Below are 57,515 nucleotides of genomic sequence, written 5' to 3'. Positions count from 1 at the left end.
GGGGCTGTCGGCGAACGGTGGAGGCGGACGAGCGGGAGGAGGAGGAGGAGGGCTGGCAGCGGGCGGAAGGAGGCCAGGGCCGGCGGGGGACGGTGGTGGCAGGAGCTGAGGTCGGCGGGGGATTTTTTTAATTTTTTAACACCCTCTAGTACCGGATTGCTAGTACGAGGGGGGTTGGACCCGGTACTAGAGCTACTTTTTCTAGTAGTATTGGGAGCTAGTGATCTAGAATTTGAGGACGTATGCTCTAAAATATGTGCCTCCTAATGGCATCATGTGCTGATATATATATATATGTATGGAAGCTCGATCAGTGTTCGCTTTTGAATTTTGATATAAGCCAATGGTCACTGACATGTACTGTAGTTACTACTTAGTGGGTATACTTGTAGTAATCAGAATATCGGCTACTAACAAGTTGAAAAGTCATAAATGATTGAATTTACATATTTAGACCGTAGCAGCATTGTTTGATCTGTTTAACTATGCTTCGAAAAAAAATCTTGGACTGTAGATAATGATAAAGCAAGATATGGTTCATGTATAGCAGAATGAAGCAAGGTAAGTTAATGAAAGAATATGGATTCTCGTTTGCAGGGCATCGGCAGCAACCATAAGTAGCCTAGTTGGTCCAGCTTATTTCTGGTTAATCTTAAACAGGGATACACACAAGCAATTTACAATTAGTTGTATATGTCAACAATGGGAATAATGTAAATGATATATACCATAGGCTTTGAGGGGGGAAAATTCCCATAATAAGTATCATGTTGTGTTTTAGTCTGTTGGTCAAGATCAACTGTAAAGTAGTATCATCACTTGGTCGAAGTAATGAAAAGCACCCTGTAAAAACTGATTGATGTAATAGTAAAGATTACACTAAAAACTTTGATATGAATTGATTGTAGCAATCCATTATTTGTCATATAGTTTTCCGGCAAAGTAATTATAATCATACATAGTTTATAACCATTTCACGAAGAGTTGCATGTAGCAAGAATGCAAGATGTGCGTAGGCTTTTGCTGATCAATTGCCTATTGAGTACGTACCTGTTGACATTCTGGCAGATGAGAGCCAAATGTGTGGAGCAAATTGAAAGGGAAACCACTCTATTGTAGTATTACAAATTAAAGTAACTCACCTGAGATGCTGCAAGAGCGCCCACAGCAGCTACAGCCATACTACATGCTATATGCTATCAGATGAGTTATGCTTCTAGACACGTAGCGAGAATGCAGATTCCTGGTCGACATTCAGTCGAACACATGGCGGACGCCCTACAGGCTAATCACGTTCGTCGGCGGCGCTTCTTGCGTGCGCGCGATTGCATCGTTGACGGGCATGCCCGTCCCTGGCTCCAGGCGAGCGACCGCTCGCTGCTCCTCTCCCACCTGTCGTCTAACACTCTAGCTCCAGGCCATGCGCTCGTGCCGCCAAACAGCGCCTGAGCGTTTGGAAGGTTCGCGGAACCGCACGTCAAGCGCGGTGCCTAGCAGCCGGCAACTCCACCTCAACGGCGGCAATGCCCACGCCGCTCCCTGCGACCGCGGACTGCCGGTCGCCTGCCCCATGCGCCAGACGCCGTGCTTGTCCCTCGGCGCGGTGGCACGAGTAGGAGGAAGAAGGCGAGGTGGCCGCCGTAGTCGTCAAGGACGTGGGAGAGGGAGACGAGGTAAGCCACACGACGCTAGTGAAAGCGGAGCGGGAAAAGCTCAGGGCCGCGAGCCCGCGCCAGGGCGTGCGAGGTGGCCGGCGGCGACGGCCGATGGGCTGAGGTTGGTGGGGACCGCCGAGCCGAGCCATTCACCAGCCCACCAGAAGGGCGTCGATAGAATTCCCGATGTCTCTGGGACTGGACTTCCAGTCCAGTTCCAATGGCGTGTGCGAGTTTGTCCGCAGGTTTCGTCGGTTAGAGATTATGCCGGGCCGAAGCGCTCCAGACTTCTTGGGCTGATAGTTTGGCCCATAATTATTGGGCTTTTGTGTGTCAGTGTGTGTACGGCTACTACTACTAAACAAGGTCGGGCCCTTTTGTGACAGCTGGTGGGCGGTGGGCCTTTGTGTGGGCCGCGCGACGCATACGATGGAAAAAGACCTGTTGGCTGGACTGGGGAAGTCTGGAACGCCGCCGGGAAAAAAGCGTCGTGTAATTGGCTGGGTTCCGCTTCCTTCCGCCGTGAAGCTGATGGCGGCCACGGTGAAAGGCAGTATACAGAATTCCAACTAAGCAAGGGGAAGGCAAACAGTGAGTGCTAGCAGTACGAACCAAACCACAAACGCCGGCACGTTAATAACGTAGGCCTCTACGATGTTTTCGCCGCACCTCATTATGTTGTTAGACAGACGGACGGTATAAACACTTTGAAGGCCGAAAAACCAGATAACGGCGTGGTCTTTTACGATGTTGACGTGCAAGCCGACTTCACTCGCACCGCACCCACACCCACTATGGTCTGGTATGGTCGAGAGGTGACCTTCGTCCAAGACGCTCGTGCGTCGCTGCTCGTTAATAGGGATCCAAAGCTTTCGATTTATGTTAACTTGCGGCGGAAATGTGTTGTTTTGTAGAGCGTGCGAGTGCTTCGTTGAGCGGCAGAGTCATCTCTGCACCAACGCCAACAATCCATCATACGTAGCCCGAGAGGGCGTTCTCTTTCACGGATCCTTGAAGGAAGGTTGGTAGATTTGTGCTCCTTAATTTGCATTTCTCCCTTAAGAGTCATGCCTGAAAGCCTATTCCTCATCTTTATTGGTACGGCACTACTCCCTCCGTTCATATTAAGACCATGTACCCTCCGAGACCTCCTTGTTTACCAGCCGTAATTAATGTTGTTTCTAAGATTAAGCAACGGAGGAAGGAATAGAATAGTAGGTAAGTATGAAGCTGAGAGCTAAGGAAAATTAAATGATTTCCTTTAATACTTGTCCAAAAATTCTAGGATGTCTTGTATTTGATACAAATTTTAAACACTTCAATACTTATATTCAAAGACGGAGGGAGTAAGTAGCAATTATGTTTTAATTAACAAATCACATATGTAACGACGATAGAACTAGAGGAGGCAGAGGCACATTAGTGGAGTGTCCTGTGTCCAAGAGACCATTACTACGGGAAAATGGAAGGCGCGATGGGACACACGAGCTTGGTTTGGTAGTGGAAGGATAACGAAAGTTACAGGGCTGAGTAAGCTCGAAATGCCCCTAGGGTTAACAAGTTCGAAGCCATATCACTAGTAATGCATGCGGGGAGAGTGTAGCAATGGGATTTAGAACACATGTACCGTGATTCCAATTTTTCTTGAACGCTTAGAGAGCGCCAAATTTATACCTCGAACTAGAAGTATTCATATGGTAGGCCTTCCAGCTATCCATTGGGCCCTGTGGAAAGCAAGAAATGCAATTTACTTCGACAAAAAATATATAAAATCTCCTACCGAGATTGTGTGTTCAACATCTGCTTTCATTTCATTTTGGGTAGGTCCTCAGAAGCCAAATGACAAACAGAACTTGAAGGCTGGAGCGGAAGCAATGAAGACAACGGTGCTTCACTTCCATGCGCAGGAAGCACTGACTCGCGATAATGGGGTCGTGCTGCTCTGGTAGAAGCGGAAATGCTCAACAAATCAGCCCTCTGGTGGAACATGAGAAGATTTTATTTTCTGTTTAGGTTTATGTTACTCTGGTTGTTGAAAAGTCTAATCTTTCTGCAAGCTTCAGTCAGAAGGCCCTGTGCGCCTCTCTATTGATGGCTTCGTCTGAATCTGTTGCTGGTTACCAGTCCCGGATACTAAAACTATCAAACTGTGTAATTCCGTTGCTGTTATGGTAATGAAATTCAGGCGAGGACCTTCGTGGAAAAAGAGAGCGCCAAATTTCAGAAACACATGTACGTCCATTAGCACTATTATTTGTACTCGATCAGAGACACCCAAAAACAAAATCAGTACATGTTTATTGCACATAAAAAACCAAACCACATCGACAACCATTAGCCCACTACAACCAAAACACCTAGGAACATCCTTGACAAAGTAACATTAGCACAAGTTCGTTAATGCACGACAGCTACTCGATCAGAACTCTGGCACCGCCGGCAAGTACATCGCCGGGTCCGTGACAGCCTCGGAAGTCAGCGACGACGACATGGACGAGTTGACCATATTCAGAATGCTGCTCCAGTAGCCCTTGTCCTCCTCCTCCTGCTGCTCGCCGACGCTGGCGTCCGTCGACGCGGCAGCGAACCTCTGCTCCGCGCCGGCGACAGAACAGTCGAGAAGGACGCCGGCAAGGAAGCCCGGCGCGTCGCCGTGCTCCCCGAACGCCTCCCCGTACGAGCGCGGCGTCAGGACGACGGGCGCGCGCGCCGCGCCGGGCACGTCGTCGTGGGCCGCGCCGGCGAACATCGCGCCCTCGGAGAAGCTGAGCGTCGAGGTGGGCGACTCGAGCCCGCTGGCCGCCGGCGCGGAAGCGGGCGGCGGCGGCGGCGAGGCGAGCGCGCGCAGCTTGGCCTCGCGCGCCAGGCGCGCCTCGGCCTCGAGCCGCGCGCTCTCCCACTGCGCCGTGTGGCTGAGGTGCGCGGCGGCCCTGTAGCGCGCCCCGGAGGCCGTGGCGCCGGGCGCGTCGGCTCGGGGCTTGTGCGTGACGGGGTCGATGCCCATCTTGGCGAGGCGCTTCTTGAGGTGCGTGTTCCAGTAGTTCTTGATCTCGTTGTCCGTGCGCTTGGGCAGGTGCGTCGCGATCGCCGACCACCTGCGGATGGAACACGAGCATGTCAGTCAATTTTCACCTCTCCTGCTCTGTTATTTTCACATGACAAGGGGGTCGTGTCCGGAAATGTGACGCACAACACGATAAAAGAAATGGCGAGTGTAAATACTAAATGATTAGAGGTGCGTGTGGTGCGAGGAGGGGGGGAGGAATTGAAGGAGCTCGTGGTGCAGGACGGACGGACGGTCGGAGGGAGGGAGAGACAGGCCGGGATGGCAAGAATGATGGGGAGCGTGGCGAGGTCAACATGGCAGGACCAGGCCGCGGGGCGACAAGCGAGCGGTGACGATGGTCCAGCGCCCTCCCTGACATGGATGGCGAGGCACAGCGAGGCTAGCGGGCTCGGCAGCTAGCATTGATGGCAAACGTGATTAGCCAATCCCACTGGGCAGTGACTAGTGACGGACCAAAGAAAAATAATTTTCTTTTCACGCTTCAATTTCACCACGTTCTTGCAGATCAGATGCAGGCCGGATAGGATAGCTTCTGCCCGGGACAGTACAATTTCCTGCTGAATTGCGTGCGCATGCACACAGGGCACACGCGCGCAAGAGTTGTCGAATTGTCGCGGGTGAATCAAGCAGTGCATGATGATGGTGATCGATGAGCGAGTGGCGCATCACCTGTTGCCGAGCAGGGCGTGGAGCTGGATGATGGTCTGCTCCTCCTGGAGCGTGAACTTGCCCCGCTTGATGTCCGGCCGCAGGTAGTTGGTCCACCGGAGCCGGCAGCTCTTGCCGCACCGCCGCAGCCCTGTCCAGCAAAGGCAACAGCATCAGTACACTACACACTTGATCCATGCATGATGCACACTAGCAAAAAGAACGAGGATCTAGCTCTCACTGACCAGCCTTGGCCGGCAGCGAGCGCCAGCAGCCGTGGCCGTGCTGCTCGATGAAGGCGAGCAGCTTCTGGTCCTCCTCCGGCGTCCACGGGCCCTTCTTCAGCCTGGCCTCCTTCTCGCAGCACGGCGACCGCCCCATCCCGACCTGCCAGGGACGATCGGAACGGCGAATGGAGCTGTAGCTAGTGAGAACTGAGAACGGACCAAGTGACTACCAGTGTCCAAGTGACCCGGCCGGTGTCGCTAGCTAGCGGCATAAATAGAGCGTGGTGCCCTGGGCGGCTGGCGTACGTGCCGCCGAGGACCCAGTACGGGACTGACTGGCCAGCCCCGTGCCCAGCGCTGGAGGATGAGAATCTTCTTGGGTTCCAGCCGTCAGGCGCGCCGCGCCACGAGGGGCAGGCAGATCTCCGCCGTCCAGATCGAACGATCGGGCCGTCGCTGTTTCATAGGGCGTGCGGCGCCCGTGTTGGTGCGCGCCGCACCGTGTGCACATCGCGCGCGGGCGCGGCGGCGGCCGGGCGCCAAGGGACGAGCCGGCACGCGTACTGTACGTTCCCGACCGACGGCGACAGCGGTTGGTGCGCGGTTTGGTCCGCCGCGGGCTGCGCCGCCGCCCGCCGCCTCGATCCCTCCCTCGCCGCGCCGCGCCGCGCGGCACGGGCGGCGCCATGCCATCGTACCGGAACCGACGGCCGGGCTTCGCCGTACGTATATTCATGCGCTTAAACTGTTTGGTCCGCCGCGCCACATTCTCCGTCGTCTCCTAGCCGTAGGGTCGCCGTGCTGCTGTGCGCGCGCGCTAGCGCTACGGCTTACGAGTCGTCGTCCCGAGCCTCGGATCCGAGTTCTTGGCTTCTTGCTCGAAGCAAAGCGTTTTTAATTCCTTGGGGCGGTACGAATCCGGATGTTTGACTGCACCTGGCGCCAGCTTCATACCGAAATGATACCACAGACCACAGCAGTAAGCAGCCAGTAACTGACTGGCTGCCGGCGGAGCGCGCGCCCATCTCGTCGGAGCAGCCACAATCGAGATGTTGGTCAGTTTCCTGTGCATGTGGCAGCGCCTGCTGTACTGGGTCTGGGGTGAGGGTAAAATGGCCCTGTTCGGGGCGGGAGCAGTTATTGGGGTGAGGCAGTGGAGCCGCTTGCCACTTGCAGATGAAAACGGGTCTGCTGCGTGTCGTTCGTTGCCCAAGTGACTCTGTTGACATTTTCAGGGACCTGTGTTTACTGTGCTCGTCAGCTTGGAAGAGATGACGCTAATGCACTGAGGACTGAGCGATGTCCGCTCCCGTTCTGAAAGGTTGTCTGCTCAAATACGAGTATTCTTTCTTTTTCTTTGTTCTAGAAACAAAGGGAAAGAAAACTCTTAGTGTAGATCCTTTCAGAGAGAGACCACTGTGAAAAATTCTATCCAAGTTTACACTCGCATCACGATAGGAACAGTAGATCGTTTAAGCCATTAATTGTGCGGTTTCCATGCCCAATCGCCACAGGACCACCCTGTAAACAGATCCGTGCACACACCCATGTGGCCCATGTGCCCCTCCTCAAGGAATTATCGATCGATCTCAACTTTTGACAGTCAACGTGGAAGAGACATGGTCATTTTGCCTTCCCCCTCTGAATTTTGGTTCCCCAGGAACACATAAGAAAAGAAAGGGGTGTTTAGTTCCACGGATTAAAGTTCCTTTGTCACATTGAATATTTAGATACTAATTAGGAGGACTAAACATGAGCTAATTATAAAACCAATTGCACAAATGGAGGCTAATTCACGATGAATCTATTAAGCCTAATTGATTCATGATTAGCACATATTTAATGTAGCATCACATTATCAAATCATGTAATTAGACTTAATAGATTCGTCTCGCAAATTAGCCTCTATCTGTGCAATTGGTTTTATAATTAGCTCATATTTAATCCTTCTAATTAGTATCTAAACATTCAATGTGACAGGGACTAAACTTTAGTCCGCGGAACCAAACACCCCCGAAATTTGAATGCTCGCTTGCAAATCCATGAAGCACTCGAAGAGAAACTCCCAGTGTCAGGATTCAGGAACCCAACGCGAGAAGCCAATAACCCCAACAGCCTAACGTTGTTACCAGTAACGTTATTTTACTATTACTAGCCTCCAGGTGAAACCAACTAGTATCCTACATGAACACTTTAAAAAAGAGAGAAATTCTAGAAATTCTCACAAAAAAGCAAAACATCTGGCCATCAATCGGTAGGATCAAATCATCATAGCCATTGGATCTATTATATTTTCTAAAAAATTACCCACATATGCCATTATGAAAATACCCTAAAGTAACCCCCTAAATCTATATCTAAGTCACCCACCTCTGCCATCATACTAAAGTAACCCCCTAATCTTCATCTAAATTATCCACTTATGCCATTATAAATAATATTTCAAATAAACCCCTAAATTTGCAACTAAATTGCCAACCACAAATACTTAAAAAATAACTTAAATAAACTCTTAAGTTTGCATCTATATTACCCACATATGCTATCATTAAATATAACATGAGTTAACCCTACTTTTGAATCCAAATCACCTTAATTAAAAATATATGTCAATATATGATTCTAAATCATTTATTTGTTTCACTATTAGTATATGATATAATAATTAAGGTACATAGGTATTGATGTGTGTCACCATTTATAAAGATATAGAGGAAGTGATGAGAATATAGATTTCTACGTTACAATTATAGCTCAAACTTAGGGTCCGTTAAACAAATTCAAGCGCATACTGACGATGCAAAGTGAAAAGTTAAAGATTGTAAATATAGATGAAAATGTTATACGGTAGTTACTAACAAAAATCTATCGCAACCCGATGAAAGTATTGTATGAGAGGTAGCTAAAGGTAATAGTTGTGTAACAATAGGGTCTCATTTTTTCCATTGGAGAGTCCGCATTAGTTCTAATGAGACACATTAGGAAAAAAATCCTAGAAATTTTCACAAAAATCAGAAACATCACATCAAACACAATCCTGTAAACTCTAATAATCATAGTCATTGTTCTATTATATTTTCTAAAAAGTTACCCACCACTATCATTATGAAAATATTCTAAAATAAACCATAAACCTATATCTAAATTATCGAGCTCTACCATTATAAAAACTAATCTAAAGTAACCCCATAATCTTCGTCCAATTTACCCATGTATATCATTATAAATCATAACTTAAAATTCCACGTATGTTGTTATTAAAAATAACCTAAAATAAATACCTAAATATTAATCTAATTATCTTCATGTGCATCGTTCGAAAAAGTCCAAAAGTAAACTAATATATTATTCTAATTACCTATTTATGTTATTGTTAATTTAGAAATACTAAGTTAAGGTATATAGCATGATGAGTGTCACATGTAGATTATTTGTACATGTACGTGAGGAAGTGATGAAAAGTATTAATTTTTATGCTAAACACAATGTATGAAGATGCGATAGAAAATGAAAAAAAGTGTGAATGTGAATGAAAAAGTGTATAGAGTAATTAATAATTAAAAATCAATCGTAATTGAATAAAGATCAGCACATATCTACTAAGTACTATGTTGAAGTATTGAAAAACTGAGAGAGTAGTAGGTAAACAATTAAAATTGGCTAAGGGTTTAATTTCTAAATAATTTTCAAATATAATAATTTTTTAAACCCGTAGGTTGATGGAGTAGTGAACATAAATTGATTGTCACCTAGTAGTAGCTACGGATGGTAGCGAGCCGGACGAAGCCGGCAGCCCTCGTCAGAGAACGACGTGAGCTGCCACCCGATCAGGGAGGGCGCGCAGGTGACCTCGGATGCTCGTAGGCGCTCTGCAGCCTGCACGCGGCTCAGCAGTCAAAGATTTCAGGTGCTCATGTGAGATGTCAGCAAGAGAAAGAAAGGATCACACCTGTTTTCAAGAGAGGAAAAAAAAAACACCGAAGATACACACCGATACTACTGGACAAATTTTAGGTTACTGGTGACTGTCACAGCGCAGTACCTTTCCTGTTTCACGCAGCAAGAATGATGAACCTACCAGTCAGGTACGGATCACCCCCACATTGATGAGATCCGCAACAACAGGTGGCAGAGAGACATTAACCTGATTACCTGAAGCACCCTGTGTGCAGTAAACCGCAGAGGTGAAGCGACCGAAGACTTTACATGTGGAGGAAGAAGGGAATTCAGCTGGCGACACTCTGACACGGTCCGTGCTCGTGGTTTCAGCGTGGACCGGCAAAGAGTACATTTTATGGCAGTAAGAACTCCAATCAGCCTACACACGAGGTGAGAAAATACTACTCCGTAGAAGTTACGCTGCGCGACGCACATGCTGACAGCACACTTGTGCAGTAACTGATTAAATGAGCGTGCATGATCCTATTTATTACGGGGAAAAGCTAACGGTCCACCGATTGCTTCTTTGCGATCAGTGACCCCCTCTCTGTTCCTGCCCCTCCTGTTGAGGTTGAAAACAGCTCAACATGTTTTTGCACTGTTTTGTGCAGCGTTCTTTTACCTTGTCCAGTGATATTACTTCGATATATTGGTACGGTTTGACCATTGCTAATTACTAGTATTCATGTCCCGGGTTTAGCGTGGTGCGGTGAACTTGAGTTTCTACACAATCGTTCGTGCGGAAGAAGCAAGTTTCTCATACCTTTTCTAAATTCAGGGTTCAAATTTGCAGCAAAATTGATGGTAACAAGCAAGGGCCAAACCAAAGGTTGGTCCCACCGAGTGAGCTGACAGTGCTACATCTATGTTATAAATAAAATAGGCCTACTAAAACCTTGCAGCAGATTTTCAGAAACATTTTTGAACCGAAAGTCTGGCAATTTTAGCCAACTGAAAGTCAACCATTCATTCATTCTGAAGTCTGAAAAAACCAATAAAAGCAAGCTCCCCCGGCCAAAATGTTTGAACCTCGTGCAATTGCAGCAGATTTTCAGAAACATGTTTGAACCAAAAGTCTGCCAATTTCATCCACTCGTTCTGGAATCTGAACAGCCCAATTAAAGCAAGCTCCCCCGGGCGTTCGCTCCACCCAATTTCAGAATTCAGAAGAGCTTCAGTTCAGACCGCATGGGTCGATCCATGCAATGCAGCGCAGGCAACAACTGCCAGCCTTGAGCCCGCGTTCGTACGCGCGAGGCGGCCGCAATCGGCGCGCGCGCATCGCCGGCGAATGGACCGAATGGACGGCGCAACCACCAGCCGCGGAGGTGGCCCGGCCCCTGGCCCGGCAAGGACAGCCGACAGGGACACATGGTTCCATCAATACGGGAAGCTAGGACATGGCCGCCCTCGGTCATTCCCCGAGCTCGTTCCCGGCGCGCGTGCGCGATCCGACGAGCGGCGCAAAGCCGGCGGGGCGCGAACGGCGCGGAACTACGCTACGGGAGTAGCTGGGGGGACTGTGATGAGCTACTACTAGCTACTGGGCGCGGTTACGACGTGATTGGATTGGACGGATGGTGTTAGCCGGCGGGTTTAGATCGGATGGTACCGCGTGATTATGTCACGATAATTATACTGCGGTTTTAATCGCCGGGGGCATGCGTAGTTATAGCCGTAGATGCGGTTTGCGGTGTGTCTTGTACATGTCGAGTCGATGGATCGGAGGCATTCATGAGCGTGCGTTTGCGGGCTTATTTTGTTGATGATCGCGTGCCGCCGCCTATGAGAGGTTCGTTCTTCCGCGCGTACGTACAGTACGTCGGAGTACTTGTGGAACATGGAAGCGGATAGGGACGTGCTTGCTACATGGTTAAGATCCAACGCTACCGTCAAACGGGGTCTTCTCCCTTTTCTATCAGGGCAAAACGGGGTTATACAAATCACGTGCTAGGTGCTACTGAAAAGGTGGTGGTAGTACGAGGAACATGTATTTAATTAAATTTTATATTATATACAAATCACGTGTTTGAATCTTTACTCCATACTAAAATTCATGTCACATCGAATATTCGGAAGCTAATTAGAATATCTAAACATGAGCTCCATCTGTGCAATTGGTTTTGTAATTAGTCTATATTTAATACTCCTAATTAGTATCTAAATATTTGATGTGACAGGAATTTTAGGAGCTCCTAACGAAACAAACGCCCCTCAGTACCCGATCCTAATCCGGAAGCTTTCTATTTTTTTGTTGTTTTATGTTCTTCTGGGCCAGGCCGCCAGCAGCTATTCTTGTATGGGCCCCTACCCAACTTGCCTTATGGGCCGTTTTATTTTGATGGTGGCCAATTTCGAGTGTTTGGTATTCTGAATTACTTGTACTTTTTGTTCACTATATATTTATTAGCATCACCTGCTCCCGTTCTTCCCATTTCTAAAATTTTCTCAACTCTCTTTTCCTTGTTACAGGGCACTCATAACAGAATCCATGTAGCATGTTTTATAGCATAACTGACCTCGGGATTATGTCAAGAATAATTCCTTCCAATGTTTAACAAGAAAACGAACAAGTATACGGTGTACCTCAACCCCTATGCATGAGTCTCCCAAGAGGCAATAAACACCAAAGTCACGGATCAAATACATGCTCGTGCTCCACGTCCCATCCATGCCACACCCACCAATTCCAACGCCTCGTGTCCTTTTCCACTCCAATTCCTCGCAATTTATTTGGGCCTACGAATATCTTATCTTGTCCCAACCAAACTTTTGTTAGATCCAGGGGCGTCTCCTGCTGATGGGGATATGCCCTGCCCTGCCCTGCTTCCCGCGACGTATCTTGACCCGGTTCGTTGCACTGCATGAGCAGATGCCCAGTAGGAGTGTACTCCTGTTCACGTAACGGTCTCATCTATTCTATACCTGTCGAGATCCTCGAGTACTGCCATAAACAAAAAAGAAAAAGGAGCCCGCCCATAGTTTTGCGCCACTTCGGCCTTGCAGATGTGTTTCCTGATGTGGCTGAGGGTGATAGGGGCTTTGACAGATGGTACCATCTCACACACCAGAGCTGGACAGATCCGCCCAACTTGGGGTTTTGATTTGTTATTTTAACATGTTGCTGGAAAAAATGACGAAAGAGACTGGACCCTGCATCCCATCTTTGCAGAGTTGCTGTTTTACACTTGGCAAGTTCACATCAGATGGCATCTGCACGTCAAGAGGATAAAATACAGCAGGGTTGGGTTTGTAATCTGTCAGTGGCGTCTCGCCAACTCGGAATCATGCCCGACATATTCCCAACACCCGCTTCAACCCTTCAATCATGAGTAAACAATGAGAACGCCAATGCGATCGACCTGGCAGTGCAATCTGCGTACACACACACACACTCTTTCAACACATACATAATAAATTCGAAGAAAAAACTTTGTAATTTGAATCCATCGTGCATGCGTCTTTATCTGAAACTCTCTAACCGTAAAAAAGAGCGGAGATAATGTCCAAAGATACGAGACAGATTAAAAGAAAGCCGAGGAGATATGCTAAGATAATTTAGCCCCCGGTACGGTGGTGGGGCCCCGGCACGCGACATGCCAGGGAATCAGAGGATCTAGAAGCGGACGCACCTGTCCTCGCGGGACTCGCCCGTGGCGGCACATGGTTTCCCTTTTTTTTCTATTAGCAGGTGAACCAACCTCCCCTCCCCGTTACTGGCGCTCATGATCAGCCGGAGCGGAGCCCGCGGGTCCGCCGTGCTGGACTGAAAGCAACGCGAGGTCGCGAGGAGAGGAGAGGGAGCTTTTGCTCGTGGGGTGGACGCGGGCCGGGCGATCCGGCGATGGCCGATGTCATGGCGCCACCGATGCCGCTGCGGGCGACGGACAAAACGGATGACATGGGGGAATCTCATCTCCGCGGGCTCCACCACCCCCTCTGCGCCGCGGACGCAACGAGGCATGGGAGCCAGGTGGCGGTGACATGCGGCGTTGCGCTTGCGCGCTTCAGCATGTGTTGCTAGGCAATAGGCATCCTGCTGCATGAGCCTCTTTCCTTTTTTTTTTTTTTTGCATGTGTTAGAGGGTTGGAAAGTGGAAAGCCAGGCTCCAAAGGCAATGGAACCGGCCGGCCATCTTGCATTGTGGCACTTGCAGATGTGCTAGCTAGATGAGGTGCACTGGGGCATGGGACAAAAGGGTAGCAACGGGGGGCTGATGGCTCAGGCGCCACCAAACCATGCTAGGAGGTTTAATGCTGGATTAGCCCGGCACAACTATAAGTCAAGCTTTTAGGTTTAAGATGATATCACTTGTATCTGTTTCTCTTTCAAAGGGAGAAGCACCGGCCAAAAGATACATCGGTTGGATATTCTCTCTTTTCTGCCATGTAAAAAATCTAATGCCTCTATATATTTTGCGTGCGGTCCTTGTTTTCGTGCGATGTGGTCACTATACATTGCTATGTAATCTACTTTCTTCCAAAGAGAACACTTTTTGTTGCGAGGTTATGGCGGATTTTCCGTGTTCTAATGCATCTTTCTAGCTGTCACACAATGGTACTCTTAACATGTTGCGAGATTATCGCAGAAATTTCTGCATTCCAAATGAATTTTCCAGCTGTCACACAATAGTATTTTTTTAAGACACGCAATAGTTGCATGATTATTGCAGAATTCTCGGGCCATACTACGTTGCGAGGTTACTGCATAATTTCCGGATCATTGTACGTTGCAAGGTTACTGCATAATTTCCGGGTCATAGTATGATGCGAGGTTATTGCATAATTTTCAGGTCACAAACAGACCTTTTCCAGTGATCAAACAACAATAGTCTTAATATGTTTCAAGATTACAATAGAGGACTTTCCGAGACTGGCAACAATAATCTTAGTATGTTGCATGATTACCGTAGAACTTTTGGTGTTCCAAATGGACCTTTCTAGCTGTTGCACAACAGTAATCTTGCTGCAGGATTGTGGTAGAAATTTCTGTTTGGAAGTGGACATTTCCTGCCATCGCACAATATTAATGCTAGTGTGTTGCGAGGTTACCATAGAATTTCCGCGTTCCAAAATAGACCTTTCCGGCTGTCACACAACAGTACTCCCATTACAGTAGCAACTCCAAACCAAATCGATCTAGTAGACTACAGTACTATACATTGCTGATTGCTCACAACTTCTTTCCCTTTTGCATGACAACATCCAATTGCACTACAATACAACAATAATCCCGGTTCCCAATCCAGTAACTAATACTAATTCAATTCTTAATGATGATCCATCAAGAGATCGAGCTCAGTAGCCCCAAAGGGAGGCTGCGTGATCCATGTGCTGCCGCGACGAGATCTCGCCGGGGTTCACCTCCGAGGTGAGGCCGGTGTCCTGCGACGCGCCGCCGCCACCGCTCAGCCGCTCCCTCTCTCCCAGCTTGCTGTACCACCCGCCGCCCTCCTGCAGGAGCTCATGCACCATGCCGCCCACGCCCGCGGCGCCGTCGTACTGCGCCGCCTGCATCATGCTCGCCAGGAACGGCGAGGCGGAGGACGCCATGGCGAGGTGGTGGTCCGCGGCCGCCGCGGGGCCGGCGGAGGGGAGCAGGAAGGGTGGGTTCAGGAACTGGCCCTGCAGCGCGTTGGAGAAGCAGGTCACGTGTTGTGCCGGTGGCGGCAGCTCAATACCCGCCACCGCAGAAAGCGACATGGCGCCGCCGCCGCTGCCACCGGACACGTCCATCAGCGGAGGCAGCGCGCACGCGGCGAGGTCGTCCGCCATGGACATGGACGACGGCCCCACGACGTCCGCCACCTCCACGCATGGGCCCGACGACCTCTTGCCGCCAGCAGCCACCAACGGCGGCTCGATGCTCTTCTTGAACACCCTGCACAGCACCCACTCGTCCTGCGCGTCGTAGCCAAGAGATTAAACAGCGGTTAGATGGATCCACACGCCACTCGCTGGCGAGGCATGATTATCGATAGACGACATGCACAGGCAGCGAATTAAGCACCTTTGACGCGCCAGCTCTGATCGAGGGGATGAGGCTGCTCCTGTTGCTGGTGCCGGCGTGCTTGCCGTCGAGGCGGTACTCGTGCATGACCCAGCCGGTCTTGCCTCCCCTGGGTGCCCTCCCCGTGTAGAAGACGAGCGTCTTCTTCATGCCGACGAGGGCTTTGCCCCTGAAGATCTCCCGGTCCTTGCCCGTCGCCTTCCAGTAGCCGGACTCGGTGGCCCGGTTCGTCCTCAGCCCCGTCGGGTACTTGCGGTCCTTGACGCAGAAGAAGTACCACTCCTTCTCCCCCATCGTCGCCCGAGCTGCAGCACACCGCCACCATACATGCGCGCACGTGTGACTTCAACCATTAATGAATGATCCTCGAAATCTGACAGTGAAAAGATCGATCAGCTGGTAGGCTTACCGGGCAGGTCCCATGGCTCGCACTTGTTGAGGTCGGCCTCGCCGACGGCGCGCGGGGCGAAGCGGGGGTCGGCGGCCTTCCTGGTGAGGTAGTGCGTGATGAGCTCCTCGTCGGTGGGGTGGAACCGGAACCCCGGAGGGAGCTCCATGGTCTGCTGCTGCTGCAGCAGCTGGTGGTGGTGCACGTCGTGCTCCATCTCCTGCCTGGCCAGTGAGCTAAGGATCGCCGTCTAAACCCTCGGTTTGATCACAGCTTATCTGAGATGCACAATCACACAAGCAGTACTCGTCAGCACAAACAGCGACTCGATGAAGATTTTGGTGATCATACAAGAGAGAATCAGGGAAAATTTATTTGTGGACCTAGCTAGAGCAAGCACTTCAATAATCAGGAACCAAATCGAACAAGCAACAACGAAAGAAAGGCTGCAAGAAACTGCATCGATGCAGCACAATATGGCGAGCACATAAAGAAACAGAGGGGATATCACAGGTAGCACCATCAGAACAGTGCGGATCTGGAGATCGAAAAGGAGGCTGCTAACCTTTTGGGCTTGTTGTGGACGGATTCTTCCGGGCGATCGGAAAGAGTGGAGTTGTTAAAGGTGGGAGGGGGACGACGGGGGGCTTATATACTGCGAAAGGAGGCGGCCGGGTGCTGCCGTTTTAGAGGGAAAGAGACGTGGCCAAGAAGGAAGCAGAACACGCGGTGGTGCTGGTGCACGGCAGCCGGCCGGCTGTCCGGCCGGGGTGATGGGTCTCCTAGTTAACCTTTTGACTTTGACGGCCATGGAGTGGTTAATTATTTTACCGAGCCCATGATCCCTCAATATCATTCGTGGGGCCCGCTGGTTAATTTTGTTGATATTTATTGAAACTGACCGTTTAACTTTCATGGAAAACTGACTGTTTTCTGTCAAAGGTTTTGTCTATTATTTCTCCACAAAATTAAATTGGGCTAGTTGCACTGCAATTTCTTTGAAAATTTAAGGGAAAAATGTATATACCCGGAGCTTAGGTTGCACGTAAGGAGAGGTGTCGTGTCGGTTGGAGGGTTTTCTCCTCCTCCTCTTCTTTTTTTTGAATTGGGGGTTTAATTTACTATTTTTGTCGCTCTGAAGAATGGGCGCCTCCTGAAATCATCATAACTGTGCTTCTAGAAAATTTTGTCACTTGGTACTTCATAGTTAATGTATTGTATTACTGACTGATCTGATGTCCGGGTTTATCAAGCTCAAGGTATGGGAATAATGATTATACACTGAATTTTGTTTTGACGATACATTGAGAATTATCCAAAAACAACAACGAATAGTTGATTGGGTCTAGCTAGCAAACAGTATTTCCCGTGCGAATTATTCCCAAATGAAATAGTATCTTTTTGATATATGGGCGATGCACAAAACGTCGTCGCGTTATGGGCAAAACAAAGAACATCGTGCCAAATACAGCACTAGCCGCCAGCATGATTCCATACAGTAACTGTACCACTTCAAGAACGAGTTGACTCGACAGTTGGGTGCCCCTATCCTGTTTGGCCTATCCGGCCAAGTGCCCATACGCCAAAAGATGCAGTTCGTTCCCAGCACACACCTCATCGGCCAAAATACACAACATGTGGAGCTGTGGACCGCAGCACTGCAACATGCCATGCATGATCCTCGTCCAATTATCGTGTGGGGCTCTGCGGGAGCAGGGCCAATGATCCATCCTGCCCTACTTTGTACGTAGTCCTGCGAGATCTGAATTTCTGGCCATTTTCTGGTGGTGGATGCAAACCATAGCGGCTACGGACACTGTTGCGAGGTCTGACGAGCTCACCGTTTGGCATGCACAAGCAAGAATTCTAGATGGACCTCATGTGCAGCCTTCTTTTCCATGAGCCAAAAAAAAATCAACCTGCATGCACTCATCATCATGGTCATCATCATCCTGTCATCTACATCGAAATCATGGGAGGACCGCGAGGATCTTTCCAGTCGGGTCGTGTAGGCCCACTGATCGATTTCTAGTTCGAGTGGATCAATCCCATATGGATTAGATGGCTGGACCTTACCTGAGTAACTGAGTTTGATGTTGTTCCATTTATTCTCTTTGCATAGCTGCATTTCTCATCGAGTATTTCAGTTCTTTCCGAGCACGTCGCGCTACGGGTAAAAAGATGTCGCCTTCGTACTCATACCCATACCACCGCCATTGAGCATGCAGTGGTGTTACGAATGTGTACTTACGACCGCAGGCGTACACGACACGACATTATTACGTCAAATTGTACCCGACCCCTCTCAAAAAGAACGAACAAGTGTATCCCTAGACAATACATATACATAGTCGATGCTGCAGATACGCACGGTGCGGCGGGGCCGGACCACTGGTACTGTAGCCACGTATCGTATCGCAGCATGTCGCCGTCGCCGCACAGCGCACGTCTCCGTCCTCTCCCTCGCCTTGGCCATCCCACATTTCAACGCCGGGCTGCTGCCAATGGACATACGCTTTCGCTGCGAAAACGAGCCAGATCATCAGCTCGTGAGCTCCATCGCGCACGTGTTTTTTTTCTCCCTTTCTCTCCGCTTGCAGGGCTTGCAGCGGCTTCGATCGCTTCGCTGCCATGGATGACCATGCGCGCCTGACGTCGGGGATGAGCTGAGGCAGACGGGAAAAAAAAAAGGGCCGAGAGAGGAGAGACCCGTGGCCGGCCTGATTGATATGCGCATCGTGGCTGGTGCCGGGCCTTTCGTTCCCGTCCAGTTCGGTCAGCCGGCCGGGCGGCTGCAGTGAGAGGCGGCAGCACAAAGGCAGCAAAAGCGGCAGCCAACAATGACACGCCGTCCCGACGCACGCCTCCTCCGATCCTCCTCGCCCTTTTCCCCGCGGCCGCGCGACGGCGACACCGGCCCGGAGGCGGCAACGGCGACTTCACGCGCCGGGCCGCGTGTCGCGGACGGCCGCCGCACACGCGTACGCGCATTCGCGCGTCCGGCTCGGGTCGGTTGGGTTCGCGGCCAGCTCTAGCTTTTCGGCGTCGTGGTCGCGCGCCTGCACGAGCACATGGCGCCCGGGCGGCTCGCGCTGTCACGTAGGTTTACGAAGGCCCCCGCCTACCTCACCGGGGGTTCGTAATCAGCGGCACAGTACGTACATCTCCGATCGCGACCGCCGGCCGGGTGATTGCGTCCCGGAGCGGGGTGTTTTAGTACTAGCTACTAGTACAATCACGCCCCATTAAAGAAGGTTATCGCCTCTAATGATTGCGTGTTGCTTTCTCTCTCGCTACTGCAGCGATGACGGACGTGGGTCATCGGAGATTGGAATCGGATTAAGCCTCAGTTCCCCGCCACGTACGCGTGACGGGGCGAGGACCGGTCTCGAGTGCGCTCGATCGATCCGGACCAGCAGGCTCGAAATCATGGCGATTAGAACCCCCGTTTCACTGTCACCACTCGCTGTGTGATTAATTAGCACAATAGCACACGCGCGCGTGCACTTCAGAATTCAGATTACTGCATGCAGTTCCTGATTAATCGCAGCAGTTTTAACTAACTCATGCTTCTTTCTCTGATGATCTGATCATCTTCTCGTTTGATCTGCATGGTTCCTCAAGCTATACCCCGCGCGATTGACAATAACAGCTGTACCACCGCCCCCGTCAGCATCACCGTCATCATCGTCTGGAACGTAACCGCGGGTTGGCCGCCGCGCATCACACGTCGCCCCGCGTCTCATCATTGCCCGCACGTACGCATTGGCACCGGCGTTGCGTGCTCGCCCATGCGGCGCTGTAGCAAGCAACCCACCACCGGCCGCCCCAGGTCAAACGGAACAAGGAGGAGTCGGAGACCGGCCGCGCCACCAATCATCGTCGCCGGCAGCGCGGCGGCACACATGGCGCGACGCCGCCCAGGCCACCTCTTGAGCGCGCCACCGCACGATCACACCGCTGGCCAAGTAGACAGCTAGGAGCTAGCCAAGTTAGCCCGGGAGGCCGGGCCTTTCCAAAGACCCCGTCGCCTTTCTGTTCGTTGCTTGCGCTCCCACGCCTCTCCTCTCCAACACGGCAGGCCGCGGCAAAGGGGAACGGCGCGCGACGGCGAGGCCGGCCGGCGGGGGCGGGCGAGTTCGGCGGGTCCAAGGCGAAATCTCTGACCCCGGGGCGCATGCTTGCGAGTTAAGAATGCTATCCGTTGGGCGCGCGGCGGCTTGTTGGCCTGCCACCTTTTTCGGCTCCCCCGGCAAGCTTAGCTTCCGTACGTGCAGGCGCTGCGCCCCCCATTCCGACAGGTAGATCGTAGATCATGCGTGTCTCAAGTCAAAGCTCCCCCATGGCAACGCATGTCGGCTGGTGATAAAACTATAAAGATGATCAGCCGTACGTACGTGCACGACACAAGGAGAAGATTTGGATACAGTATATGTCTTGACCAAGGTTTATTGTGTTATACAACTCAACATAAATAACATGGCATGAGTAGTGGTCTTCTGAAACTGCAAGGAACTGCGGTTTCAGAAAGTCCAATGGTTGTTCGGTTCTTGGTAGGCACCAAACTGCAATATTCAGACTGCCATGGGCGGCATATTTGTGTATTGAATCCGTTTGTTGCTACTAGCCGCCTTGACTACATGCAATGCAAGGTCTGATCGGATAACAAACATTGAACCAAATGGCCATTAAGCATTAAGTATCCAAGTCTGTAGGACTGATGTTGGGGGCTGCAGGCAAAGCATCCCATGCAGACCATTGAGATGACACCATCAGAATTTCTGCTTTCTCCCTACCTGACGAACAACTAGAGCTCGTCTGATTTGTGAGTGGTTGCAAAGGTGACTTTGACTTCCTGAGATGACACCACCAGAATCAGAAATCAGAGAGAGAAAAAAACAACGTTTCAGAGCTACTGAGCAGCAGTCAAACACAAATAAACGACTGCAAGTTGTTCATCACTGATTACGGATTTCGGGTTGAACAAGTACGCGCCACGTCAGCTCGCACTAGCCCTGCCTGTAATCGATTATGTCAGCCCGAGATATGAAAACCGCAGCTGAACCACTGCACACTGATAGCTGAAGATGTACAGGACCGAATCGTCAGTGCACAGGTGTGTGCTGCGACAGACACAAAGCTGTAGCTTGCTGTAGTGCTGGCTGAGGGGAAAAAAAATATCTCAACCACTTCAGATCCGCCGCTCGTCATGGAACGTAGTATATGCTCATTTCTGCGCACGAGGCAGCAGCCTGATTGGAACAAAGTGTAGGGTAGACCATCAGAAAGCAAGGCTTACATCAGTTAAAGCAGTATTGTAGTATCAGCAAGTAAGAAATAATGAGCTGCTATCTCGCAGTCAATTAACTCTAAACAAAGATGGTCAGATCATCTTGTCAAGTCTTACTTTCACACAGTATAGGACGTCCACTTGTGTCTGTACAAGTTGCTGTCTCGCCTCCAGCATGTTTGGTCGATCACCCTCCTCTATATTGCTTAGTTCCCCAATAAGAAAATCCCACCTTTATTGCAAGCTGAGATTGACCAATGGTCCAATACTGACAAGCACCCTCTCATCACAATGTGACAGAAAATGAATCAGCACCTAATAAAATGATTTCGACGAGCACAATCCACCGAGTATGATGGCACACTGAATGTTACGCTCTTTGCCTCCAGCATGTCCAGCCAGGTCGCCTAATGAACTGTTTGTTGCCTGGATGGCTCGATTCATCGACATCTCGGCTTGATCACTTCTCGTCACTGTCATGTTGATGAATAAATGTTGTCTCTGTTTATCATCATCAGACAGCACCCGAATCAACAGAAAGTCACGAGAAAAAGCTCCATTAGAAATATCAAGCAATTAAGGAGGAGACATCTTCTGTCCCGTGTGCGTACTTCAGGTTTGTGTACAAATCATTCGAGATTATATTATATCAGCCAGCCACTCCTTAGAGTCCTAGGCCAAGATAATAATGAGGTTATTCAACGCTGTCTAATTAGGTGCTAGAATGATAGCTTGTTTTTGTTGACTGAAACCAGACTGATTGGACTGTCCTATTGATTTTCTGCAGACATGTTTTTTTTTGGGAATCTTTTGAGAGAAGTAGAGAGGATCTTGCTGAAAGGGTAAATACAATTAACTTAATGGCCCTCAACGAAATATTTTACGCGCGAACCGAGGTCATGCTTGGCTCGCGGGCTCCCGGCCGCCATGCCAAGCTACTATGGCCCATATCGGCAAGCGACGAAACCGGCCGTGCATATGGCTGTAATGGGCCAGGCTGAATTTTAGCCCAGAGGAGTAGAGGACAACGCGGGCTGGCAATGTTCCAATATGCATGAGAAGTGAGACTTTCAGAGAAAAGCAATCACATAATCAGGAGGGAAGCACTCATGCGCATCTCTGAACTTTAACAGAAAACAAATGTGTTTCAACAGATTGCACCGCGTGCATCGCACGAAAACTCTAACCAGCTCGTCAAGCGACTACTGCTCACCAGGACAAGCAAGTCACAAACTTAACGCAGACATATATACTCCCCAGATGCTTTGCACCCGCCAGGATCCACGCGAAGGCCTCATTCCTGAGCCTGGCGGTCACCTTCTCCCACACGATCTATCCCAATTCACGCATATACAGTATTAAAAAAAACTAAACCTAGTAATCGCACATCATCAAGAAATGGCAGCGAATCACGTGGACAATAACCTCGGAGATGGGAGAGCATATTCAGATTGCTGTTACTTTCAGACCAAGCCATCGATCCCATGGTCACTCTCAGGTCCCAAACTCAGGCATGAAACCACGAAAGCCACCCAGCAGCTCCACGCCAATCCAACATCAACTCACCCTTCCACTTTCCTCCCCTAATTCGACAGCCGCTGTTCCGTATCAAGAACCACGAGCAAAACGTACACAGAGAAAAGGTGTGCAGGAGAGGAGGCAAAGGACTCACTCACCATGGCGTCCTACGACAAGGCCATCGAGTCCTACAAGAACGCCATCCCCGGGGCAGCCTCCGTCGCGGCGTGGCGAACGAGGTGGTGCCGCCCGAGGTGCGCGAGGCGCTCTTCTCCCGCCTCGGCTACCTGAGGTGGCACGCGTCGCCGCTGCACACGATCGTCGTCGAGCAGAGGACCGACGGCCTGATCAGCAACCACGTCTACGGCGCGGTGAAGACTTACCTCGCCACGAGCATTGCCACCGACAGGCAGCAGTGCCTGCGGGTCAGCAGCACGGACGAAAGCGAGACGATGCTGGTCAGCATGGCGGAGGGCGAGGAGATGGCCGATGTGTTTGATGGGGCGGCGCTTCATCTCCCGTGAGGTCGCGATCAGAAATGACCCCAGCAACAACGGCGATGGCGGTCAGCAAGAGGTGCGCTCATTTGAGGTGAGCTTCCACAGGAGCTAGGCACAAGGAGAAAGCCCTCAAATCCTACCTCCCGTTCATCGTGTCCACAGCCAAGGCCATCAAAGATTAGGAAAGATCACTCCAGATACACATTATATGAACCAGTTCCCGGACATATGGTCCCCGGTTGACTTCCGCCACCCATCTACATTCGGCACACTTGCCATGGATCAGAAGCTGAAGCAATCCATCATCGATGACCTCGACAGGTTCATCAAGAGGAAGGATTACTACAAGAGGATTGGCAAGGCATGGAAGCGGGGGTACCTGCTGTATGGTCCTCCTGGAACCGGCAAGTCCAGCCTGATCGCGGCCATGGCCAACCATCTCAGGTTTGACGTATATGATCTCGACTTGACTGAAGTCCAAAGCAACTCAGATCTCAGGAGGCTTCTCATCGGCATGAGAAACCGATCCATCATCGTGGCTGAAGATATCGACTGCTCCATCTGATAGATGCATGCCTAGGATCTCTAGATGCATATCTAGTCGGGATCACGATCAATATGAAGGTCGTGAGGTTTCTGGTGTCAACCGAGAGCGATAGAGAGAGAGATATAGGAGTACCTTCACCCCTAGGGGTGGTAGCAGCGGAGCTGCTGGCCATCTTGCGTTCGCGTGGGGAAGTCTGCGCAAGGCAGCGACGCGCAGTGCCGTGTCGAGTCGCCGGCGTGGTGGCGGTGGTGCTTCCCGTCACTACTGCGCAAGACCTAGATCGGTAGGTGTGTCGGTGGGGCGGCTGGCAGCGGCGAACCTCGTGAGCCGAGCCGTGGTCCCCACCCTGTTTATATAGCGCAGCGCGACAGGGGCCCACCACCCAATGCTAGGGTGGCCGCCCCCGATCAGGACGCGGATCAGGGTCACAATGGGCCTTTGGGCCCATTGGAGAGGAGATCAATCTAACATTCTCCCCCTTGATCTCATCATTTACTTTTAACTTTACACTTTTCGCTTTCATTCATTTCATCGTAAATTAATGTGTAGAGTATGCCTCATCGTCACATCTTAATTGCCGATAGAATCAACAGCTACAACACACCTCTTTAATTTGAAACAATTATGTTTCTTTTGGGCCCTTTACAATCCAGGAATCATAGGCTTTCCCTTAAACCCATGCTGGCTAAGTGTTCTCTGAACACATTGGGTGGTAAGACTTTCGTAAGCGGATCCGCAAGCATATCCTTTGTTCTTATATGCTCGAGACTTATAGTGTGATCTTGGATTTTGTCTTTCACAACATAAAACTTTATCTCAATAGTTTTGGAAGCATTGCTTGATTTATTGTTATGAGCATAGAATACTGCTGGCTCATTATTGCAGTACATCTTTAGTGGTCTCTGAATACAGTCAAGCACTCTCAATCTGGGTATAAATTTCTTTAACCACATCGCCTGCCCCGTGGCCTCATGACATGCTATAAATTCTGCATGCATCGTGGATGATGCAGTTACTTTCTGTTTTGAGCTTCTCCACGGAATAGCTCCTCTTGCGAGAGTGAACACGTAACCAGACGTGGATTTTCTATCGTCTCTGTCTCCCGCAAAGTCTGCATCCGAATACCCTTTTATCTCTAGGGAATCAGATCTCTTATATGTAAGCATGAGTTCTTTTGTGCCTTACGCGTAACGCAATGCTTTCTTTACCATCTTCTAGTGTTCTACACCTGGATTACTTTGATATCTTCCAAGAACCCCGGTGACAAAAGCTAAGTCAGGGCGAGTACATACTTGAGCATACTGTAGGCTTCCGACAGCTGAAGCATATGGAACCGCTTTCATTTGATCGATCTCGTATTGGTTCCTGGGACATTGAAAATTTCCAAAACTGTCGTCCTTGACTATGGGAGAAGGTGTGGCTTTACTCGCATGCATATTATACTTCCTTAGAATCTTTTCTAAATATGCCCTTTGAGATAATCCAAGAACCCCATTCTTTTTGTCTTGGTGAATTTCTATGCCCAAAACATATGATGCTTCACCGAGATCCTTCATATCAAAATTTGAGGACAAAAACTTCTTTGTCTCTTGCAGTAGACTGATATCACTGCTCGCAAGTAAGATATCATCCACATACAGAATTAGGAAAATGTATTTCCCATTTTTGAACTGATATCACTGCTCGCAAGTAAGATATCATCCACATACAGAATTAGAAAAATGTATTTTCCATTTTTGAACTTTGCATAGACGCAATTATCCTCTATGTTCTCTTGAAACCCAAATTTCTTAATTATATCATTAAACTTTAGATACCACTGTCTAGAGGCTTGCTTTAATCCATAAATGGATTTCTTTAGACGACATCTCATATTCTCTTTGCCTTCCATGATAAAACCCTTGGGTTGTTTCATGTAGACATTTTCTTCTAAATCCCTATTTAGAAATGCCGTCTTTACATCCATCTGATGTAACTCTAAGTCAAAATGTGCAACCAATGCCATTATGATTCTGAAGGAGTCTTTACATGAGACAGGAGAAAAAGTCTCATTGTAATCTATTCCTTCTCTTTGTGTAAAGTCTTTTGCCACAAGTCTCGCCTTATACCTTTCTATATTCCCTTTGGAGTCACGTTTAGTCTTGTAGACCCATTTACAGGCTACTATTTTGGCTCCTTTAGGAATTTCTTCAAGTTCCCAAACTTTATTAGAACTCATTGATTTCATCTCATCTTCCATGGCCTCTAGCCACTTTGATGAGTGAACGCTTTTTATGGCTTCTTCATATGAAGTGGGATCACCTTCCATATGAACTTCTTCTGTATTATAAACTTTATAGTCATCAGAAATAGCTGATCTTCTGACTCTTTGAGACCTTCTAGGCCCCTCACTTACAGGCACATTCTGTGCCTCTGCTTGTGGCACGTCATCCAGAGGTGGCTGCTGCAACTCTTCCTCATGTGTAATAATGGGTTCAATTGGCTCTTGAAGGACATGTTCCAAATTTTCACTCATCGTTTCTACGGGTGGAATCACAGCAGGTGCTTGCACCACAATATCAGGAACTGTAGCGGGTGCTTGCACCACGACCTCAGGAACTGTCAGTGCGGGAACAACAGGTAGCGAGAAGAATGGTTCCTGAATCATCGGATGGGGTGCACACACCCGCTTCTCCTCAAGATCAATCTCTCGAGCCACCATGCTCCCCCTCACCATTTCATCCTCTAAGAAAATGGCGTGTCTCGTTTCTACAAACTTTGTATATCTGTCTGGACAGCAGAAACAAAAATCCTTTGATTTTTTTGGATAGCCAAGAAGTGGCAGCTTACTATTTTGGGGTCTAGCTTCCCAATGTTTGGGTTAAACACTTTGGCCTCAGCTGGGCTGCCCCACACACGCAAGTGGTTTAGCGAGGGTATTCTTCCTGTCCACAGTTCATACGGTGTTTTGGGCACCGACTTACTTGGCACTCTATTTAGAATGTGAATGGCGGTTTTCAACGCCTCCATCCACAGTCCCAATGGTAAAGTGGAGTAACTCATCATGCTGCGCACCATATCCATCAGTGTACGGTTACGCCTTTCAGCTACTCCATTTTGCTAAGGCTCGCCCGGCATCGAATACTAGGCTACTATGCCATTTTCCTGCAAGAACCTTGCAAAAGGTCCAGGAACTTAGCCAAATGGGGTATGTCGACCATAGTACTCCCCCCCATGGTCGGATCTTACTATTTTAATTCTTTTGTTGTACTGATTTTCAACTTCAGCTTTAAATATCTTAAATTTATCCAGCGCTTCTGATCTTTCTTTAACTGGATAAATGTAACCATAATGGGAGTAATCGTTTGTGAATGTTATGAACGAGTCATAGCCATCCACGCTTTTCACATAAAATGGTCCACAAATATCAGTGTGGATTATCTCTAAAACTCCCGTGCTCCGTTTAGCGCCCTTTTTAATTTGCTTTACATACTTTCCTTTAATGCAATCTACGCATTGTTCTAAGTCTGAGAACTCTAATTGAGGAAGAATTTCATTCTTAACTAGTCTTTCTATTCTCTCCCTCGAAATATGGCCTAAACAACAGTGTCATAATTTCAACGATGTTTCATGAGTTCTCTTTCTTTTCTTTGTTTCTTGCTCTGACGAGGATACATTCATATTCGCATCACACACAGAATTTACTTTTTCACGCAGCGATAATAAATACAACTCATTGTGAAGGATGGCAACACCAACACATGCATTATCAAACCAAATGGCACACTTTCCATTTCCAAAATGACATTCATATCCATCATGGTCCATGCGTGAAATGCTAATCAAGTTTCTGTGTAATAAAGGAACATAAAGAACATCTCTAAGTACAAGCGTGAAACCATCAACTAGCTCTAGAGAGACATCGCCAACAGCTTCAACATCTGCTTGGACTCCATTTGCGACTTCAACGCATCTTTCGCTTCTTTGCGTAGTCCTCGTCAAACGGAATCCCTGTAAAGAATTTGCAACATGAAAGGTTGCACCTAAGTCAATCCACCAAGTAGATTTGGAATACTGTGTATACAAGGATTCATTTACAAAGGATATAGTGTTCTCACCTCTTTTTGCCATTATTGACTTCAACCAGTCGGGGCATTCTTTCTTGTAATGCCCCCTTTTCTTGCAGTGGAGGCACTAATCTTTGTCTACTGTGAGAGGCTTTTGGTGATGTTGCTGCTGCATGGGAGCCTTTCCACGTGCCTTGAAGGAAGAGTTAGCATTTTTTTCTTGTTGTCCTTCACATAGTGCAATGAACCACCATATGAAGATCTGATTCTATCCTCTTCCTGCACACACATGGCTATCATTTTTTCCATGTCCCACTGTTCTGGCTGCATGTTGTAGTTGACAACAAAAGTGTCAAACTCTTTTGGCAGGGAAGCGAAAACCAAATGAATAATGTGCCCAGGCTTGAGCTCAAGATCCATTGGCTTCAACTGTGATGCCAAGTTGTACATCCTCAGAATGTGTTCTCTTATGCCAGTTCCTCCTCCAGTGTACCTTTCTATGGCCAGCTGCTTGAACAACTCGGTAGCATATATCTTTGAGGAACCAATGAGCTGATTCCTTATCTTCTCTAGGTACTCTGCGATGGAGTCACACTCTGTTATCGAGCCCAAAATTGCAGGCTCGATCGTATTCTTTACCAAAGCCATACATTTCTTGTTGCCAGTGGTCCACTGTTTGTTTTCAAGGGTATATGCCAACTCTAGAGGAGCATATTCCCTTTCCTTTTGCTGCCATGCAGCATCATCATCACCTTCAGCCCTCATTGGCTTCTCTGGAGCTGTTGGCTGCGGTGTAGTCACCACCCAGTCAACTTCTCCACAAACGAAGGAGAAATCAATCTTCTTCCTCCACTTTACATGGTTGTCTCCTCTCAGAGTAGGTATCTCTTTGAGACAAGCCATTAAGTTGAATCCTCTTGAAATTTGCAATTCAAGGTGAGATCATAACAACAATTGCATGATTTATTTCCAACGTTGGTCAAAAACTAAAACATACAACTGTTTATGCAATTTAAATCTATATCACCGTTGGGCAGAAATAGAAATAAAAGTATGGAAACTTTTTAAATCATGATACAGTTATTAACAACGTTGGTCAGAAAATAACAACATCATAATCTAACTTTTTTTAAAAAAAATTAACTTTATCATGCTCTCAAAAATTTAATTGTCTCGTTGGTTCAAATTAAATTTAAATAGAGCAACAAATTAAACTTTTGCAGCGGAAACTGTGATATAAATCTATTTTCAGAAGCAAAACCACTGTTTAAACTTTATTAATCTCTAATACAAATTATCCTGTTGGTTCAAATTTGAATGGAGATCAAAACTATACAAAAAACACCAAAGAAATGCCTCTGAAAATAGAAAATAAAATTGTCAAGCGTTACTGTGCAAAACTCTCTTTTCGGCGCAGTAGCGAAAACGGCCCACAGCCTGTTCCTGCACTCGGCCTGCCCGCGCGACGCGGCCGGCCCACCTGTGAGCTCAGCCTGCTGGCCTTTGGCCCAGCAGCTCGGCCCGCGTCTGGTGGCCCCGCAGGCCGGCTTTTGGGCCGCAACCGTGGCCCAGGCCGTGATTTCGGCCTGCCGCCCCTGGCCGCCTGGGCCAATTCCGGTCCGGTGAATCGCAGCCGTTCATCCGATTGGACGGTCCTCCGGGCATTTCGCTGGATCAAAACGCCCCGGCCAAAACTCTAGCCCCCATTCTTCTTTTCCCCCGGCGTTCGTGCGCCACAGCCGCGGCAGCGGGGTCGTCTCTCCCGCGCCCGGTGATGGCTGACGGCGGCGGTTGAGGGATGGCCCCGTCGGCGCACGGCCGCAGCAACCACCCTCTCTTTCTTGCTTTCGTGCCTTCCCCCTTTCTCCCTCCGAGCCTCCCGAACTTCGAGATCCAGAGGGCCATGGCGACCACGGAGGAGGGTCGGAGCCACCGCGGGTCCCCTCGCCGGCGCGCGCGTCCACCGGAGGTTGGGCGCGCCACCGTCGAGCGGTCCTTTGGTGGTGCTATTGCGCCCCCCGAGCCTCAAGCGGACGCTCCGGCGGCTCGGGTGGAGCTTTTCCCCAGCAAGCCCATGGCTCGACCGGCCTTTGCCGCTCGCCGTCGGTGGACGTGCGGCGGTGAGGACAGCAGCAGGTAAGCCTCTCCGCATCCCTCTTTTCTTTAGATCTAGGGTTAGGGTTAGGGTTTTACTTTTCCCTTTTCTTTTTCTTTTTTGATCTTCTTCTTTTTCCCGATCTAGAAGAGCTTCTAGTGAGGTGTCTAATACCATTGTTAGATGCATGCCTAGGATCTCTAGATGCATATCTAGTCAGGATCACGATCAATATGAAGGTCTTGAGGTTTCTGGTGTCAACCGAGAGCGATAGAGAGAGAGAGAGAGAGAGAGAGAGAGAGAGAGATAGGAGTACCTTCACCCCTAGGGGTGGTAGCAGCGAAGCTGCTGGCCATCTCGCGTTCGCGTGGGGAAGTCTGCGCAAGGCAGCAACGCGCAGTGCTGTGTCGGGTCGCCGGCGTGGCGGCGGCGGCGCTTCCCGTCGCTACTGCGCAAGACCTAGATCGGTAGGTGTGTCGGTGGGGCGGCTGGCAGCGGCGAACCTCGTGAGCCGAGCCGTGGTCCCCACCCTGTTTATATAGCGCGATAGGGGCCGACCACCCAATGCTAGGGTGGGCGCCCCCGATCAGGGCGCGGATCAGGGTCCCAATGGGCCTTTGGGCGCACTAGAGAGGAGATCAATCTAACACCATCGAGATGAAATGGGAGGGGCACGAGTTGCAATCTGCAGAAGAAGAAAAGGAAGAACAGAAGATGAGTGAGTCTGGAATCCAGGATAGCAGGAAACTCCTTCATTCCCTTATTGATTCCACAACTTCCTTAACTATGCAGCTATGCTGATAAAAATGTGTATGTTCTGCACAGGTAACACTATCCGGGCTGCTCAACTTTGTTGATGGGCTGTGGTCAGCAAGTGGGGAAGGAAGGGTCATCATCTTCACCACCAATTACAAGGAGTGGCTCGACCCGGCGCTGTTGCGGCCTGGCAGGATGGACATGCACATCCACATGGGCTACTGCACCCCAGAGTCTTTCCGAATTCTCGCCAGCAATTATCATTCTATCAACCACCATGTCACGTATTCAGAGATCGAGGAGCTGATCGAGGAGGTGACGGTGACGCCCGCAGAGGTTGCTAAGGTTCTAATGAGGAGCGACGAGACTAGGGATGCCAACGGGCAAACCCGCTAGGTTTTGCCATTCCAAACCTATGCCCGCGAATATAAAACCTGCCGGTCAAGAAACCCATGACCTGTGACGGGTTCAATAGTTGACCCAAACCCATACCCGTCGGGTTAACGGGCACCCATGGGTTGCCCGTGCCCATTAACAACAATCAGCTGCACAAGAACACATAGTTCATGGATAGATCAATAAGCATGGATAGTAGATGATCACTGGCATACATAATCAAGCTTCAAGAACTAAAGCCACCAGGTTCAACGTTCAGCTCATGATAAGCAAGATCGAACTAAAATGTCATTGACCAATGCCTAAATGAGAATAAAATTAGCATAAATGCCCTTGCATTGCTACGGTTTCTTACCTGCTCCTAATTGTCATCCGCTAGCTCCTAGTTCGCTTGCTTCATTTCCTAATCTGATTTAGGATTTTTCATAATATTTGTGTATATCTCTGATAATAATAAGCAGAATTCTACATGGCCTATTTGAACGGTGGAATCTTAATTTTTATACATATGTAATGTATCCTACATTTGGTTTAAACAAGCATTAAAACTTCTGGTAAGATTTAGTACTAATGCAACTCCTGTCTTAGCTTTTATGAATATGCAAGTTATTATGAACATAAGAGATTGTCCACACAACTTTCAGCCTATAAAAAGAAAAAAACTGCAAGGCTAAAATAAATGCTCATTCCTTGATTATAATATGCTCAACAATTCATGCCTAGGCCTGACAGTTTGACATCATGGCCTAGTTGCTCCAAGAAACATGAGCAATCAACCAACGCAAGTATCCTTTTGCTCCTCATAATATAGTCAATGATAATCAAATGCTCTACCTACAAATTAAAGACTCGGCCAAATCCGCGTTGGAGGATTCGACGTTTCTTCCTAGACTTTTTTGCGGGACCCACATCAGGCTGGCAATCCATGGCGGCTGCCGACCAGCACCTTCCTGCCGCCACGCCACTGGCCTCGCATGGCTGCCGCAGGATGGGGCGCGATGAGGAGGGGTCGCCACTCCTCGAGCTTGCTGTGGCCACGCCGCAATGACTTCGCCCAACCTCCCAACGCTGCTCCTCGAGCTCACCATTGTCATGCCGCCACCCGCCTGAACCTTACCCTTGACCTCTACCGCCCCTCAAGCTCCCATTGCGCCCCGTGCGTCTGCAGTGCTGCCGTGGCACGTGCTTCCCGCTGCAGCCTGCGCGTCCTTGGCGCTGTGGCTCGCAGTCGTCACCGCTGGTGTTGGCCATGGCGAACATGACCGGGTTGACGGCGAGGAACAGCACAAATCGAGCTTCCTGATGCCGAGCGTGAGCTCCCTGCAACCCAAATCAAGCTTCAGACACAAAGCTCGAGCTCTCCGCTTCCCAAATCGATCTTCCGGATGCCATTCTTGAGCTCCCCGCTGCCTACGAGGATGGACCAGAAGGGCGCGATTGCCGCCGCCCGCGGTGTCGGCGCAGGAAGAGGAAGGGGCAACCTCCCTCGACGCTTGCGCTCTGCAGCCACCGTGGTCATGGCCTTGCGCTGTAGATTTCTTGTATCCCGCGTCATTGGGAGAGTTGAGGGAGGGGGAATCGTCGCCAGTGCCTTCAACTGCAGTCACCTGCAGCGATTTGCATTGGAAGCAAAGGGACCGCTAGAAAGAGGAGGGGTAGGCTTGCCGCTTGCCGGTTTTACTTGGCTTGGGCTCACGAAGGGAGTGTGGGATGGAGAAAGAAACAAGACGACAGGAGAGAGAAAAAATGAACTACGGCAGTTTAACTCCCGGGACTGCGGGTTGATTAAAAAAAGTTGAGGGACTTTTTTGCAAAATAACCACGACGGTTGGAAGAAACAACTGCGCTTTAATGTTAGGTATAGATCAAACGACAAGGCTGGCGGTGCGTCATGAGAGGGCGAGACCGCGGGAGGTAGGCGGCCGTGCAGCGCGAGGCAAACGGGCGAGAGCGGGACTGAGGCCGAGTGCTAGAGGGCCGAGCGTGTCGTGCCGCACCTCGCGCGTTCGCTCGCGATTGGCGAAGCTGCGACGGGGCTCGACGAGGGGCTTGGACGCGGGACACTCTGTGCCTCGGTCGCTCGATTTGGATGCGCTGCCGCCGCGGCTTCTGGATCAGTGGGAGTGAGACTGAGTTAGGTTTAGGGTTTGGAGTGCACATGAAAGATATTTATACAATGCTAAATGGGTCAGGCCTGGTTTGGTTCCTCTTGCTTATTTTTAGCACCCGTCACATCGAATGTTTAGATACTAATTAGGAGTATTAAATGTAGACTATTTACAAAACCCATTACATAAGTGGATGCTAAACGGTGAGACGAATCTATTAAGCCTCTATACAATGCTAATGATGGATTGATTAGGCTTAATAGATTCGTCTCGCCGTTTAGCCTCTACTTATGCAATGAGTTTTGTAAATAATCTACGTTTAATACTTCTAATTAGTATCTAAATATTTGATGTGACACGTGCTAAAAATAAGCAAAGGGAACCAAACACCCCATCAGGCTGTTGGAGGAATTTTACAATGGTACATGGGTTGGTTTGGGCTGCTATTCTATATCAGACCGGGTTGAAAAAACTCATGGGCTTACAGGCGTGGGTATCCTAGTCCCAGACTCACGTCCGCAAAACCGCTGGTTCTGACTTTTTACCCATCAATTTACCCGTGGGTTTAGAAATTAAACCACACCCGAACTTAATAGAGAAAAACCCATCAGGTTTCGCGCACCCATTGCCATCCGTAGACGATACCGATGTTGCGCTCCAGGGTCTCGTCGATCTCCTTAAGTCAAAAAGGAAACAGAAGCTAGATGAGAAGAAAGATGGTAGCGATGGTGACGGAATGACAGGCAGTTAACAAAGAAAAAAAATAAAGATGAAATTGTTTAATGGCGGGTGTGGAAACTATCGGTGACCAAAGCGTGTGACTGTAACGTAGATCCATTGGCAAATATATGCTCATTTCAGTACTAATAACACTGCGTTTCTGATTAATGGATTATTGATGCGACAGCCAAAACAGTGCAGGTATGGCCTCATTAGTAAGTATGCAGATATGCAGTACCAGCATGTAGTTCTATATGGAACTGCAAACATCCATTGCCCCGTCTTGTAGACCAGGATTTGTCGATCACTTTTTATGACTGAAATACAGTTTTTTTACGATGGTGCCGTGCGTTTCCGTGCGTTTCAGGACATCCACAATGAGCCTCTCAGTGCTAAGCGAGTTGGGGTAGACTTAGTGTTGGGACCCAACATGAGCCACCAGCCCACCATTAACATTTGAGTATACATATATATTATTATTTATACATCAGTTTATCTCCAGTAAAATATACACAACAGACAAGAGTGTCCTCATCTTACAACATAAATACAATCAGTATTCAGTAATCATCCCTGGTATAGATTCATCCAATCCAGCAGGTCCATATTGAGCAGGCAAACCTCAGTGGTTAGGAGCTGTCGGATCACACTCATCTCATGATGATTTCTTTGATTTGTTGTCCTCCCATTCCTTCCGAGCCTCTTCGATCAACTTGCTCACCTTGTCGTGGAAGCCAGGATATGGTTCGTACCCACCGAATGTGTGAAGAATCTGAAGCAAGCAAGATTCTCGTGAGGTGATCTTGTTATCCATTCAGGGATGCAACAGGGCAGCCCAAAAACCACAGCGATGTACAAGTTTACCTCTAGCAGCACAAAGAATGGAGCCATCAAGAAAGCCTGGACAAGATTGTCAAGGAGAGCAGGCGCTCGCTTCTGGAATGAAGACAAGGTTTACATGTAATCAATTAGTGTGATTACAAAATACTTAGTGCCAAGGCTAATAGCATGACAGAGACTTGCCTCGAAAACTCCATGACCAATGAATTGCATAGTCCAACAGAACAATTGAGCCACCAATACAACCTTCAATAAAATAACACATATGAGTTAATGATGGAACCATAGACTTATTAAAAAAGAAGCATCTTGCAACTACCTCAGTTCAGACTGACAATATGAAATACAGACAAGAGTTTCTATACTCATTTCATTTGTTAACTGCAGGCATCTAGGTTCTTGAACAAAGCAAACAATGCAAACCTTTTGTATTCAATGTACAGTGTTATCAGATTTTTGAAATTCTGACGTTACAAAAGAGGATCTCTGTGTAAGGAAAACACCAGCACATTCTAGCTTCTAAAATGTGTAAGTTATAGCAACTTACTGGATTAAAAGAACTATCAACTTGCGGGAAGTAGGCTTAAGAATTAGTTTATTCAAACACAGTTTAGCATAGATGTGCTAAAATGCCTTCTTGTTGACGCAGGTAAGTAACTAAATGCAGGAAATCAGTTTGTTAGAAGCACCATTAGTGATCACTAATGGTCAAACAATTAGCAGTGGATGAAGCAAATGCAATCTGCCTTCTTGTGGTTATACAAGTAGTTTACTAGAAGGAATTGACACATCAATAGTGAGCAAGTACTGTTACAAATCTGCCAATTTTGTACTTGTAAGACAGCACCATCTTGTTTATATGACAATCTATAGATGGTAATATTGTTAACTTTAGACCAGAGTATGCTATTGGTTGCAGTATATATAGTTGGTCACTCTATGTTCAGAGCTTTGACCACACTACTTTTGCCATGCTAAAGGTATGATAGTTGAAGTCAAGAGACAGATAGTTTCATCTTTTGGGAGGAGTTTTATGAAGGCCAACAATGAACTAAAAATAATTTATCCAGTATGTACATTTTATCCTATTATATCATTGATCCAGACCTATGCACATCAGCAAAAGAGTCCCAACCCAAGTCAGTAACTTAATGTTAGCATGGGAGATGGCCAGAATCCTTTGGACAAATGGGAAAGCAGGTTTCCAGAACTAATCAGTTAGGATGCAATTCAATCTAGTTAGCATCCAACAAATAATCTCCAAAACCCTTAACTATTCTATAGTAATGAAAAGCATTGCACACAACATGATCAGCTCAACTATGAATGCATTGATATTTAATTCTGGCCGCAGCTGACCATCGAACAACAAACCAGAGAATATCAATATTAATCATGATATTTACAATACATCTGCGCACCATTCATTTGTCCATTTCACTCACAACAAAACCTAAAGCATCGATGCTGCATATGGATATTGAGTAAACGTGGTCAATAAAAGATGGCAGTTTTTTTTTCTGCTGTTACCCTATTGACTATATCCAAACTAAATACAACAGTTGCAATAGTTCTCTATAGCATCATCATGTAAACAAGACAAACTCAGAAAAACATCAGCATGCTATGCAAATGAAATTACCGTAGGATAAATCGAGTGCTCAACTAAGAAATCCATATAACAGAGCTAGATCATAATTTCACATAACAAAACCCACTCCAAGAGACAAAGCTCTTTCAATTTCTCAGTATCAACCACCTCAGAACAAAAGGAAAAAACTGAACCAAAACTTCACATGTGATGTGAATCCCTTACTAAAAACTGAACGGGCATAGACTGCAAACTAAAATTGTCGAAATCTACAGTAAACAGCATCATCCGAATATCCCTACCGTACCAATAGAAGCGTGTCACTCACCCCAAAATCCCAAATTGTAGTTACAGTGCGACTAAAAGCACAGGAACCGTCTAAGCACTACTCAGTACTCACTAACGATGAAGATTATCTGAAAAATTACAATCATCTCTTAATCAGATAGAGTACCAATTCCCCCCATGGATACCAAATCAGCGTACTACAACTAGAGACATGATATTTATACGGGCAACGGGGCAAGGTACAAACACATCTCAATCAGGCACGGGGGACATGATACAAACCATCAGGACGAGCTCAACAAGGCGACCGATGCAAAATACCTTCCATCCAGCGGAGAACCCGAGGCGGGCGGCGAGGGCCCCGCTGGCGGCCCAGCAGAGGAAGCAGAGGAAGGCCGCGAGCGCGCCCGCGCGGCGGTCGAGGAGGAAGTAGTATGCCCCGTAGACCGCGGCGCCGATGCCGGCGGCGTGCGCGGACGGGGCGGTGAGGTGGAGCAGCAGCAGCGCGGTGAGGAAGATGGGCCAGACGAAGAGCTCGTGGATGCCCACGTTGACAGGGTTGCTGTGGTACGCGCCGTAGAAGGCGTAGTGCCCCTCCAGGTCCAGGAGGCCGCCGCCGCCGCCGCCGCGAGGCTTCGCCATGGCTCCCTTGGGGTTGGTTGCTTGCTTGCCTGCCTGCCTGCCTCGGGTCGCTTTGCTGGGTGGGTTTCGTTCCCGCGGCCTGCTCGATGTCTTGGACTGGTCGTCCTCGTGACCTCGATGGTCGAGTACAAACTACACAAGTGAACCGGTGGGAGGCAGTTTTGTACTCCGTGCCGTACACTGCATTAACAATCCTTCATACGGTACGCGCACCGTGGTGGAAGTATGGGCAAAATTCTGTCGTTTGCTTTGCTATTGGATATTTGTTTTTAATTTAAGTCAGTTTGGATTAAAATCGAAAGATCTAAAGTGGATACTAATTCAGCTAGGAGGATTTCTTCTAATAACGTGTCATATGGACGTTCTTCAAATTTTCCTAATGCAAATCGAGGCGTTTGGGGTTTTGCCGGTTCAAATTAACAATGGGTTCCCCAATTTGCCACGGGCTGTTGATCCAAATGGTCCAACTCCCACTCTCTCACGTGTGGCATTTATGATCACGGCAAAATATGATGCAAATTCAATAGGATACAAAGGTGACTCTCGTTTAAGAAAACTAACAATCCACCTACGAATAACTACTTCAACATTTTAACAAAGGAGCAAATTTTGGAATTTGTTACTTCTTCAACAAGAGTTCTTGATAAATGATTAGAACCAAAGGGCCCAGTGGGAAGTCTAGTAAAATAGCAGGAGCACATGCGTCTTTTAGCTATTTGGGTGGGGAATGAGCTAGCATTGAGCCACTAATTTTTCTTCTCGCGTGTGGAGGAAGGCATAGCCCGCGTTTTGCAAGGCCTCTGCTCGGCTTTCTCTCGTGAGAGCTTTTTAACGTTCATCCTTTGGTAGACAGTGGTGGACCAAGAATGAATTGAGCTTGGACGAACTCTATGACTGTTGCCTTTCCTATCTCCGACAGAGCATGGTTGCTAATGTAGATGACTCATTTGACCTTGTAATGAGTGTGCTGGAGCCCGGGCAGCCGTCCAAGGTCGCCGGGCCCTAGGTCCACCCCTGCTAGTAGAGCTTCACCATAAGCGGCTCAAGAATCTGCTAACAGCCAATTAGCTTCGCCTGCTTCTCTTGTCCCCAACCCTAATTTATTTTTGCACCACTGTAGTACGAAGCCGTAGCATACAGTAACGCATAGTGCTGGGAAGGTAGAGTGGAAGGGGCTCAACCGGCCATGCAGCAACTGCTTGGATAACCTCTGCCTTAGCCGGTTACCCCAAGTGGTGGAGCTAATGGGTATGCCAAGTGGGCCTGGCATACCCTAAGAATGAGCCCGGCCCATTAGTAAAAAAATAATAGCGCCATCTATTCTCCTCCCGTCAGCCTGCAGCCTGTCTTTCTTTGCGTCACGAAGCTTCCGTCCTCCGAGTCCGGGGTGGGTGATTAGTTGCCCGGCCACCTACGAGGGATGGCAGGACGGGCGGCTCGCTGGCTCCTCTAGTCCTCCCTTCGCACTTCAAATCCAAGCATCAGCGGCGGCTGCCTCCTTCCACCACCAAGCTCGTAGCAACGTCTGTCAGTATTTTATACCCGGCAACCTACCGAGGGATATCCTGAGGTAGTAGATTTGTTGGTGGGGGATCGCTTGACCGGGAATTTGAAGGTAAAAGCGAGGACACAAGACACGAATTTATACAGGTTCGGACCGCCAGAGTAGCGTAATACGTCCTGTTTGGGGTGTTGTATATTGCGTCCTCGCTTGGGTGTTGAGGTATAAGGATTTGCCCTCATGTTGTGCCTGCTGATCTAGGTACCCCTGCCCTCCTTTATATACTTCAGGGGGCAGGATAACTAGTTGGTTACAAGGAGGAAAACGTGGTATGAATTCTAGTAGGATTACAGAGGAATTCTAGTAGGAATCCGTCTTCTTCCTTCCTTGCGGGTACTGGGGATCTATCCCCGACAAGCCCTCGAGCGCTTCATAATCGAATGCAGTAGTCTTCGAGTACTTTTCGGATCCTCGCCGAATAGTTCTGGTGCTTTTCGAGTACTTTGTCTGGCTGAATCTTCAAAGTTCCTCAAAGCTGCCATGAGACTATAGTGTAATCAAGCCTTGATCATCTCGATATTGTAGTCTTCGTATATGGAGGGTAGCGAAAGTCGCACTCCATATGGAGTAGCCCCGAGCCTTAGGTTGAATCGTAGGATCAGGCTGAGGGTCAATAAAATCATGAATTTTCTTCTTTCAACTTGAAAAAATCAACTGTTGGGTGTAGCTTATCAGGCCCCGAGCCTTGGAATGATTAAATAATCAATCCAAGGGGCTTGAATCTTCACGCAAGTCACCATCCGAATAGTTTTGCTGCGTTCAGCCCCCGAGCTTATGCGTCAGGTGAGCCGTGCAAGCCACGTCGAGTAGTTATTGGCGCTTAGCCTCCGAGCTTGGAAACTAGCCGAGCCATTGGAGATATTCCGAGTAGTAATTGGCGCTTAGCCCCCGAGCTTGGAAGCTAGCCGAGCCATTGGAGATATTCCGAGTAGTAATTAGCGCTTAGTCCCCGAGTTTGGGAACTAGCTGTGCCTTTGGAGGTACGCTTAGCATCCTGGAGCGTCGTCGCTGAAGCTTGACCTAAAAGAAAAGATGCATACATTATGTAGCATATTTGTAGAATATTAAAAACTACTGAAATTTATTCAGCGATCAACATAAAATATTTTGTGTCATGCTCTTGTTTCGGCCACATTTCTCCCGAGTAGTTAGCCTGTTACGTTTAGGCTCTCAGTCTCTATTTAGCCGTAGCCATTGCGTGGCGAGATCTTTTATCTCTTGTACGCGTACGGGCACTGCTGTTTGCACAGCTGAGATCTTTGTCTCGTGTATGTGTGCTAGCATTTAGGCATGACAGATGATCCGAGGCTTTCATGAATTAAGGCGTGTTCTGCTTGAGGAGATTAGTGACCTTGAGAGAAGACATAAATGAGTAGTCGGTATTGTGACAAAAGAGACTGTGCGATTGCGCGTAAGAGTTTGCTGCCCTCCGGCATGTAGAGCGCATGTAGTGTGCGTAAGATTTGTGCCTCCTTAGGGTGCAGCCGTTGTGAGCCTCCAGTATTTGGTGCATCAAATTTGTGTCTATTGCCTCCAAAATTCAATGTACCAAACCCGTGGTGGTGCCTCCACTCAGTGTACCAAACCCATGGCCATGGCTCACGTAATTTGGTATACCAAGCCTGTGGTTGTTGGTCAATATGCCTTAGGAATAGTTGGCAAAGTGTAGCTCTGGAGGGTAATTACCGTCGAGAGACGTACACAAATAAGTAGTCGGCGCGTTGCCCTGCATGCATGCAGAAAACAAGTCAAAAATTTATATAAAATTAAAAAAGTAACTTAGCTTGATTCAATTGTTGATGAAGGCAACTAGTCGGAGTCGATTTCGACTAGTTATTAATTGTATGGAACCCGCCCTTGACTCATTTCTAGTCGAGATGAGTAGTTGAGGTTGTCGTCGATGAAGCCGCGATGGTGGTTGGTGAAGCCGGCTAGTCGGAGTCGATTCCAACTAGTTATTGATGGTGCAAGGCCTGTCCCGACTAGTTTCTAGTTGAGATGAGTAGTTTTCTGGTGTGTTGGTGAGCAGCGTAGTCGAAGTAGTCTTTGGTATGTCTCCGATGCTTGCGGGAAACCAACTGTCAGTGTGAGATCTGGCCGACAAGTAATTATTTGTAGTTTTGCCGTGCATTGGATCGGATATGGCCTAGCACACAATGACACAGGATGTATATTGGTTCGAGCAATGCGCCCTATGTCCAGTCGGGGTTAGTCGATCGACTTTATTCCTAAGCCCAGGTGCTCAAATTTTGCAGTGGGGGTACAAACAAGAGGAGTATGAGAGGGGGGTGCCTGAGTCCTGGCCTTATTCTCATCTCTGCGAAAGAGAGTGGCAGGAGCTCAAACAAGCGCTAAGTGTGTGTGTGTGTGTGTGTGTGTGTGTGTGTGTGTGTGTGTGTGAACGTCCGAGAGCACTTCTCTTGTGTTCGTGTAGAACGGGGAGGGGGGTGTCCTCTTTTATAGTACAAGGGGACGGTCCTTACAGGTCAGGGGAGGATAAATGAGTGAGTGTATGGGCGCTGCCTAGTCTTGTTGAATCCCACGTCGGTGGATACGGTATGGCTTCCGTCCTCGGTCCCTATTCTCCTCGTCAGACCACTACGCCATAGCGGGTAGGTTTACGGCGCCACTGTGCAGACGTGCGCAGGGCGTGGTGTGGTACGGCTCTGCGTATGGCCGGCTGACCCGGGCACCACCTTGTTATCCGTCCCACCTGCTCCCTGGGCCCACTCTAGGCAGGCGTCCCCGGTCAGTGAGATCAGTGCAAGTGGTACGACGAGTCCCCAGTCGGGGGATTAGGTTAGAAGCACTCATTTGGGAGTGCTCGGTTGGGAGTACTCAGTCGGGAGCACTTAGTCAGGAGTACTCGGTCGGGAGTACTCAGTCGAGAGCACTCAGTCAGGAGTACTCGATCGGGAGTACTCGGTCGGGAGTACTCAGTCGGGAGCACTCAGTTGGGGCCGGACTGTGGCCCCACCCCCGGCTGGCTCCCTCTAGTCAGGGCATCGACCAGGCCTCCTAGTCGAAGGGGCCGGTCGGCAGCCGAATCGTGGTCTCAGCCTGGTTGTGCGTAGCTAGGCCAGCCCAGGTATACGTTTGTTGTTATGCCCTTTATTGGGCTAAGTGTCGCGGGAATGTAGTCCCGTTGGGGACCCCGGGTTTATGGACCCATCAGGAGCCCCCGAGCCCCTTTGGGGCTTTGTTGAAGCTGTGAAGGGGCTTTCGGTCGGAATGTTTTGTCAGGGGGAACACACGGCGGTGCTGTTTGTTTTTGTCTTGTTTGCAAAGTGAGTAGGCCGAGTAGGTTTAGGCGTTCTGGCCCCCGAGTAGGTACAGGCGCCCAGCTCTCGAGGGGACGACTAGTAGAGGCCGCAGGGGCATGTCAGATAGATACTAACGCCCAACTCCCAAAGAGGTGACTGGCGTGGGTCGCAGGGGCGCACTGAGTTGCAGAGGGTGCCTAGCTCCCGAGGATGGGACTTGCTTGTTGTCCGCCTTCCGCCGGGTTCGCGCGAGCGGACCCGGTGGGTCTAGCCCCCGAGCCTGCGGCCGACTAAGGAGTTGGTCGAAGGCTGAGCACTTGGGTACCCCTTTGACTATAAGCAAGTCAAGTGGACACTGGTGCCCTTCTTCCGAGGAGGGGATTTGTTGTTAGTTTGGCTGCCGCTAGGTGCGCGCGAGCGCACCTGGTGGGTGTAGCCCCTGAGCCTGCGACCGACTGGAGAGTTGGTTGGAGGCTGAGCACTTGGGTACTCCTTTCTGGGGCCGCAGACTTTGGCGTCCCCGTCGGTCGAGAGGAGGTGGTCCTCCTTGCGAGTCGGGGTGCTTGCTCGTGTTCATTCCGACCGCGACTTGTGTTGTCGGTCGTATTCCCGAGTCGGGATATGGCAGCCCGAGCCCCCGAGTCCCGTTGGGCTCGGTCGGCGTCGGTCGAGTTTCATGCGTCACCCCGTCCGCGGTCTCCGTGACCGGAGGGGCTGAGCTAACACTGCTTGCCTTCATGGCTCGAGTGACGTGCTTGGTGAGCTCGCTAATGGGAATGTCCGAGTGGAATCTGGGTCCGTCGTTCATAACGGGGTTGGCATAGCCCTCATGTGGCATTCCACTGCTCCTTAACTTGCCGCCTGGCAGATGCCCGAGCCGTTCCGGAGACCGACTCAGGTGGCCCGCTGGCCTCCCCTCGATGAGGATTCTGTGGGCATGGCTCGAGGTCAGGATCGAACGAGAAGGTCGAGATGATCCCGTCCGCTTCTGAGTGGGTCGAGCGAAGGCCGCTGGGGCTTCATTTGCGTTTTCCCCTAGCTCTGTGTGACGTGAGGCGGCCTCGAGCCCTTCGCGGGCTAGCCTTCAAACCCTGATCGGTCGCAGTTCATATCGAATGAACCGCTATTGCTTTGTGATACGATGCAAAGTAATTGGAATGCAATGATTGCGTGTATAAGATGAATGTATGATGCATGAATGAATGCATGCATGCATGAGTTGTATGAATGTATGAGTGCTTGTTTGTAGAGCAAGTAAATGGGAGGGGTCAATGATGTTACCTTGGTCGGACTTTCAGGTGTCACCCCATCCGCGGTTTCCGCAACCGGAGGGGCTAAGCTAGCGTTGCTTATCTCGATGGTTCGAGTGACAGGATCGAGGCACCATTAGCGGGTACGCCCGAGTGGAATCCATATCCGTCGTTCATGACGGGGTCGATATGTCCTGCATGTTAGTTTTCCACTATTTTTACCTGTCTCCCGTCGGATGCCCGAACCGTCCAACCGATCCGAGTGGCCTGCTGGCCTCGGTTCGAAGGAGGCTCTGACGCTGGGTCCCTCCATTCTCCTGCCTCGAAAGGCGAAGGGGTGCTTGCGTGCGGTTGTGCCCTATTTTTTGCGATTTTGCTGCAGAAGTAGTTGGGCCCCTCCCGGGACGCGCCCCGTCGCATAGGGTCGCATCCTGTTAGTTGCATGCTGTTCGCCAGTGCTCCTCGCCCCCTTCCCTATTAAATAGGGGGAGGGGCGGAGGTTTTCTGGCTCGTCCTTTCATCCTCCCTTGATCGCTGCCGCTTCCTCTTCCGCCCTTCCACCAAAAAGATCCGTTAGTCGTCTCCCATTGCGCGATGTCGAACTAGAGGCCATCCATCATGAAGGAGGATCTGCTGGAGGATTTCGCAAGGAGGAGGTTGATGCCATCGGTGGTGATCCGCTACCCCGACCTGGACTTCGAGGCGATCTGCAGAGGGTACGCCGGCAAAAGGAGCTTCGAGGAGATTCGGGCGCTGGGTCAGAGCTTGGCCCCAGGTGCGCGAACGTGACCGTAACGTGGGTTATGGGGTGTCGCCACTCCTGGATGCACACGCAAGTCGGGAGGGTGCCACCAATCCTGATGCAATGGTGCAGGCCAGGACGGAGCCGGGTGCTGTCCCGACCGCAACCGACCCGAGCGACGACCCGACTGCGACAGGGGAGCGCTTGTCCTCATCAGCTGCACCGCCGACCGACCCGATCGATGGGGAGCAGTAGAAAAAGGGTACTCAGTTTCTTTGTGTATGTAAGAGATTTGTGGGGGGATCGTGAGCCCCTGAGTGAACAATTTTAAGTTCGTTTGTGATTGTGACAGGGAGCTGGTCCCACCCGTCCTCATTTTCATCCTTAAGCAACTTCCACTTTTCACCCTTTTCCTTTCAGACCTGCCCGTTGACCGTAGGTTGCAACCTTAAGAACCCGAGCATGGCCTGCGAGGCTCAGCTGCTCGTAACCGTAGTCGTGGCGGGGTCCGATCGGTCTGCAAGCTAAAGCATAAGTTGCCTTTAGGGTGAGTTAGAGGACAGGATGCCCTTTCGTTTGGGCGCACCCTTTCACTCTGGTGTGGTGCGTGATTACACAAAAAGTAAAGAGGGGGTGGTGTTGCACCTCCGTGGAGCCCCCGAGCGACCCGGGCCAAGAATGCTCGGGCCAGGGTGTTGTAGGAGCGAGTGTTGAATGGAAATGGATTGGTAATGAACCGAGCTAAGAAAAGAAACTACGTAATTGCTCGATGTTCTACGTGTTGGTGAGGATGTTGCCGTCGTCGTCCTTTAGTCGGTAGGCGCCTGGTCGGATCACACCGGCTACCGTGTACGGTCCTTCTTATTCTTCTTGCCCTGCCGTGTGGAGGGGCCCTCGTCTTAGTCCTCACGCTTGGCCATGCCCTTGTCCCGACCACCGCTGAAGACCACCCCGATCGCCTCCTCACCGGAGGCGTGGTTTGTGGTGATGTCGAGTAGCTCACGGGTGGTCCGGGGCTTGACGTAGCAGAGGTTGTGCACCAAGGCTTGCACGTCATCCCAGAGAGGAACGAGCTGATGACGTCTGCGTTGACAACGTCGGGAAGGGAGTTGCATTGCTTCGAGAACCCGCGGATGTAATCCCGCAGGGTCTCGTTAGGTTCCTGCTTGCAACTCTTAAGGTCTCAAGAGTTCCTAGGGCGGACGTACATCCCCTGGAAGTTTTCTACGAAGATCTTCTTCAAATCCGACCAATTGCGGATGCTATCGGGCGGAAGGAACTTGAGCCATGCCCGAACGAACTCCCCTACTCAAATGCGGAGATACTGGATGATGAAATAGTCATCATCGGCTCCTCCGGCTTGGCAGGAGAGCTGGAAGTCTTCAAGCCACACTCCGGGATCTGTCTCCCCAATGTACTTGGCGATGTTGGTGGGTGGTTGGAACTATTGTGGGAAAGGCACCTTTCCGATCCAGCGACCGAACGGCCATAGTCCCCGTCCGTCCGGGCTAGGGCTCCGGTCACCATTCCGGTCGCACGGTCAGTCGCCTCACCTTAGGCGCACTTCTTTGCGTTCCTTGTGGGACCAGTCGTGGGCCGCATCGGCCGCTCCTGCCGCCATCTGTTCAATGTCGGTGTCGTGTCGGCCAAATGTCGTGCGTGGATGCCGCTGCGCACATCCTGGTTCGGTCCGATCCGCTCGCGCATGGGCTGACGCCGCGGCGCCGGTGCCGGGTCAAGTTGTGGGGCTGCCGCAGCGTTCTGCCCTACCCGTCGTGCCTGCGGGGGTGAACGGGCGGAGCGGTTCGGCTGGTGCGACCCCACCGCGCCGGTTGGGCAAGAGGCTGCGTGTCGCTGTTGCGACGCGGAGCTCTCCGCCTGCTGTATGGCGGTGGTCTCCACTAGCACCCAGAGGTTCCGGTGTATTGTCTGCTCCTCGGGGTTAGCTGGCTCGGGGAGGCTATGTAGAAGTATCACTGCGGTGGCGATGTTCTGTCCAGCCCGAGCGAACTGCGGGAGGTCATCCCCCCTGCCAGGATGTTGCTCTGGACTTGGCGGGCGCAGCCCCGAGCGCCACTTGCCGGGTTGCACGTGGGCGGTGCGGAGTGATGCGCCGGGTGCACTGGCGGTGGCGGTTGCTGGTCCTGCTACCGCTGTCGTAGTTCATCACCGTGCGCCTGCGCTTGCGCCAGGGCCTCCACGCGGTGGTTCGGCGGGGTGTGAGTCTCGAAAGACTCCACCACCTTCGGGAGTTGTTCCGGAGCGTCCACCATGGCGCACTCCTGGGACAGAGGATGGTCGAGTGCCATCACGTCACCGATGCTGGAGCCGTCGCTTTCGAGCTCATCATCATAGAGGTCGTGGAAGGAGGAGGGGGCGTAGTCCGCCATTCCTACGAACTTGCATGGGTGGAGAGACGATGTCATGACCCTCCAGAGCCCCCATGTGTACGCGTCCGCGGTGGACGCAAGACCGAAGGTAAGGCAGGCGCGCGGTGAGCGCGGTGGAGACAGTGGAGCGCCCTCAGAGAGCTGGCTAAAAATGTTAGCCAGTGAATACATGACAATATCTACGTCGTTAACTGTGGGGCTCGTGGCTAACACGGACTCGATGCGGAGCGCAAGCGCCTCCACATCAAGACCGTCAAGTGGCTCATGGACGATGATGCGAGCCACCTTTCCCGGGGATGCCAGGGGAGTTGTCTCCTCGTGGAGGCAGAGTACGCCGAGCTGATCGGTGAAGAAGTCCAGACTTCCGAAGCGGAAGGCCTGGAACGGTGCGAAGACACGTGGAACCCATGCCCCATAGAGGGTGGGAGCGGGAAACTCTAGCAAGCCAAAATGAATCGTGTCGCTCGAGCCCGTCATGCCGAAGGTGGCGGTGAGGTAGGCCATCCGATGACCTGCAAAGCGCGAACGCAACGGCATCCTCCCCACGGATGGCGCCAACTGTCGGTGCGAAATCTGGCCGATAAGTAATTATTTGTAGTTTTGCCGTGCGTCAGATCGGATATGGCCTAGCACACAATGACACATGATGTATACTAGTTCGGACAACGCGCCCTACGTCCAGTCGAGGTTAGTCGGTCGACTTTATTCCTAAACCCAGGTGCTCAAAGTTTGTAGTGGGGGGTACAAACAAGAGGAGTATGAGAGGAGGGTGCCTGAGTCCTGACCTTGTTCTCGTCTCTGTGGAAGAGAGTGGCAAGAGCTCAGACAAGAGCTAAGTGTGTGTGTGTGTGTGTGAACGTCTAAGAGCACGTCTCTTGTGTTCGTGTAGAAGCGGGGAGGGGGGGTCCGTCCCCTTTTATAGTACAAGGGGATGGTGCTTACAGGTTGGGGGAGGATAAAAGAGTGAGTGTATTGGCGATGCCTAGTCTTATCAAATTCCATGTCGGTGGATACGGTATGGCTTCCGTCCTTAGTCCCTATTCTCCTCGTCAGGCCACTACGCCATAGCGGGTAGGTTTACGGCGCCACTATGCAGACGTGCGTAGGGCGTGGCGTGGTACGGCTCTGCGTACGGCCGGCTAACCCGAGCGCCGCCTCGTTATCCGCCCCACCGGCCAATTGGATTTGACTTCTAATTTTTGCTTCTAAGCCCCTGATGATTCCGATTCAAGTCTAATCCGAACTTGACCTTAGGCTGAAACTCCGACTCTACTTTGGAACAGAGTGCCTCGATCCGCTCATGAGATCAACGTCTTATCGGTCTCCACCAATGCCAACGCAGAATTTTTTTGATGTTCCCGCACCCGTGTAGCATGCAGTCGACGACCTGGTTGTTCGTCAACTCGGCGATTTGCTTCAAACTGGAACTCGGCGACTTGTTTCTCGTCAAGTAGATTGATTTTGAAGATGAGGTCCTTCAAGCACTCCCGATGATCTCGACGATCACCCCTACCTACTGCGCCAGCTGTCGGTGTTTTATACCCGCCAACGTACCGAGGGGTATCCCAAGGTAGTAGATTTGTTGGTGGAGGATCACCGGACCTGTAACTTGAAGGTAAAAGCGAGGACACAAGATACAAACTTATACAGGTTCAGGTCGTCAGAGTCGCGTAATACCCTACGTTCTGTTTGGGGTGTTGTATATTGCGCACTGCGCTTGGGTGTTGAGGTATGAGGATTTGCCCTCATGTTGTGCCTGCTGACCTAGGTACCCCTGCCCTCCTTTATATACTTCAGGGGCGAGATAACTAGTCGGTTACATGGAGAAGTCCTAGTAGGATTACGTGGTATGAGTCCTAGTAGAATTAAAAAGAAATCCTAGTAGGAGTTCGTCTTCTTCCTTCTTACGGGTATTGGGGATCTATCCCAACAACGCCTGGTGCCTTTGTTCCCAAATCCCAGTGCCTGCCTCAGTTTGGCCCTCCACCCTCTTGCCTCGACGTCCACACCTCTTACAAATATATGCAACTTTCAAATTTAACTGTTAAATTCATAATATTTTAAAACTTTTATGTATATTACTATTATTTACTGATTTGTTATTAAATTGTTAGTTTGATTTACCGTATTGCATTTTGGATGATTGGATCGACATCACCAAAGTTCAAATCCAAGCTCCGCTACCCCCACACGTTACGATTATACTACAGGGACAGTTTGTCCTGGAGCTGGAGCAGGAACGCGGAGTCGCGGACGCCGGCCGGCGCAGCACACATGAAAAGCGCCGAAAATTTATCGCTTGTTCCGTCAACTTTGGCGTGTCTTTTTTGTAGAAATAAAAAACCCTGCTACATAAGACTTCATCTCACGTCGCTGCTACGCTCATGACGTCCGAATTGAATAAAGCACTCGGCGCTAGTTTGAATTCACACTTGAACCACAATCGGGCAACGGCGATGTTCGTCCACGAGGGGAGCCCGGCGCCGGCGGTGTGCGTTGACGAGACACGTCACACGCGGAGTCGTGGGCTTAAGGGCCTGTTCTGTATAGCCCGCTTATGTGTGTACAGGCGCTTCTGGGCTGTTACCCGTTACCATCCGAACCTGACAGCAATTTGTCCTGTGAGGCCCGTGTAGGGCCTATGATGGATGCTGCTGGGTTTGTATGTATTTTGTGGTTAATGCACTGCGCAGATAATAAGCGTGAGTGGTGGTCAGGAACTCACAGCAGTAGGATGAACAAAAGCATGATCCAGTTACCAAATCATTACAGCTGCTAGAAAGACTGCCAGCCAATTAGGGATCGAACCTAAAAAAACTCCTCGTCAAGATAGTCGAAATTTCTTTTCATTTCCCGGGTAAAGCCTCACACTGGATTCAATAACATGAATATCATTTTTCTACTAATTTTATACTCTTATTTGAATCACTTGCAGTTCAAATTTGACTTATACCAAAAACTTCCTTGAAATGCAATAAATTAATTAAATATAGCAAACAGATCTAGAAATATACCAAATTTGTACATGGAGTACCACATGTTGTATGTGAAGAGCAGAAAAAGTTTTAAGAGAAGAAGAGGAAAAACCTTTTAATTTGCCGAATGCCAAGAGAAAACACTCGGCAAACTAACTCATTTGCCGAGTGCCCAAGTCAAACACTCGACAAACTTGTTGATTTGCCGAGGGCCTACAGAAAACACTCGGCAAATGTAGTTCTTTGCCGAGTGCCGCTAACGGACACTTGGCAAAGAGCTAACGGCCGGCACACCCCCCGAACGGATGTCTATTTTGCCGAGTGACTACTCTTTGCCGAGTGTTTTCTTCTGGTTTACCGAGTGTTTCTTTTTCTACACTCGGCAAAGAGTATTTTTGTCGAGTGTTTCTCTTTCAACACTCGGCAAAGAGGTTGTTTGCCAAGTGCACGAAGGATTGCACTCGACAAATCTTTTAGCACTCGGCAAATCTCGTGTTTCCGGTAGTGTAGCATGATCTTTGATGATGCTGTCCCTTCGCTAAGTCGCTCGGAAAGAGCCTTCAAACCAGAATTTGTGTAGTTGAGAGCAAAACCTTGTCTAAAGTCAGATTTATGTTATTGGTTGACTATTATTCATTAAATTTTAATCCCTTTCTTGTTTTTCAGCCTTTCGGTCCTTGTAACTATTTTGTACATAATCTTTAATGTAATAAAAAAATATGATACTATGGGTAGCTCTTCGTACTTTTCAGTCAAAAGAAAATATCTTAAATTTACAACCAGCGGCGAGCTTTCGAAACTATTATGCAGTTTGTGTTCCAGTGGGGGATTTTTTTTTTTTGCTTTTTAGTTCTGTTATGCTCCTCGGGCTTAAAGGGATGACCAGGTTAGTAACCCGGCCCGGCGGTCGCGAACGGACACCACCTGTCAGTTGGATGGATTGGAGGTGAGGACCAGAGTGAATACTGTTTTAGCTAGAACGGGGGAGCGAGTTGTGCAGACTGCAGAGTAGAGGATAGCCCAGGCGATGTTCGTCCACGAGGGGAGCCCCGCGCCGGCGGTGTGCGTTGACGAGACACGTCACACGCGGAGTCGTGGGCTTAAGGGCCATTTCTGTACAGCCCGCTTATGTGTGTACAGGCGCTTCTGGGCCGTTACCATCCGAACCTGACAGCAATTTGTCCTGTGAGGCTCGTGTAGGGCCTATGATGGATGCTGCTGGGTTTGTATGTATTTTGTGGTTAATGCACTGCGCAGATAATAAGCGTGAGTGGTGGTCAGGAACTCACAGCAGTAGGATGAACAAAAGCATGATCCAGTTACCAAATCATTACAGCTGCTAGAAAGATTGCCAGCCAACAATTAGGGATCGAACCTAAAAAAACTCCTCGTCAAGATAGTCTTTAGAGTTACACATATCGAGTTTCTTTTCAATAAAAAATAGTTTTTCCGGTAAAACGTTACGAGATATTACATGTACCATATTTCGAAATATATTATTACATATCCAAACATCGCACGTTCCTCAGGCGAAGATGAACCCTTTTCTAGCTAGTTTTCTGTGATTCAAAAGGTGTTTAAGCTATTCAGCTATACATATGATGCAATAAAACAATGACAAGCATCCAGCAAATAACCTGCTGCAACACCCTTCTTCCTTTTCTCCATTAACGAAAGATTCTGACCGATCTTGTAGCCTGCCATCATGCGCAGACTACTGGCCTGGTGTGAGACGGCGCCGCCGGCGACCCGGCAGAGGAAGACAGCGACCGCGCGGCGCAGTGGAGGAGGAAGCGGTAGGCGACGTAGAGCCCCGCGCAGGCGGCGGCGGCGTGCGGTAATAACGGCGCGATGAGGCGGAGGATAAGGGCGGCGGCGAGGAGGACGGGCCAGAAGACGATCGCGTGGGTGGCCACGCCGACGAGGTCGCCGTAGAAGAAGAGCACGTCCTGCGTCTCCAGGTCGAGGAGGCGGCTCCGAGGCGCCATGGCTCGAGGAGGTCGATGACGTGAGGACCGAGGAAGAAAGGCTTGTGATTCGTGGATGTGATGATGATTGCTCGTGTTGTGTTGGCAGTGGAGTGATGACTCGCCTCTTTTTATAGGAGACCATAGAGGAGGGCCAGAGCCTTCCGTTCGGGCCGGCAAGAGGGGGCTCATGCGAGAGTCCAGACATTGACGACTCGACGTGATTTTCGCGTGGAAGAAGATGTTTCACGTGAAAGAAAGATAGATGTATATTTTATTTCGCGATTAAGAAAAGATAGATATACTCGAATGCATGGCGCTTAGCAGCGCAATCATAGCTTGGGAATCGGCATCGCTTATTATTGGACCCTCAAATTATTTGGGCCCAGGTCAGTGGCTTTCAGAAAAAAGTGGATATAACTTCTTTAAATCCAACTTGCCCGATCGATCCATCGGCTTTATAAAAACTTGCCCAATGCCCCCAATCCATGCTCGCAATATTATCACGGCCTAATTTCGAAATTAAGTAATTAACAAAGGGGTATTTGGTTTGATAAATCATCTTTATCTAGATGACTAGAAGGAATGATCCAACATGGAGTAATCCTATGGATTTTGATGGGATTAATCCATTCCTCGTTATTCAATATGCTGCTTGAGAGATGATGTGACGATGGTACATTTCCCGAACTAAATAAAAATGAGGAGTGAGAAGGTGATGATCATCCCATTTCTCAAATCACATGCTCTCTAAGTTAATGATCATTACATTGCTAAGTTAGAGTTAAGGCTTGAACCTTGGTTAATCCTTTGGTGCCAGGATTTGGTCTAACCAGCCTAACCCACCAGTTTCGATTGTCAACACACGGCCAAGCCAACCTATTTGAACCGTAACCCGTTGCGGTTAGATCACGACTGGTTGGCTGCAATGCAAGTCGTCGCGTTGTAGTGCATTGTGCACGTAGTATCACACGGTTATTCTCGGCTGTCATGCCCGTCCCAGCGTCTCCGTCATTTCCCCCACTCCCACTGACTTGTGACCCCATGGTAACGACAACCACGCCACCACCCACCGTTATCAACACAAAAACACGCTCTGCCTAGGGGTGGTAACGGGTCATGATCCTAACACACCTCGGTCCAACCCTCCATCGAGGATATTCTTTTTCTTGAGGCGCCAATAAACTATGAGAAAATGTTAGGTGGTGAAGGGCACATCACTTTTGGCACAAATGGATGGTGTTGGTTTGTATTATGTGGTCATATACGCGTTTTGGTGCAAATACGTGCATTACCACATCAACGAACAGAAAACATGCATTCTCCACGCCGATCACCTGTCTCACACAAACACATGACAGAGCACACACAACACATGGTCCAGCAGAACAACGAGTCACCAATACCACCTTTTAATCTTAAAAAATTCTATTAATGATTGAACTTGAACCATAAATAAAGAAACCAAAAGATGCTTACTGAAACTTGAAAGTACATCAGTTCACACCATGACAATATCAATTAGATACAACAAAATTGCAATATCTTTTTCACATTTCCAGATGTCGATTGAAATATCTTAAAAATATTGTTCCTGGACTGCCCTTTCAGCCAATGGTGTCGGCAGCTACACATTCAATGGAATCTGTCTCTTTTGGTTATTGAAATGCTTCAAGGGGAAGACAAATATTTGGGTCTCCAACTTTTCCTGGAAATCGTTATAATTAGTCTCTGGACCATTTGGTGTGTCATTGTAACATGCTAATAGCATGATCTTTGATGATGCTGTCCCTTCGCTCAGTCGCCGGGAAAGAGCCTTCAAACTAGAATTTGTGTTGTTGAGAGCAAAACCTTGTCTAAAGTCAGATTTATCTTATTGGTTGACTATTATTCATTAAATTTTAATCCCTTTCTTGTTTTTCATCCTTTCGGTCCTTGTAACTATTTTGTATATAATCTTTAATGTAATAAAAAATATGATACTATGGGTAGCTCTTCATACTTTTCAGTCAAAAGAAAATATCTTAAATTTACAGCCAGCGGCGAGCTTTTGAAACTATTATGCAGTTTGTGTTCCAGTGGGGGATTTTTTTTTCTTTTTAGTTCTGTTATGCTCCTCGGGCTTAAAGGGATGACCAGGTTAGTAACCCGGCCCGGCGGTTGCGAACGGACACCACCTGTCAGTTGGAAGGATTGGAGGTGAGGACCAGAGTGAATACTGTTTTAGCTAGAACGGGGGAGCGAGTTGTGCAGAGTAGAGGATAGCCATTCATCTTCCAGGCCAGGTACAATACAACGTTGCTAGAGTATGAACATTTTGTCTGATTTGTACATTATTGTCACCCAATATCCAAGTGAATATACTACAGATCAAGATATTGCACACACATCAAGAGTCTAGCTACCTGATGACTGATGTTCCCAACCCTGTTCCCGCACTAATCAACTTGATCACTGATCCTGATCACCACGAACTTCTGAATGTTGCTCGATCGTATAGCCTTCCTTCGTCGTGCACTGAGCAGTGGAGCGAGAGGCCACCGCCGTCGGCCCGGCAGAGGAAGGCCGCCGCGCCGCGCGGTCGAGGAGGAAGCAGCAGGCGACGTAGAGCCCCGCGCAGGCGGCGGCGTCGACGGCGGCGTGCGGGAACGGGGCGACGAGGTGGAGGTGCAGGGCGGCGACGAGGAAGACGGGCCAGAAGACGAGCGTGTGGTGGGTGGCCACGCTTGCTGGCTGCTCGCCGTGGTGGTAGGCGCCGTAGAAGAAGAGCACGTCGTGCCTCTCCAGGTCCAGGAGGCGGCTGCGAGGCGCCATACGGCTTGATAGCTCGGGTCGGTGGTTGCTTCCCTACCTCGAGCTCGAGGTCGACGAATGTGATGCAAATGGTGCTCTGGGTGTTAGCTGTGGAATACTGAAGACGATGAGGCCCCTCTGCCAGCAGGTGCCCCGGCCTTTTATAATAGGATACACATACACAGCGGCACAACGAGTCCAAATAATAGTCAGAGCATGTGTTCAACCCGTTCAAGTCACGAGCCCAGCTTAGTGGGCCATGCGAGCCAAGCCGGTGAAGTCATTTTCGCGTGGAAACAAGTACCTTCCCTCAAAGGAACAAAAACGTGGAAGAAATGCATTTCACGTGGAAGGAAAGATAGACGCCCATGCCACATTGCCACCTATATCCACAGTAGCATGAGAATTCAGATGAGCGTCACATAGGCATCGTTGTACAGTTTGTGCAGGCCCCATGTTTAACCTATTGGTGGTCTGCAGTATTTAATTATTGGACAGAGCTGATAAGTTCAGAATTTTCAATTATCGGTTTTGCGAGAGAGAAAACGTTGATTATTTGTGAGAATTATTGCAACAAGGTCGGACAAAACATGAAAAACTCGTTTCGATTTGTTTTGCCAAAAAGGTATTTCTACTTTTCACACCCGGCTAAAAATGGTGGCCGCTTCGGTTTGTCAGGATGTTGCCACAAGAATTTCCAACCCTCAGTCAGTTTAATGGTGCTGTTCCTTTTTGTTTTGCTTCTTCGTTTCGTGTTACTGGGCCAAAAGTTATTTTGTTTTGTTCATTCGTATTAGTTTTGGCCCATGTTAATTTCGAGATTCGGGGTTTGTTTTTTTATAGAATCTTTAGGACTCGTTCGGTTTGGGAGGGATTGAAAAAAATTAGAGGGGATTACGAGAGATTAAATTCCCCACAAGTTAAAAGTTCCTCTCAATCTTATTATTACTAAAGCTTCCAATTTAAGCTACCTAGGATCCTAGGCGAACACTCTAGAAAAAGAGAGAAATCTTAGAAATTCTCACAAAAAAGCAAAACATCTGACCATCAATCTGTAGACTCAAATCATCATAGCCATTCAATCTATTATATTTTCTAAAAAATTACCCACCTATCCCATTATGAAAATAGTTTAAAGTAACCCTTAAATCTATATCTAAATTATCCACCTCTTCCATATAGCCATTATATAAAATAAACTAAAGTAATCTCCTAATCTTCATCAAAATTACCCACTTATGCTATTATAAATAATATTTAAAAATCACCCTCTAAATTTGCAACTAAATTGCCCACCACTAATACTTAAAAAATAACTTAAAATAACCCCTTAAATTTATACCTATATTAATCACATATACATGCCATTATTAAAAATAACATAAGGTAACCATGCATTTGAATCCAAATCACCTTAATTAAAATATACACCAATATATGATTCTAAATCGTTTATTTCTTACACTATTGGTATATGGTATAATAATTAAGGTATATACGCATGATATGCGTCATGATTTATAAATATACAGAGGAAGTGATGAGAATGTAGATTTATGTGTTAAATTTATAGCTCAAACTTAGTACCCATTAAATAAATTCAAGTGCATACTTGCGATGCAATGTGAAAAGTTAAAGATTATAAATGTAGATGGAAATATTATAGACTAATTACCAACTAACTAAAATCTATCACAATCGAATGAAGATAATAAGTATATATATCTATATAACTATTGTGTTCGAATATTTAACCAATCAGAGGTAGCTCAAGGTAATAGTCGTGTAGCAATGTGGCCTCATTGTGTTTATTGGAGACTCCATAATAGTTCTCATAAGATACGCTAGAAAAAAATACAAATCCTAAAAATTCTCAGGAAAATCAGAAACACCAAAAATCAATCCTGTAAACTCTAATAATCATAGTCATTGGTCTATTATATTTTCTCAAAATTTACCCACCATTGTTATTATGAAAATATTCTAAAATAAATCCTAAACCTATGTCTAAATTATTGAGCTCTGTCATTATAAAAATAATCTAAAGTAACCCCATAATCTTCATCCAATTTACTCATACATATAATTATAAAGCATAATTTAAAATGCCATTCTAAATTTGTATCTAAGTCACCCACATATGTTGTTATTAAAAATAACCTAAAGTAAACACCTGAATTTGAATCTAGTTATCTTCATACGCATCGTATAGACATGTTCAAAAGTAAAGTAATATATGATTCTAAATTACCTATTTATATGTTTGTTAATATAGAAATACTAAGCTAAGGTATATACGTATAATGAGTGTTACCATGTAGACCATCTCTACATGTATGGGAGGATGTGATGAAAAATCAACATGCTAAACACAATGTACGGAGGTACAATACAAAATTTAAAAAGCGTGAATGTGGATGAAAAAGTGTATAGAGTAATTACCAATTAAAAATCAATCATAACTGGATAAAAATAAGTTCACATTTGTAGGAGTAGTATGTTGAAGTATTTAAAAAATGAAAGAGTAGTAGGTAAATAATTCTGATTATTAGTTAGAAGTTTAATTTCTAAATAATTTTCAAACACAATAACTTTTTAAAATATTAGCCCGTGCGATAGCACGGGTTAATATACTAGTGCCTTACAATCCCTTTAGAGATGGATTAAACGAACAAGCCCTTAAAAAACACACCCATTAAACAGGATGCCAAAACGATCATCGATGCAAAACACGGCAGTGTGGTTTTAAGCTTAAGTTGTACACTTGTACCTGGCAGGATTACTGTAAAAACTACAGGTTTTTTTAGGAACACTACCTTTTTTCCCCGAGAACGTGCATTATTAAGATAAGTTTGTAAAGTCACTACAACAGCCAGAATAACTAACCACAAGAGGAGGGCACAACAAAACTCGAACCGGCTAATAAGAACTACAACGACACTACACGATCCAATAAAAAAATAGCAGGGCACAAGGCAGTGAACAAGGATGGATTCTTCATATAACTATGTAGAATAGTTTCAAGTTTACATTACCTGCTGGTCAATCTCTTCTCCAAAGATGCATCAGGCTTTCAAATATTGAAATGGTAGCTTGGTGCGGCAACTCATCTCCAAGTGAACAGCTGGAGTGCTGATGTTTCTTAACGTCTTCCTAATGGCATGGGAAAGGATTAGCAATCGAACAAAAACAAGTGAAAAACAAGAATGACACTAGAAACTAGAATGTGGATTTCTTATATTTATATTGAAACACTCGGTGTCTTCACCTTCAAAGATCCGCAGGCAATCTGAAGACTTGTGC

General features: G+C 48.6%; 5 protein-coding genes and 1 pseudogene across 6 annotated transcripts; 1 reads left to right on the top strand and 5 right to left on the bottom strand.

Annotated features, from left to right (window-relative positions):
* Positions 1-3,873: 3,873 nt before the first annotated feature.
* Positions 3,874-5,857, bottom strand: LOC101773694 (transcription factor MYB16). Its single transcript, XM_004952833.4, has 3 exons — positions 5,616-5,857; positions 5,392-5,521; positions 3,874-4,750 (listed from the first exon to the last, which is right to left on the bottom strand). Exons 1-3 carry the CDS (start codon positions 5,749-5,751, stop codon positions 4,075-4,077), a joined length of 942 nt encoding a protein of 313 aa, XP_004952890.1. The 5' UTR covers positions 5,752-5,857; the 3' UTR covers positions 3,874-4,074.
* Positions 5,858-14,576: 8,719 nt separating this feature from the next.
* On the bottom strand, positions 14,577-16,570 carry LOC101773285 (NAC domain-containing protein 92). Of its 2 annotated transcripts, none has more exons than XM_004952832.2 (4): positions 16,500-16,570; positions 15,956-16,212; positions 15,547-15,851; positions 14,577-15,437 (listed from the first exon to the last, which is right to left on the bottom strand). In XM_004952832.2, exons 2-4 carry the CDS (start codon positions 16,149-16,151, stop codon positions 14,835-14,837), a joined length of 1,104 nt encoding a protein of 367 aa, XP_004952889.1. In that variant the 5' UTR covers positions 16,152-16,212; positions 16,500-16,570; the 3' UTR covers positions 14,577-14,834. The 2 variants fall into 2 exon arrangements, with proteins under 2 accessions (XP_004952889.1, XP_022679460.1); XM_022823725.1 differs by lacking the exon at positions 16,500-16,570 and adding an exon at positions 16,318-16,472.
* A 6,331-nt stretch (positions 16,571-22,901) lies between these two features.
* LOC101762760 lies at positions 22,902-33,941 on the top strand (annotated as a pseudogene).
* A 370-nt stretch (positions 33,942-34,311) lies between these two features.
* On the bottom strand, positions 34,312-37,391 carry LOC101772866 (uncharacterized endoplasmic reticulum membrane protein YGL010W). The gene is made up of 4 exons (XM_004952831.3): positions 36,951-37,391; positions 34,934-34,996; positions 34,775-34,846; positions 34,312-34,682 (listed from the first exon to the last, which is right to left on the bottom strand). The coding sequence occupies exons 1-4, from the start codon at positions 37,269-37,271 to the stop codon at positions 34,566-34,568; spliced, it is 573 nt and encodes a 190-aa protein (XP_004952888.1). The 5' UTR covers positions 37,272-37,391; the 3' UTR covers positions 34,312-34,565.
* A 13,423-nt stretch (positions 37,392-50,814) lies between these two features.
* Positions 50,815-51,543, bottom strand: LOC101772465. The gene has a single exon (XM_004952830.3). It carries the CDS (start codon positions 51,438-51,440, stop codon positions 51,156-51,158), a length of 285 nt encoding a protein of 94 aa, XP_004952887.1. The 5' UTR covers positions 51,441-51,543; the 3' UTR covers positions 50,815-51,155.
* Positions 51,544-53,664: 2,121 nt separating this feature from the next.
* LOC101772060 lies at positions 53,665-54,354 on the bottom strand. The gene has a single exon (XM_004952829.3). The coding sequence runs from the start codon at positions 54,231-54,233 to the stop codon at positions 53,871-53,873; it is 363 nt and encodes a 120-aa protein (XP_004952886.1). The 5' UTR covers positions 54,234-54,354; the 3' UTR covers positions 53,665-53,870.
* Between the last annotated feature and the right edge of the window lie 3,161 nt (positions 54,355-57,515).

The sequence above is a fragment of the Setaria italica genome, chromosome I (genome assembly GCF_000263155.2).
Source record: "Setaria italica strain Yugu1 chromosome I, Setaria_italica_v2.0, whole genome shotgun sequence".
NCBI lineage: Eukaryota > Viridiplantae > Streptophyta > Magnoliopsida > Poales > Poaceae > Setaria > Setaria italica.
Note: the sequence above shows the minus strand (reverse complement) of the source record. Positions and strands in the feature narration are given on the sequence as shown.

What these genes read in the sequence shown, in the direction of transcription:
- LOC101772866 (XM_004952831.3), bottom strand. Translation starts at nt 37,271, where the DNA reads ATGGCGAAGCCTCGCGGCGGCGGCGGCGGCGGCCTCCTGGACCTGGAG. An exon ending in GGTTCTCCGCTGGATGGAAG is followed by an intron (nt 34,997 to 36,950) that starts GTATTTTGCATC and finishes ATTTTATTGAAG; the next exon opens with GTTGTATTGGTGGCTCAATT. An exon ending in CATTCTTTGTGCTGCTAGAG is followed by an intron (nt 34,683 to 34,774) that starts GTAAACTTGTAC and finishes TGCTTGCTTCAG; the next exon opens with ATTCTTCACACATTCGGTGG.
- LOC101772465 (XM_004952830.3), bottom strand. Translation starts at nt 51,440, where the DNA reads ATGGCGCCTCGGAGCCGCCTCCTCGACCTGGAGACGCAGGACGTGCTC.
- LOC101772060 (XM_004952829.3), bottom strand. Translation starts at nt 54,233, where the DNA reads ATGGCGCCTCGCAGCCGCCTCCTGGACCTGGAGAGGCACGACGTGCTC.
- LOC101773285 (XM_004952832.2), bottom strand. Translation starts at nt 16,151, where the DNA reads ATGGAGCACGACGTGCACCACCACCAGCTGCTGCAGCAGCAGCAGACC. An exon ending in CGAGCCATGGGACCTGCCCG is followed by an intron (nt 15,852 to 15,955) that starts GTAAGCCTACCA and finishes GGTGTGCTGCAG; the next exon opens with CTCGGGCGACGATGGGGGAG. An exon ending in TCAGAGCTGGCGCGTCAAAG is followed by an intron (nt 15,438 to 15,546) that starts GTGCTTAATTCG and finishes TACGACGCGCAG; the next exon opens with GACGAGTGGGTGCTGTGCAG.
- LOC101773694 (XM_004952833.4), bottom strand. Translation starts at nt 5,751, where the DNA reads ATGGGGCGGTCGCCGTGCTGCGAGAAGGAGGCCAGGCTGAAGAAGGGC. An exon ending in CTCGCTGCCGGCCAAGGCTG is followed by an intron (nt 5,522 to 5,615) that starts GTCAGTGAGAGC and finishes TTTGCTGGACAG; the next exon opens with GGCTGCGGCGGTGCGGCAAG. An exon ending in CACGCCCTGCTCGGCAACAG is followed by an intron (nt 4,751 to 5,391) that starts GTGATGCGCCAC and finishes TTCCATCCGCAG; the next exon opens with GTGGTCGGCGATCGCGACGC.